The 72,089-nt window shown below is 44.4% G+C and overlaps 1 protein-coding gene across 3 annotated transcripts; it reads left to right on the plus strand.

The window, feature by feature from the left end:
- The first annotated feature begins 3,722 nt into the window (after nt 1–3,722).
- On the plus strand, nt 3,723–53,153 carry ZBTB2 (zinc finger and BTB domain containing 2). Of its 3 annotated transcripts, none has more exons than XM_069234283.1 (4): nt 3,723–4,072; nt 19,813–19,964; nt 34,516–34,697; nt 48,703–53,153. In XM_069234283.1, exons 3-4 carry the CDS (start codon nt 34,525–34,527, stop codon nt 50,066–50,068), a joined length of 1,539 nt encoding a protein of 512 aa, XP_069090384.1. In that variant the 5' UTR covers nt 3,723–4,072; nt 19,813–19,964; nt 34,516–34,524; the 3' UTR covers nt 50,069–53,153. The 3 variants fall into 3 exon arrangements, with proteins under 3 accessions (XP_069090384.1, XP_069090386.1, XP_069090385.1); XM_069234285.1 differs by lacking the exon at nt 3,723–4,072 and adding an exon at nt 4,082–4,211; XM_069234284.1 differs by lacking the exon at nt 3,723–4,072 and adding an exon at nt 4,721–5,120.
- Nucleotides 53,154–72,089: the final 18,936 nt, after the last annotated feature.

Consider the following 72,089-nt stretch of genomic DNA (forward strand, 5'->3'; position numbering starts at 1 on the left):
AAAATGTTCAGAAAAAAATGCACGTAGGGAAAAAGGTTTTGCTACCATAAAATTTTAGGTGCTATTTCTTTGAAGCGTCATTTAGTAAAATGTGTTGATGAATTGCTAGTATTTCCAAAAAAGATAAGTAATGGAAAATCAGTGCAACCATTTTCAACACGATTATGGGAAGCATGAAAATAAACAAGCACTGGCAAAGCCAACTGATCTGATTTTTTTTGTCTCTTGATTTCGTCAATGCATATCTTGTTTTGACATGGCTTTCGTAACACTTTATTGTTGCCAGGCCTTCACCACTGTAACAAACACTGGCAAAAAGAAAAAGTGGTTTGGGGCTCAAAAAGCACACATTGCCACCACTGGTGTAACAAAGGCCTTTGTGCCCTTCGCACAGCACCTGCCCTGAGTGAGTTTGGAGGGGGGCGCCTCCATGTTATTTGCAGGGGGCCCCCTCCAGTTTTGTTACACCGCTGATTGCGCAATAGTTCCCAGCACAGAACAAAAATACTTTGTGTGCCAATATGCTCCTTGTAGAAGAGCAGAATGAGATCACTCGCAGTAAAGCCAGCCGATAGAAAGAGAAGTTTAAGAAAACCAGATGTCTTTGTTAACGTCAGACTTAATTAGGGACCCAGTTCTTAAAGAAAGTCACAAAAGGGCACCCATGGTATATGTCTTTGAAATAGTGGCTTTCATAGATTCACAAGAACTTGCAGTAGTAGACCAGGAAAACGTACTCCTAGCTAATAATTGTGAACTGTATTTTAGCACGAGCAAATATGCATGTGTATATTTGCTCATGTGAAAATCTATTGAGCGTTTACAAGTTCACTTTCCCTCCAACCACTTTTTCCCAACTCTGGAAGAACTTCTACTTCTGCCACTGTCCGGAGTAAACTTCCAACCTTTCTCATTATGGGAAAAGATTAGAGGAGAGCTGGTGAAAATCCTTAAAACATGTAAGTTAGTAGGTTTGCAGACTCAAAGCCATTCCAGCCCTGGAACTACTGCTTACTCCAGCCCCAGTATGTAGATATGTAGAATAGTGGCAAAATAAGGAAACTGCTACAGTAGGGATTTAAATTGCAAGTGTTCAAGCATACTCTAGTAGTCGACTTGGCACAATCAGAGAGGCTATTATCAAAGCTCTTACATAATGCGATTGCTGCTATAATTTATCACCACACTACATGGTTCCAAAGGGACAAGTAGAGTTTTTTTGCAGGGCAAGTAGATTTAAGAAGCATCCTGTCCAATGGACAAGTAGATATTTTAATAAATTCCACACCCCTGCATGTTGTACAGCAGCAGGAAAATCATTCTTTGGAGCAGCCAGCATGTATGGCATTGCAGCACTCTTTTTTTAATATTACTTTCAGTCATGCTGCTGGATAGCATGACTCAAAAGTCACATGAATAGATCTGGTGAGACCTATTGGCTTTGCCAATGCTTGCTTTACTTATATTTTCGGAACATAACAAAATAAAGAACCACGATCTGATGTGGTAGGCATGTTTCTAGAAGTCAGCATCAGAATGCAAAGTGTTTAATTTGCATTCTGATGCTGCAGACATTTTAAGAAAGTTGTTTAAATTTGTATGTGAAACGTCTCTACCAGTGTTGCTGCTTGCAATGATCTTCTGAAGTATCAAGTGCCAGGTTCATGCATCCTCAGGCGCAATTAGGGATAAAAAGGTACCCCACATTGGCTGCATCCTCCACAATGAGGTAAGCTGCTCCTAGCATAGGGAGTAGGGCAGGGATGTCAAAAGGGCTGAGAAATTAAATGGACCTGCATACGTGGCGCCATGGTTTTGGTTACGTGGCGCCATGGTTTTGGTGAAATCAGTCCTCCTACCTGTACCCAACTACAACGCCTATGGAGTTAACATCTAGAGACCCACAACGGATATAAATAGAATAAAACAATGTTAATGCTCCCCCCCCCCAAAAAAAGAGTACTTGCATATGAAGAGGGTTCAGATTTTTTACCCAGAGAATTTTTCAGGGCATCCCTCCCTCCTTTGAAAACTTTAAGAAACAAAGAGTGAGACGGGGTAATGGTTCTGTGCTGTTGCACACATTAAATAGAAAGCAACAATGACAGGAGAAGCAATGACAAACCAAAAAATGTTTTACCTGAAGCTGAGCACCAGCAGTAGAAGCACTCTAATTAAGACATCAATCAGTCTTGGTCCTTGCTCCATCGAAGAGAGAAACAGAAAAAAAAATGAGCAGCCTGTGCTGACCAATTAAACGCAAAGAAATGAGAACGACGATTAAGTCAACCAATAGTACGCAAAGGGTGGCTCTAACCCTTATTTTTTTTTTTAAGTAACAAATGAACTTGCAAGCGACAGCTCATGCTGTCTAAGAGAAGACCTAAAAAAAAGACAATCTGAGAACAAGAATGGTCTTGGCAACAAAATCACTCAGATGATTTAAAAAAAAACTAGCCCATGGCAGCAAGCCAAGGAAAAGAAATACAATTCAAAACATCACATTAAATACACGTTAGCAGAGCATGGGTTCTTTACATTAATACAACTACTGGTTCTATTAACAATAGAGTGGAGAATAGCCTCGATCATGTGACCTTCTATAGCCAACCTACCTCCACTTAAACATATACTTAATTAGGCAACAATTCAATCACCAGCACCCAAAAGTTTGACCATATCACAGTTATGCGTGAGTCCTTGGGCTGGCTGGTGATTTAAAGTAGCCGTACTCTGAGACCAACATGCAAAAAACACAGATCCATATGCAAAGCTAGTATTGAAAACTTCACACTTGAAATCCCCATGTTCAAATACACACAAAATATTAGGCAAGGTTACTCAAGATCAACTCCCAAACATGGAATCATATGACATCGGACTATCCAAATTTATCCCAAACTTTCAAAGCAATGGACCAAAATAACTGCTATTCAGTACATGCTTCGGAACAATACCGATATCATTCCACAAGTACGTTAACAATACATAAGCAACTAGACTCGTGGAGGACGTAGAATTACATGTCCCACAACCACACATCACCCAAAAAAAAAATCCCTTCAAAAGGTAAACCTACCTATTCCTAGGAACGCCTTTTCTGGTCCTGCATCTTCATGTAACCATAGCGATCGACTACTAGTTGAACATAATTAATTTCTATGAGCACTCACTATATGGGTATTTCTCTATATATGCCCATGCAGTTGCAAACGCCCATCTGGTTAGTGCCATTTTCTGCTTTCGGAAAGGCTGACCTTGTTGTCAAGACACGATTAAAAGTCAGAGAATTTGGTAGACAAAATGCGCTTTTAATTCCCTGCATAACTTTAAAACAGTGCAACTGTTTATAATTGAATATGAAAATGGTTAAATGAAATAACAAATGAGACAAAAAAATGGAACAAGTGGTTAGTACCCGTAAAGTCCTGGGAGCAAAACAGGCGAAAAAAAAAAAAAAGTACATTCCCCAAGGTTCCAAAATGAATAAAGTTGTTGGAACCGCGCTCCTGAAAGGTTAAGGGAAGATCCAGCACGTGAGGCTAACATCGGGCCATTTCCTATGTGAAACGTGTTTACATGTTTCCCCGGGAGACTAAATTGATAGTGCCCACAGAAAAAAAACACAATACAGCAAATCTTAAATTAAATTTTAATTGCATTTTTTTTATTACAGTTCACGTCCGAGCCCGTGGCTGAGTATGCCTTCTACTCTGAAAGGCGTGTGGGGGGTTTAAACCGGTGTGCGCGGTTGTGAGGGCATCTCGTGTGATCGCCACACGGGCTGTGTGCAGGCGGTATGTGTTGGGAGTGCGCTGCTGGCGGGGATGCTGCCGCTGGAGGAGGGGGAGGGGTGATTGCCGCCACAGCCTCTCGCCGCCAGCCCTGTCTCCCGGCGGGAGAAGAGCTGCTGCTGCACAAGGGGCCCCGCCGCCGATGGTCATGTGACCCTTAACGCAACCGGACGGGAGCGGAGCAGCAGCACCGGCAGTAGCCGCCGCCCGCAGTGAGCCGCGAGCACCGGAGCGACGGCACCAGGAAGACCGGAGGGGCGAACGGAGAACACCCACAGGTAAGAAGCGCACAATCCGTGGGGGTGAGGCGGCGGCACGTGTCACGGCCCCGGTACCGAGAGCCTCCACCGCCCAGCCGCCCTGTTTTGGCTAGAGATATGGGGACCCTGCTGCCTGGTGCGAGGGAGCGTCGGTAAGGTCTGTGGTAAAGGGAAGCGGAGGCTCCGAGAGATTTTGGGACAAGTTGTGGAACGGGGGTGGGGGGTCTTCAACGCGCTCTGGGCCTCCTACCGACTACGAACCGGTAGTTTGTGTAATTTTTGACGAAAGCCGTGCTGTTTCGGGGTCGGAGTGGACCTGCGTATTCCGGGGAGCAGCTGTGGGGGCACCACGGTGAGTGTTTGGGACCGGGGGCCTCCCTTGGTCTTCACTCCAGCTCCCCCGGGCCTTCCTCCCCACGTCCTGGTTCAGAAGGCCCGACATTCTGCTAAATGACTCCCGCAGGCCGCGGTTGAGGTGCCGTCAAACCAGCGCCTCCTTTCCGAGGCAGGCTGGGCCTCCGGCGGCGCCCCTGCCATGCGGGCTACGGGGGGAGGGGGCCCGGAGGAGGGGGAGGCCATCTTTGTTCGTTAGCGCGTGCTCCCCTCCCCCTGCGGTGACGGGCGGCGGAAGTGCGGCCTCCTCCACTCCGGAGGCAGCGGCAGCATATCCGGTGCTCCGGCGGGAGGAGGCGGCGGGCGTGGCGAGCAGCGCCTGCCGCCCGATTCTGCTGGTCGGGAACAGGCAACGGCCGCTCCGGCTCCCAGGGCTGATGTCCTCCGTCCCGCTGGCTGCCCCCCCGGCCGCCGCTGGCTCGGGCTCCAGGCAGTCAGCGCTCCTGTGGGCGGGGGCCGCGCTGTGCGCCGAGGTGGCTGAGCCGTCACGACCAATGGGAAAGGAGAGGCTGACGGGCTGAGCGCAGCGCCGCTCGCTGAATAATGCATCATCCGCATCACAGCGCAGACACATCCAAGGCCAGGAAGGGTTGGCCAGGGTCAGGCACTGACGACCGTCATGGACTACACACACTGCCAAGAATCAGGCGCTGCCACTTAAGAAAGAAACTAGGTAGAGGGGCTGCGCCTACTGTCCCATCATACTCTTAAAAGTATGGAAAGCTAGAGCTGCGAACTAGCAACATATGACAATGCTTGTAATGCTTGGTCGTGCCAATAAAGCATTTTTGTTTTGTATCGTCAGCTACGGTGCCCTGGTTTCAGTAAGCAAAACGCATCAGTTGTAACCCCGGACCAAGAGCCGCTTTTGCGTGAAGCTAGAGTCAGGCACTTCATACGTGCTTGTATTTCAGACAAACAATTAAGACCAGACATGCTACAGTAGAAACTGTTCACTATTAGTTTTGTAAATAGCCGAGGCAACCCACTTGTAAACGAAGACTATTAGTGGCAGTGGCAGGCAGGCACAGATATAGTTACTCGTGAGTAACTTGGTTCCATTGTGTGTTCTGGACTTCATACTATGCTGTAAATGCTCCTACTCGAACCATTCGCTCGCACTTTAAATGGCACAGTTTGAGAAGCAGTTCCAAGGTTACTTTAGCTACAGATTACTGGTAGATCTTTCCACATGGCAAGCACTTTAAAGCTATGCTAGTAGAACAGGTATGAGCTACAGTACAACTATAGTTTAGAACCGAGGAAACAAACACTAGCACCGGAGACTGTCTGTGCCACAAACTGCGCTGTTAACTAATACACCACGACTGTTGTACTAGCCTTTTTACACGCCCTGATTGTATGCACGCTGCTTCAACTATACCAACCAGTAAAAGTTTGAAAACAATACTTTTCGACTGAAATGTATCTCCTACAGTTTACTTGTTCCGCTCAATCCACTAGCATCGTCTCATTAAATGGGCAGCCTTGCTCGTTTTTTCAATCATTGCCTTCTTAAGAAAGCACATGGAGAGAAAGAACATTGTGTGCTCCATTTATGAGTAAGGTGCCTAAACAATAATGGTAGGAGGCTTGGTTTTTGGAGTTTCGTTACGAATGTTTATGTATTTCCTTTCGAAGACCATGTGCTTCAGTGGGGGGGCATTGCTTATCTCACAGTCCTGAGATAGCCAAACGAATGTCTTTCAGGATCTAGGAGAGTAGATGAGCTTAATCAGCCTTGTAAATGAAATTGTCAGCATAGTGAAGTTATGTTATGCATATCTGTAAAGTGCACAGGTGCTGAACAGGTGTGTGTGTGTTCCTAGCCCTGCCTGTCGGAGGTTGTTAATTGGACAAAACAGGTCTTCAGCTTTTTAATTCAAAAAGAGGGGCGGAGGAGCCTGTGATGTGAAGTGGGAGGGTGCTTCATAATTTAGGAGTGATGTAAGAGAAAGCTTATCCTCTTGATGTGGGATGTGTGCAAGTAGTTGTTCTGCAGCTCAGTAAAAACGATGAGGGGAGTACTTGGGGACACCAATCAGGAATTTCCATAATTTATATGCAAATATGATCTTGGCCTTTTCTCCGGAGCCTATTTCCCAGAAAGGCGGGTAGTTATGTAGGGATGTTGTTCTCAGTGAACACTCAACAAAATTGGCTGTTGTTGTTGTTATACTAACTGTAGACATCTGAGACTTTCAAGAGCTCCTGGATTGATGCCATATAAATGTTAATGTAGTAGGGACAGAATTGATTCCCAAGAGCACCATAATGCATGGGCAAAGGGCTAAAACATGATGATTCCGCCAGGTTTAATTTGTTGTAACCTGACAACAATAAGTTGAACCACTGAAACATTGTGCTGATTTCCCATACTGCAGGACATTTGATAGAAGTGTTCCTTAGGTAATGATTTAAAAGGTAACTGATAAGACCAAAAGAGTGAGTAGGCACATGTCCCATTATCAATTGTGGTGTTTGTATAGTTCACAATCGGAAGGGTGGCTTTCAAGCATCAAATTCCACATGAAAATCCGAGGACGTTGTGTGAGTTAATGTACTCCAGTAGTTGTTTGGAAATCTGTAGGGCAGAAAATAATGGAGCCGGCCTGATTGGGTGTTTCTTAAGGTCTTTCTCTTACACTTATTTATGCTCTATCTTCATAGAGTATCCCTAGCCAAAAGGCAGCGGAGTGATGTAACAGGTCAAAGGCAAACATACAGTCAATGGGTGATAGAAGAGGTAACTGGGAGCAGAAGTGCACTGTTACTGCATTGTGATGTAGTGTTCTTTACATAGGTGCATCTTCAACTCTTTCCTAAATTGGAACTGTATTCGGTTGGTCCTGATGGATACAAGGATGTTGTTACCGATGCTGAGTGCTGTATTTTTCACACTTCCTATTCTCCAGTTTGATGGTGTCCTGACTGCAGTTGTTTAGAGAGCCGCCAGATATGGTCAGCTTTCCTGCAAGAAGGCAGATGTGCTGGTCATGGTGGCGTTGTAAATAATGCAGCTGGTTTTGAAGATAGTATGAGCGGCAGGAAAGCCAATAGAGTTCCAGAAGGATTTGGGGTGATGTGATCATATTTCTTCAGACTCTGAATATGATATGCTGTGTGATCTAGGGTGCCCTTTAAACCTTTAAAGGAGGGGCAGCATGAGTAAGGAAGGCCATTGAGCAGTGAGTTAACATCATGTAGATGCAAGAGTACAACTGCTTGGTGTTCCACCCACAATATTTAAATCATTTGTGGTAGAAGATTACTTAGCTAGATACCTTCTAGACAGCATCTCTGAATTCTGCGTGCCTTCTGTCTTCATCTTTGCATTGTGGTGCAAGGAAGGATTTGCAAGCAGGGACAGATGGACAATTCTGAAAATCTGTTCAGGCAGCTCTTCAGCTTCTTCTATTTAGACATTTAAAGAGTTTGTGAGCATGGATGGCACTGAAATGAACTACTTTGCTGTTCATGCTGGATTATCGTTTGGTGGCTGATGAATGTACACACCTATGGCACCCATGAATATTCTCGAATTGCTCCCCATGCTAACAGTGACAGGGGTAAAGCTGATTATTGAGCACCCATTGATGTTTGGACAGATTCTGTCTGGATACATAGGGTGGTATCTGACCGTTGACTCAAACCTTGCCTATGCAGCCCTTATGAGTAAACACATTGAGTATTGGTGTCCAATAGTCAGTTATGTCAAAGACTTGATTACCCCAAAAGTAGATGGAGGACACCGGCACCAGGCGTGAAACTGGAAACATCCAATTCCTCAGTTTTGGTTGTCTTCATTTTCCTTTGGTCGAAGTCGGTGCAAGCACAGGGAAACTTGTTAGTTGGGTGGAAGCAGAGGGTTGAATTAGGTTTGCAAGTCAAATGAGTCTTGTTAAAGTCATTAATGTTGATAAAAGGTTTTTGTTTATTTGATTCTCTTTGGTGACTGCTTTCACAGTCACATGTCCCCTCTGGAAATTTATCATTGATTTGTCGTCTATTGATAAAGTTGCTTGTCATTCTGCACTACATTTTCTTTCATTTCCATTGGTGGTGTTGGACAAAATGTCATTGCTGTTACTTCAGAGACTATTTTAATTTGTTTTATTTGGTAAACGTTTTTAAAAGTTGGAGGCATCTAAAGCTTTATCATCAGTATGTTGGCAGTGCTGTGTTAAACCACCCGGGTCCTGCCTTAGTGTTTTCACCTGCCATTTTGGTAGCAGGAAGGGAGAGGTTAGCAGTCTAGTCGCTAGACCGGCAGTTCAATAGCTTGTTATTTTGAACTACATTTTATTTAATTTTCATTGGTGCTATTGGAGACAATTTCATTGCTGCTATTTCGGGGACTATTTTGTTTTATTTGGCAAACGTTTTTAAAGGTTGGGGGCATCTGAAACCTTTTCGGCTGTGTGCCAGCAGTGGTGTGTCAAACCATGTTGCGCCGTCCTTAGTGTTTTCTCCCGCCATTTGGTGGTGGAAAGGGAGCGGTTAGCAGCCTAGTTAGTCGCTAGACCGGCAGTATGCATTTAAATGCAGGCACGTCAAAGGCAAACCTGTCTGTGCCCGAAAGGCGCCAGGACCTGTGCCTGACCATCACCAGGACCCTGCCCATTTCGCTTCAGGTAAGCAGGCCAGGCTTATACACTTATGCAAGGCCATATTGGTGATGGCTCTTAACAACTCAATCAGGAATATATGTGCTTATGGGGCACTGGGGAATACAGTGGGTCATTTCTTCTATGTCAGTTGTGGTTGGGTAGGTTGGTCGGAAAAGGGACCCTATAAACCCTTGTGTCCTACCAACACTAACTCTGAAGTTTCACATTTTAAATGTTAATATTTTAACTCAAGATCTCTCCCCAAACACTGTATGGATATATGGGACACAATCACTGGTGCTAAACCAGATGTAGCTTTAACCTCTGAAACGTGGGTCAGTAGCCTAAGGTGATTGCAGCAGTGCCAGTTAGTTACAGGATTATAAATGTAACATGGAAGGTCGACAAGGGGCGTGATGGGTTTCACAATTATCTGTAAGGATTCTTACCTTTGCACAACAGACTGCAGTACCTCAATGAAGAACTGAGAGATTTTAGCCTTCCAGCTGTCCTGTTAAACCTCAGTGTTATTAGGTGGCGCTATTCTTTACAGGACTCCTGGATATAACTCTCAGCTGGCATCTTAGTTATCCGCCTGGCTGACCCGTATGGTTTTAAAATACGATCTGTTTTTAGCCATCAGTAATTTTAATTTGCATTTTGAAGTTCCAGAGGACTCTTTATGTAAAATGTTGGCGAATGAGATGCACGTTCTGCATTTAAAGCAGTGGATAAAGGTCTCAACCCACACAGCATGTCAAACCTTAGATCTGTTATCCTCCCACATTGACACAATTAAGTTTCATGATACTGACCCATTACATTGGTCGGATCATTTTTTAAACTAACTTTTCGTTCATGCTGCCAGACAGTATGCCAAAAATGCCCGTACCCAACCCAGTCCCAAAGAGAGTTTGGAGGAAAGTTGACTCTGGCGGGCTTATTATGACTTTGGCAAGTGGGCGCTTTGGCAGATGGAAAAGGCTGCCTGCCAAAGTCCCGCATCAGGATGACCACCTATGCAGCCGTCCCTCCGTGGGCCCCGTTACAGGTATCCCGCTGGGCAAGCGGACGGAAACAGCTGGAAACTCACCATAACATTGACGAGCCGAAGGCAATGTTGCGGTGCGTTGGGTGTGAATGTCAGTGCCAGTGAAGGCGCCACAGTCATAATATGGAGGCCGAACTGCTGCTTTTGTAGTGGTCCGACTGACATCGCGAGTCTGGCAGCCCCAGGGCCGCCAGACTCGTAATGAGGCCCAGAGTCTTTTGAAAGTGAATTCTATCCCCATAGTTGGGAGATGGCATGTCTTTAGAATCGTACTTAAAAGATTTTAACTTAGCCACCACTAGGGCTCTTGATGGGTGTTCCCTATGGAAGTTAAACCGTTCATCTAGACTCTCCCCTTCGGAGAATTGGTATTCTGATGAACTTAGGGTAGAAAAGAGGAAATGCAAACGAGCACACATGGCAGCATTTGAAGCACATTTAAGATCACCTGCACAATAGAACTTTTTCTAAAAAGCTATCATAAACTGTCCAGGAAGGCAAAAAAGATTACTTTGTGAAGACGCTGGAAGAAAACTGTGGTTTCTACAGAGAATCATTTAAAATTGTAAAGAAACTAGCTTATCCCACACGTTTAAATCAGACATTTATTGCCTTAGCTGAGCGATGCAATGAGATAGCTAGGTCCTTTTTAATGATAAAATAGAAAAAATCTATTTGAGGCTCACCCCCCTTTCAAAGAGATCTCTTGGGAGCACTTAGGTCTTCACGAAAAAGCAGCCGCACATCTAGGTAATTGTGGGACTTTTACCCCAGGGAAAGTGGTAAAGGTCATGTCGAAAGCAAAATCTGGTTCTCCTTTTGACCCATGTCCCCAGTTTATTTATTCCTGTTTGGTCTCTATATGAAGTCCTTATTTGACCCAGATTTACAACTTATCTTTAGTAAATGCAGAATATCCGGGTAACTGGACGTAGGCCCTGATTTCACCTTGGGCGAAGAAAGCGGGGATTGATATGTCTGTCTTGTCTATCGTCCAGTATCTCTGCTGCCATGTATGTCTAAGGTACTTGAAAGGCTAGTCTGTGCTCAGCTGACATCTTTCCTTGCAACATGTCCAGATTACTTTTACTTGCCAACAGGCTTTAGGGACAGAAATAGCACAGTCAAACTTGCCGAGAGTACTGGACCGCACTAGATTAGAAGTTGAGCAGGAGAAGGCTGCAGTTCTGATCCTGTTGGACCTGTCAGCTGCCTTTAACATGGTTTCTCACAGTTTGCTGATAAAGAGACTACATGAGACTGAGCAGTATGCGAAAACCTTACAATGGTTTGGATCTTTTCTGAATAATAGAACTCCGTTCAAATGACCACTTTTAGATCTGTTCCCCTTTTATCTAAATGTGGAGTTGCTCAGGGTTCCTCGGTCAGTTCCAGGCTATTACATGTTTGTCTCCTCCCTGGCTGTTATTGTCAAAGCTTGAGGTTTTGATATCTGCTCTTATGCTGACAATACTCAGTTTATCATTTCGGTAGGGGAGGGGCTTTGGGAGACCCAGGAGAACCTCAGTTGACGGTTGTCCGAATTAGCTACATTGATGCAACTGTGCTGTTGAAGCTCAGTGCGGAAAAGATGGAAGTTTTAATTTTAGGTGGAGCTTGTAGCATCTGGGACGATTCGTGGTGGCAGACGTCCCTGGGCATCGCTCCGGAACCAAGGAGAGTAGCAAAGAATCTTAGATTCTTGATAGATGATTCCCTTTCCATGCAGTATCAGGTAAATGCTTTATGTGGCAAATGCTCTGGCCTGCTCAGACTTTTACCTAAGCTCTTTTGCTGGATTCCAGTGGAATGGCGACGGAAAGTAGCCTAGGCATTGATTATGAGTAGGTTGGATTATGTCAATGCCCTGCATTTGGGAATAGCAGATTATTTGTTTACTCATTTGTAGTCCATCCAAAATGCTGCAGCCAGACTTATCTGTAACAGTGCCTGAAACAATTCTTCTTCTTATTCAGCTTCTCATTATTTAAATTCACTTCACTGGTTGCAAGTTTGTAAGAGAGCTAAATTTAAGATGTCATGCCATGTTAACAAAGGAGTTAAGACACCGGACTGACCATTTTACATTGACGAGTGGATTTTTATAAGCCTTCACAAGTCCTGAGTTTGGCTAAATTAGCATTGGTCAACGCTAACCGCTTTAAAAAAAAACAATGAGTGGTCGCTCTTTTGCCCACTTGGTGGCCGTTCATTGAATTCCTTACCTATTGATCTTCATCTGACTTCGGATCACACCAGGTTCCGGAAGAGATCAAAGATCTGGTTAATCCCCTTATAAATTTGTCTGAATTTGGCTGTAATGTAGTAAGTGTTCTAGCGCCATTATATGCCTGAGGGGATGAGTGTTGCACTTTATAAATAAATTAAATAAAGTTGCAAACCTTTTCTGCTTTTCATTTTGTTCAGCATCTTCTCATAGTTCAAATTTATTACCATTTTTCACAGGTCTTTTAAATAAGATCATTAGCACAAATGATCTGTCCGCAGCCTCATAGATAGCAATACTCTTAATAACAGTTTAATAAAATATATCTAGAAATCACAGCTAATAAGACACTTCCAGATTTCCCAAAGCCTGACGATCAAGTGCTTTTCTGTACTTCCTGGGTCAGTTAATGATTATTTTGGGCTGACCATCGTTGTTGTTTACCACTGATGTTTCATACTGTGGGGTGCTATCTCACTGTAGCTGTTTAACCAAGTTACTCTTTTTGTATGTTCACCTCTGCAGGTGTAGCTAGGGCAAGAAGTCAAAGCTTACCTCAGAAGTTGGTTTAGCGTTTATTAGTGAACTCAGATACTGTGTAAAATATGCAATTGTCCTTAATGAACTCAATATCAAGTCATAGCTTTTCTTTTTAAGCAATGATTTCCTTTATTTACTTGTGAGTGTCAAAATAAATACCACGCAGGAAATTTCAGTGTCCTGGTAGGGTTGAAGTACAACACCAAACCAAATTGTAGCTCTTCCACTTACAGGCTCCAAATCACAAACTACATAGAACCCTATGGTGAATGTTACCCCTGGGGAAATGCCAGCTATCCTTTCTCTGCTTTCTGGAATTCCTGGCTCTCAAGTTTTTGTGAGCTTATTTACACTGTTCAGTCCATGCAGCATGGTTGCCCGATACAATATTATAGTGCATCAAATTGTGCAGTACATATTAGATCTCTGCCCACGTTTCTCAATCACCCTGGATGCAGGGCTGGACCAAGTGGTGCATTTGAGCCCAGGGCTCAGAATCCAGAAAACAACCTAAAAAAATGGCACTTTAATAACTAGCACCCAAAATGAGCCGGAGTTCCACCGTAATCAATTGTGATAATTTCAGTGTGCAAAGAGAGACCTGGCCCATGGATAAAATCTCCAATAAAGGAGGGGGATGGGGGGGTGCAGGGCTGATAAATTAAAGTACTGGATCTCAGGCTTGGAATCCAGTGTGTCTTAACTATGGAACCCCAGAGTCCAGTAAGAGCATTTCTGGAACCAAGGTGATCAACCCCAATCAACCGCCTTGTGGAGAAAACCAAAGTCCTCTGTCGTGGAGTAGAGGTTGGTGTAGGAAGCATTGTTTCTGAAAGTCGGAGGTTTTCATGGGAAGAACAACACAAGATAATCACACTTGCAGTCCTGAAATGTTCTTGCAGGTCTGCAACCCCTTGATAGTCCAGTTGTTCAAGTCGCTTCTGGCCAATTCAGCTGCTGGAACTATGTAGCCCCATGACAGTAACCATGATGAAGGATTCAGTCCTCTGAGCCTTGCTTCTGACTGTGATGTCCGAGATCATTCACTCTAATCCAAAATCACAAACAGTTGTTTAAGGGTGGTTCCTTTGTTCTCATCCCCATGCAAGAAGAAACGTAGCTATTGGCTAAAAAGAGCCAATGTTTATCCCGCTTTCAAAAACAGTAATCCTAAGCCAGGAAGCGAAAGACAAGCAATCTTCAGAGTACATCTTTCCAGGCTTTTTGAAATTAAGAGAATGACTAGCATCAATTCAGCAACAAATGCATATTGTCTTGTTAGAAATCACATAGCCACAGCCAGCCAGAAAACAACAAAAGAGGGTGGGATAGCATGGGGGATGCAACTTAGCACGAAGCTCATGTATGTTCCTGAATTAGACCTTCTGAACAGTCCGTGTTTTACAGATGGGCAACATGCTGGCTGTCTCAAAAAAAGAACGGACAAAGACTATGTAAAGGGGCCACCATTTACTGCTTGCACACACTAATCCACCATTCATTTTGCATAGTATATCATGTGACATAATATGCGTGTAAACGTCGATCACACACATGATGCTATATATTCAATTCAAAGGGAAAGTAAGGAGTTCGGATATGGGTGACCAAACAGACGTTACAGGCAAGAATTGTAAACAGCCTTCTCATCTGCTCCAACTGGGGTACAGGTAAAAAGGTTTGTGGTCATATAACCACGTCCTACTTATTGATGGTCTATTCATAGCCCTGTATGAGGGGCAGTAGCCATCTTCCACTATGGGAGGAGTTTCTACTGTTAAAAAGTTGCCTCTAATCGTGGAGAACCTCCAGTGCACACAAGGTTGTCAAGCTCATTGAAGAGGAGAAGCACAATACATTAAGTCCATCAGGGGTGTGGAATTCTTAAAGCCCTACACACAGGGCATATTGTTTGGGGTCAAGGACAACAAGTTTTCATGTTTATTTTGTCCTATGCACAAGTAGGCCCAACCCCTGCAGCAGAAACACTTTGGCTGTCAGTTTACAGGGAGGGGAACTGTCTGCAGTTGGGGTCATATTTTTGTCCTATGTAAATACTGTCCGAACTTGTATTTATGGTTCATTAACGAAAAGCCTTTATTATTAGGTTGCACACGCTAACCATTGTAAGCTCACACTGCACCACTGACAGTGGTTCCAGTAAAAAAAAAAGTGTACACATGTTTGAAAAGCTTAGCAATATGAGGCTACGTATAATGCTCCCAGAATGCTCTCTGATTAGATGCAAATGTTTGCAGAAGCTTGTAAGCAAGATTGATAAAATGTTAAGGAAAAAATGCAAATAGGAAAAAACATTTTGCTAAATCACTGTGAAATGTTGGGTACTATTGCTTTAAAGCATAATTTAATAAGATGTGCTGATGCATGCTAGCATTTCCCAAAAACATTCAGAATGGAAAATCAGTGTAATCATTTTCAGCAAGATGAGGGGAAACGTGAAAATAAACGAGCACTGGCAAAGTCAACCGATCCAACATTGGTTGTCAGTCTTCTGGTGTCTTGTTTTGACATGGCTTTTGTTACACTTTATTGTTGTGGGAGCTGCCAGGTCCTCACCATTGTAACAAACACTGGCAAAACAGCACAACAGGTTTTTGGGTCTTAAAAAGCACACATTGTCACTGTAATTCCTGGCACTGAACAAAACTACTTTGTGTGCCAATATGCTTCTTGCAGAAGAGCAGAATGCTGTCACTCACAGTAAAGCCAGCGGATAGATGGATAGAGAGAGAAACAGAATTTTAATAAAAACAAAATGTTTTGGTTAACACCAGACCTAATTAGGGACCTGATTCTTAAAGTCTCAAAAGTACCCTCATGGTATATGTCTTTGTATTAGTGGCTTTCATGAATTCACAAAACTTTACAGATGTAGACCAGAAAACCGTATTCCTAGTAAATATATGTGAGCTGTATTTTAGCACAAGCAAATAGGCATGTGTAGATTTGCTCTTGTGAAAATCTATTGAGCGTTAACAAGTTCACTTTCCCTTCAACTGCTTTATTCCCATCCCTGGAAGAACTTCTGCTTCTGGCCTTGTCAGGAGTAAATTTCCAACCGGTCCCAGCATGCAAAATGATTAGGGAAGAGCTTGTGAAAATTCTTAAAACATGCAAGTTAGTAGGTTTGCAAAGACTCAAAGGCATTTCAGCCCTGGAACTATTGCTTATTGCTTCTTCCAGCCCCAGTATGTAATCTGCATAAAGGTGTCAAAATAAAGAAATTGCTAACGCAGAAAGGTGGCAAAATAAGAACAGTCCTATAATAGGGCTTAAAATTGCCAGTATTCAAGCTCTACTGTTGTATTAGCCCTGGCATAAACAATCAGAGAGGCTGTTATCAGAGCTCTTACATAATGAGATTGCGGGCATAATTTGTCATCACACTACATGGCAACAAAGGGACAAGTAGCTTTTATAATAGGGCAAGTGGATGTAAGAATCAACCTGTCCCATGGACAAGTAGATATTTTATTAAATTCCACACCCTTTCTATAAAGATATAAAAAAAGGCAATAGATCTTACCTCCTGGTGTTAGCTGGCATTTTGACTTACCAATGCTTGCTGCCTGTGCAGAACAGCATTGGCAAAACAAGGAAAACAAATTGAAAATGGCCCATCTCATATATGGGAGCAGTTATCAACACACATTTCCACATGTGCATCGTGACACTGGGTGGACTTTTTTATTTTTAATGGTATGTGTGGTCCCAGCAAGACGAGATACACACAGCACTATGCATGCACATATAACGTCATGAAGTTCCAACACCCTTTTATTTTTATTTAATGTTGCAAGTCTGCAGATAACCATTTTGGATCAGTAAAAAAAGAAAATGAGTGAAAGCTCATTCCAAATAGAGTAGCGCCCAAGTAGAGGGTTGTAAGTGTCTCCCCTACCCACCCCCAAATAAATTAGAAAATAAATAGGATGTGGAAAGACCTGTTGGCTATTGAAAAGGGGCATGTGGGTGGGTTGAACTGATTTTTGCTTTTGCTCATGTGGATTTCTGAAAGCAAAAAAATAAAGTAGTTTTCTGTAAGCAGTGAAAAGAATAAGGAAACTACACTCTAGATGAGGCAAATACAAGAGTAGAATCAGAAAATATTCCTAAAAAAGAAAGCCAACCAATGAAATTATGCTTTAAGTATTGGTAATGTACACAGTACTTTTGACAGTTGCCTATAAGGAAGACTTACAATCGGATCGGTATATTAAAAAAAAAAATGCATATTTGTAAATGAAGCCATACTGTGACCCACAGGATAATAAGAAATGCATACTGTAATAAATTGATTGAAATTAATTGATTGATCTGAGGTTAATGGAAAAATACTTGAAACAATAGCAGTCTGAAATTTGTCAGAAATTAATCTCCAGAGATTAATCACTAGTATTTAATGCTTTCAAGATAGACATGCAAATTTAGTGGAGGAATCTCATTTCTTAGTTTAGCATGTCGGAGGCTTAGCTGGGGATTTTAGAGACATTTACTGAATGGTAGAGATAACTTGAAAGCCCCTCAAAGACGTAGGGTATTCTTATCTCCCTTGCTCTTCATTCATGCCGGGTGACCAGTCGACTAAGGGCCTGATTGCGAGGTTGGCTGTCCATGGTCTGGTGGTCCGACTGCCACATTACAACTCTGGACATGAGACCACCAGGAGACTTCCGTCCCCACCAGGAACATGGTTCCTGATGGGCTGATGGCGGTCTGAGTTGTACTCAGCGAGGGTGGCGCTGATCTCAGCGCCACCTGGCTGATTACAACTCCGCTTTCCACCAGCCTTTCAATGGCGGGGTCCCTGTCAAGGAAAAGCTGGCAGAAAGCTATTGCAGGGGGGCACATCTGCCCGGCACCATCAGAATGCGCACTGTCTGCTTTGCAGACAGTGTGCATTCCTGTGGTGCTTGTGTGTGCTACAATATTGGCCCCAGCTCCCTTGAAGGAGCAGAGACCAATATCATTGCACTGTTCCCACGGTCAGTCAGACGGGAACGCGTAATACAATGTTCCCGCTAGTCAGCCATGCAGGAACATTGTACCCTTCTTGGGGGGGGACCACCGATATTACGGGTGGCATCCTCCCCACAGCTTTGGCAGTCCGCTTTTAGGACCACCAAAGTCGTAATGAGGCGCTAAATAACCAGAGGTTTCTGTCCTGTTTCATTATGTGGTTTCTTTCACATACCCTGGCACGCTGTGCCTCTTTAACTTTTCTGGCTTAGTCAGCAGTGCCTAGTCCTGAACCTGAAAGCCTGGCTCATGATGGTTTACACTCGCTGGTTTAATTTCAGGAGGTTAGCATGCAGCATATTTTAGTCTAGGGCAAATCGGCCATTGTTCCCTGTTTCAAACTATCACCTGAATCCCGAATAGCACATGAAAAATGAACCAAAGGAAAAAGTTGAAACCAAGCTAAAATCCACTGTGGTAGTACACAAAAATAAATGTCTGTAACCCACTTTAAAATAGTCTAAAGGCTTAAATGGAAAATTCTGCAAAAAACGATGCAAAAATAAAAAAATATGTGCAAGGCTCTGTTTGAAGTATGTCCTGGTAAAGTTAGTAGCGCTGTGGTCATAGGCCTAGCACCCTAAATAAAATCATATAGTTTTTTATCTGGTTGTATGTTTAAAATTTTTATAATAGTTGTCTGCAATATTGATTCCTAGCTATTGCAGGAGTATGGTTTCCTGGAGTCATCTTAGGGAAGAAAAACAATTGTTTTTAAGCCAGTCTGTGCAATCAGGGTAGAAAAGAGAAGCAGATAAGCTGGACACTTACTCTACAGCAGGTGTCTCCAACCAGTTGATCATGAGCTACCAGCAGCTCCCAGGCCCCTTCAGATTAGCTCACAGCCATAAGTTCATTTTAAATAAACACAGGCTCCCATTTTTTTCCTTTAAAATATAAGAGAAGGCTGTGTTTATTTAACATTATTATCTTCAGGCTGCAGATAGCAGGGCCTGATAAGGAGCAGTGCTGGAGTCAGATTTATGACCCAGGGCGCACAGAGGTGAACAACTGAAGCACTGAGTTATTTAACCCCTGAATAAAAGTCCTTGTCAACTCTGGACTGGAGGTAAGAACAAACAGATCTCGGAGAAAATTAAAAAGAAAAGTTACCTTATGGGTAAGTCAACTTTTCATTTTAATTTTCTCAAATTGTTTTCAAAAGTGTTGCATTTGCAAACTGCAGGCCTCTTGCTCCTAGTGACCAGTAGAACACTGTGCCATATTTATAAATGAAAAATACAGTCATTGTTTAAATGGGATAAATTTAAGGTGTAGAACAATGTTCCATATTATGAACATTTTTGCACTTTAAATTCCTCCCATTTAAATAAATAAATGGTTATATAAAGAAGTAACGGTGCCACATATGGTGAAAGGTATGTCCTGTGCCACAAGTACATATGACACAGGCTCTCAGTTACCCACATACATATATCCCATTCAAACGCACAGATGTTCATGCATCCCCAAAGACCATGCTCTCACTGACGCACATGGGAGCCCTGTCAGTGCCCCTAGTCAAAGTATTTTGTTCAAGCAACGTATCTGGCTCTATGGACATTTGGGGTGTAAAGTCCATAAAGTTGGGTGTGGTGGTGTCTGGTAACAATACGTAAGTTGTTTAGCCTTTAGTAGCTCATGATGATTTTCACTGATCAGAAGTAGCTCTCACTACAGCAAAGGTTGGAGATCCCGGCTCTACATTAATGGAAGAGGAGGAGAGATGCTGGGAGTGGGCAGTCAGTGTGGGAGATGGGATCAGAAAGGGCACCCCTGCAGATAGTGCAGGAGAGTAAATAAATAGAAATATCAGGTCTGCATTGAAAGAATTTGGTGTTTTTCTTTGTCTCGTTGGTTTCTCTGTAGTTTATTGTCATTTTTATTATTCCAACAGATCTCTGTGGTTTCTATAAAATTACCCCAACAACCGAGAAGCAGTTGCACTTTCCTGCCAGAGCAAACAAAGCCGTTGGTGCTATGTTGCCTCCACCCCACTAACTAGATACGTTTTCATTCAAAGGAGCAGAAGAAGGAACACGTTGGACAGTGAGTTTTTTTTCTTCCTGCAATTATTTTACAGAGCTGTTGAAAATTGATATTAACTTAGTGATATTGTTTCTAATTTTATTTAGAGCACATCACAAATGTTTTGATTTTTAAACTGAATACACCACAAATTTTTGATTTTTAGTCCATCATTGTATTAATTATTAAAAGTTTCAGTTGTGATTCCTTGAACTCTATTGGTTGGAAAAACCACACTTGGAGCTGTCAACATGTTTCAATACCTTCAGTTTAGACACACCTGCAATGTTGTGGAAATTCTTCTGTCTGCATAGAATGGAATGGCTGTTAAATTCATTAATTTGCAGAAATGTTTACGGCCGGCTCTGTGTTTTTGCACATGCACACACACGCATAGAATGTATTTGTAGAGAGAAATGTTCACCACCAAGGAGATCTTGTGCTGTTGACATCTAACCTGTGTATATATATTCCCACATCTGTATTTCAGACCTGATCTTTCAGCACCAAATTGCTTTCTCATTGAGGGTTCGTCTGTTAATACTGGATTTTCAAAAATTATTGGTGAAGATTCCAATTAGAATGCAAAACCAGTGATTTTCACTTAAAAAAACCAAAGGTTGCAGGGATGTTATAGTTGGGCTCAAAGTTTAAACGTACCAAACCATAGAAATTCACCAGTTATCTCAAGTTACTATAACTCGTGCCCTAAGGTAAATATAACTAGCGCCCTGCCATGCAGTTATCTGATCAATAATTTTATTGCATATGTTACAGTGGCATATCAATGGTGTTATCAAAGATGTCATGAGTGCTGTAATTTGTGCGGCAATTAGGAGTGCATGGCAAGGGGACTAGTTATAGTTACTTGAGATAACTCTAACTGGAACTGGTAAATTTCTATGGCCTGGTATGTTTAATAAGTGAGCCTAACTCTAACGTCCCTGTAACCTTTGTGTTTTTTAATGGAATTTCCGTGTTTTTTACAATTCTATGTCCTAACTATAACTTCCCTGTAACCATTGTTTTTTTCAGTGAATTTCTATGTTTTGTTTTTATTCATTACTAAACGTTAATCCAACCAACCACCACTGTCTTCCCCGCATGCATATTTGCGTGCAGGGAAGACAGATGAAACCTTTGCTTTCTGCAAGGGAGAGCTGTTTACTTTTGCTTGGTGGGAGGTGTGCCCCCTCCCATTCAAATGGATTTAGGCCCCTGTGAGGTGGTGGTGGTGGTCCCCAGGGCTGCTGTGGGAAATGGGGGGTGCAGAAGGCGCCCCCCCCCCCCAATATTACCTTAAAGCCCCGGGGAGGTGGTGGTCCCCAGTGTTGCATTCAATTGGATTTCAGCCCCATAGGAGGAGCCTCCCCCTCCAATTATAATTCTTAAGTGCCCTGGGGAGGTGGCAGTCCCGGGGCTGCAGGGGGGCCCACGCCACCAGAGCTACTTTTCTGACAGATTTGGTGCAATTCCATCCAGTGGTTTGGGTGCTATCGCTGTTCAAAATTCCTATGGAAAAATGAATGGGGAAAACACGTTTTAGAACCCTCTTTTTCACGGCCCCTGCTTAACAGATCACCCTGAAACTTTCCAGACAGCAGCTGGAGTGACCACTGTTTTTTTGGAAAAATTTGGTAATGATTCATCAAACAGCGCCAAAGTTACTAGCAAAATAAAAAACTTTTTTTTTAAATAGAAACTAGGTCCTAACTATAACTATCTAGTGGCGACCGCCACTAGGGGTAATTTTTTTATATATATATATATATATATATATATATATATATATATATATATATGAGAGAGAGAGATATATATGTTCAGTGGCATGTGTAGGTGCAGATACACATGCTGTGCATTATTCTGCCTCCTTGTGTTGGACTCTGAGTGTTACAAGTTGTTTTTCTTCGAAGAAGTCTTTTCGGAGTCACAGGATTAAGTGACTCCTCCTCTCAGTCCTACTGCGCATGGACATCGACTCCGATGTTAGATTGTTTTCTTTCCGCTGTCCGGTTCAGACGTGTTTCCTCTCTCTCCGAGATTTTGAATCGGAAACATTAGATAACTTTTTTGACCGTCGGTATTGTTTCGATCGCGTTTCCACCTAGACTCCAACCGACAGTACAGTCGAAAACTACATTTCCCCATTCTCGGCGTGCCCGACTCGGGCTTACCATGTCGAAGCCTGGTAGATCTACTCCATTTAGATTTTGTCCCCCGTGCCACCGAAAATCTCCATACACATACCAACACCATATATGTAATCTGTGTCTTTCCCTGATCACAAAGAAGAGGATTGCGAGACCTGTTGATCGTTTTTATCCAAAAAAAGACCCTGCATGATCGGAGAGCCAAGAGACTGGAAATAGTGTTGAAGAGTTCCGAACATATCGACACCATGGAGGAAGAACAGGTACCTACAGCAGTTTCCATCAGAGACACCGACTCCAAAGAAGACTCGGAGGAAGATAGACTCATCACTGCTAGTCAGCACGCGAGTACGACTGCCCCTGCACCCATTCATAAAAAGTCCTCGAAGGCCTTGTGTGTACCACTGCCAGAGAGCCATGGTTAGACCCGAAAGAAGATTCTCATCGACCGACCTTCGGGTTCGGCACCAAAAAAAGCCACACCTCAGTCGATACCGGAGTCGAGCAAGTCCACCAAAAGCTCAACTTCTGAACCAAGTCGGCGTCCCCACTCTTCAGAGTCGAAGCCTCGAATTCGTGCTTCGGAGACAAAACAACCGGCTGTATTTTTGGGCCTGAAAAAACTATCATCTTCGGAGCCAAAAAGGTCTTCTTATTCGGAAGAACAAGGACTTTGGAGCCATCTTAAGCAGAGCTCAAAATCACTTGACGAACAGTCATAGACCATCTGATTATGTTTGAGGACACAGAGATTCAACCCATCCTTGAATTCATATCCATAAAGAGACTGGCAGAATAATTACTGCACCTCCTCTACAGACCAAGAGAAAGTTGGCTTTTGAAGAACATTTAGATACTGCTCCACCACCAGCAAAGACTTTTAAACGGAAGGAGAAGCCATTACCTATGCATACTTCTCCCCCTCATTTACCACAACTTTCTTTTACCTTCACCCACTAGCCCACCACCATTGCCTTCACCAACTCAATATTCTGATAGTGATATGGTTGATCCTTGGGATCTCTATGATCCGGATTCTATTCCTGCCAATGACCCGGACTTAAATCCTTCCAAACCTTCTCCACCAGAAGACACTACTGCATACACGCAGGTTATTTCTAGGGCAGCAGCGAACCATGGGGTGCTTGTGCACAGTGAACTTTTGGAAGCGGATTTTCTTTTTAACACCCTATCCTCCACGCACTCACGATATCAGTGCCTCCAAATGCTACCTGGCATGATTAAGCATGCAGATGAGATATTCAGTGAGCTGGTCAAAGCTAGGGTTTTAACACCACGCATTGACAAAAAATAAGTCTGCATCTACAGACCCTGCTTACATTACCCATCAAGTACCTCCAGACTCAGTGGTTGTGAGTGCCGCCAGAAAGAGGGCTCATAGCCAGTCGTCAGGGGATGCTCCTCCCCCTGACAAAGAGTGTAGGAAATCAATGCTGCTGGCAAGAGGGTAGTGACACAAGCTGATAACCAATGGCAAATTGCAAACTTGCAAGCCTTGCTAGCAAGGTATGATAGAGCCCACTGGGACAAGATGCAGGAACTCCTACAATACCTGCCGAAAGAACACCCAAAAAAGTCATACACCACCTGCCAAAAGAACACCAAAAAAGAGCACAACAGATTGTTGAGGAGGGTCAGGCCATAAGTAACAACCAAATACGGTCTGCCCTTGATGCGATGCTGCAGATACAGCAGCTAGAAGCGTGAATACTGCTGTCACCATACACAGACACGCATAGCTACGTTGCTGTTTGGTCCTGAGGTTGACACTGCCATAGAAAAACTCAGGAAAGACTCAGACACTGCCAAAGCAATGGGAGCCTTATATACAACACCTTACAGAGGCTCCTTTCATAGGCAACAAGTTAGAGGAGGATTCAAGCCACAATCCCAGGCAAAACAAGGGCAACAACAGCAGTACCAGAGAGGGGGAGGTTCTTATAGAGGCAAATACTTTAGAACCCGAGGCAAATTCCAGGCCTCAAAACAAGCCACTACCCCATCTAAACAGTCACTTATTAACCATCCCTCAACCCCACACATCTCTTGTGGGGGGCAGACTGCAGCAATTCCACTCCCAATGGCAAAATATCATCACAGACCAATGGTTATTGTCAATTATCCGCAATGGCTATTGCCTAGAATTGATTTCTACCCCTCCAAAAATTCCTCCACGTTATCACAAGTTGTCCCCAGAACACAATGTTCTATTACAACAAGAGGTGCAATCGCTGCTACTAAAACAGGCAATAGAATTGGTCCAACATTCTCAACAAGGAACAGGAGTATGCTCACTATACTTCCTCATTCCCAAAAAGGAGGGCACTCTCAGACCCATCCTAGACCTCAGATCCCTAAATCTATATATCCTGTCAGAACACTTTCACATGGTAACTCTGCAGGACGTCATTCCACTACTAAAAAAAGCAAGATTACATGACTGCATTAGATCTCAAAGATGCGTATTTCCATAGGCCTACCCATCTAGCTCGCAGAAAATATCTCAGATTTGTAATAGGAGGAAAGCATTACCAATTCAAAGTTCTGCCATTCTGCATAACAGCTCCAAGAGTATTTACAAAATGTCAAGCGGTAGTATAAGCTTACCTAAGAAGACAACACATACATGTCTTCCGTTATCTAGACCATTGGCTAATAAAATCAAGCAATTTTATACATGGTCAACAACACACTCAATACACAATAGAAACCCTACATACATTAGGAGTTCGATGGCATATGTTGCTGCAGATACACATGTTTAGCACAGTCCGCTGCCTGGTGTTGGGCTCGGAGTATTACAAGTTGTTTTTCTTCGAAGAAGTCTTTTTTGGTCACGGGACCGAAGGACTCCTCCCTCTTCGGCTCCATTGCGCATGGGCGGCGACTCCATCTTAGATTGTTTTTTTTCCGCTGTCGGGTTCGGACGTATTCCTTTTCGCTCCGTGTTTCGGTTCGGAAAGTTAGTCAGAATCTCGGAAGAAAGCGTCGGTATTGTTCCGTTCGGTATCGGGATAGTTAGGTACATCGACACCGATCATCGGAAGACTTTGGGGTAGCTTCGATCCCCCATCGGGGCCTGGTCGGCCCGACCGCGTGCGACATCGAAGCCGATGGAACGGACCCCGTTCCGTTTCTGCCCATAATGTCACAGTAAGTATCCTTATACAGATCAGCACTTGGTCTGTAACTTGTGCTTGTCCCCCGAGCACAAGGAGGATACCTGTGAGGCCTGTCGAGCCTTCCGGTCCAGAAAAACACTCCGGGACCGAAGAGCCAGGCGTCTACAAATGGCGTCCACGCCGACAAAACAACGTTTCGACGACGAAGAGGAAACATTCTCGGTTCCGGAATCAGAATCCGGAGACTCCGGCGTCGAACAACAACAACAAACAGTGAGTAAGACGTCGAAAATAAAAACCATCGAGAAGACAAAAGCCCAGGGGACGCCACTGCCAACAGGCCATGGCTCGACCCATAAAACCGGCGAGCCGTCGAAGGCGCCGAAAAAGGGCACGCCCATAGCGAAGACACCCGACTCCGGTCGAGGGACCGCCATGGAGCAACCTCTGAGCCGAGATAGCGGCTCCGAGAGGCAAAAACAAGATGCCGGCACCGAAAAACATCGGCACCGAGACACACTGCCGAAAGCCACAAAAATTCTGTCGGTACCGAAGCCGAAAAAAGATTCTCTCTCGGCGCCGAAAAGTTCCACACCTCCTTCCTACACAGAGGAACAAGGAATAAGTGGCCAGATGCACAGATTTGGACAAGAGCTCCTAAGTGTAGAATCGGACTACACACAAAAGAGACTGTACATCCAACAAGACACAGGGAAGATATCAACCCTTCCCCCTATAATGAGAAAAAGAAGGATCGGATTTCTCAAGGATGACGCACAACCACAAGCCAAAGTGGTTAAAAAAGTCACGCCTCCGCCCTCTCCACCACAACAGGCATCGCCGGCACAAACTCTGCCACAAATGCACTCACCAGCGCAAACTACTATAAGTCAAGATAATCAGGATCAAGACGCTTGGGACCTATACGACACCCCAGTGCCGGACAATGATCCCGATTCATACCCCACAAAGCCGTCACCGCCAGAGGACAGTACCTCATACTCGCAACTGGTGGCTAGGGCAGCAGAATTCCACAATGTCCAACTGCATTCCGATCCTATAGAGGATGATTTTTTATTTAACACCCTCTCGGCTACACATAGCCAATATCAATGTCTCCCAATGCTACCAGGGATGTTGCGGCACGCAAAACAAATTTTTGAAGAGCCCGTAAAATCAAGAGCCATCACCCCAAGGGTGGATAAGAAATACAAACCACCACCCACAGACCCAGTGTTTATTACTTCGCAGTTACCACCTGACTCCGTAGTAGTAGGGGCAGCTCGCAAAAGAGCTAATTCCCATACATCTGGCGACGCCCCACCTCCGGACAAAGAAAGCCGAAAATTTGATGCGGCAGGAAAAAGAGTAGCATCACAGGCAGCCAACCAGTGGCGCATCGCAAATTCTCAAGCGCTGCTAGCCCGATATGACCGCGCACACTGGGATGAGATGCAACTTCTCATAGACCATCTTCCCCAAGAATACCAAAAGAGGGCGCAGCAAATAGTTGAAGAGGGACAAACGATCTCAAACAATCAAATCCGCTCTTCAATGGACGCAGCCGATACTGCAGCGAGAACAGTCAACACTGCTGTCACCATAAGGAGACACGCTTGGCTCCGCACTTCAGGGTTCAAACCTGAAATCCAGCAGGCTGTCCTTAATATGCCCTTCAACGAGAAACAACTTTTTGGCCCTGAAGTGGACACAGCCATTGAAAAACTTAAAAAGGACACAGACACGGCCAAAGCCATGGGCGCACTCTACTCCCTGCAGAGCAGAGGCTCTTTTAGGAAAACTTCATTTAGAGGGGGGTTTCGTGGCCAACCCACAGACACCACCAGCCAACAAACAAGAACCACACCATATCAGGGTTCATTCCAAAGGGGAGGTTTCAGGGGATATAGAGGGGGTCAATTCCCAAGGAGTAGGGGAAGATTCCAGACTCCAAAAACACCTCCACCTAAACAGTGACTTTCAAGTCACACAACCCCTTCACTCAACACCAGTGGGGGGAAGACTAAGCCAATTCTACCAATCTTGGCAGCAGATTACAACAGACAATTGGGTACTAGCAATAATCCAACATGGCTATTGCATAGAATTCCACAAATTCCCACCAAACATCCCTCCAAAAACACGCAAAATGTCACCACAACATTTAGAACTTTTAGGACTAGAAGTTCAAGCACTACTGCAAAAGGATGCAATAGAGTTAGTACCAGTACAACAAAAAAACACAGGAGTTTACTCCCTGTACTTTCTAATTCCAAAAAAAGACAAAACATTAAGACCAATATTAGATCTCAGGACACTAAATACCTACATCATATCGGACCACTTTCACATGGTCACACTACAAGACATCATTCCACTGCTCAAACAGCAAGATTACATGACCACATTAGACCTAAAAGATGCGTACTTTCATATACCGATACACCCTTCTCACAGAAAGTACCTAAGGTTCGTATTCAAAGGAATACATTACCAATTCAAGGTGTTGCCATTCGGAATAACAACTGCACCAAGAGTATTCACAAAATGTCTAGCAGTAGTAGCAGCACATATCAGGAGACCACAAATACATGTGTTTCCTTACCTAGACGATTGGCTAATCAAGACCAACACAGTAAAAAAGTGCACAAACGACACCACATATGTCATACAAACCCTTCACAAACTGGGTTTCTCCATCAACTATACAAAGTCACACCTCGAACCGTGTCAGACACAACAATATCTAGGGGCAACCATCAACACATCAAAAGGAATTGCCACTCCAAGTCCACAAAGAGTGCAAGCATTCCACAAGGTAATAAGTGCTATGTTTCCAAACCAAAAGATACAAGCAAAATTTGTACTAAAACTTCTAGGCATGATGTCATCATGCATAGCCAGTGTCCCAAACGCAAGACTACACATGCGACCCTTACAACAGTGCCTAGCATCACAATGGTCACAGGCACAGGGTCAACTTCAAGATCTGGTGTTGGTAGACCGCCAAACATACCTCTCGCTTCTATGGTGGAACAGCAACAATTTAAACAAAGGGCGGACATTTCAGGACCCAGTGCCTCAATACGTTATAACAACAGATGCTTCCATGACAGGGTGGGGAGCACACCTCAATCACCACAGCATTCAAGGACAATGGGATGTACACCAAACAAAATTTCATATAAATTACCTAGAACTGTTAGCAGTATTTCTAGCGTTAAAAGCCTTTCAACCCATAATAACACACAAATACATTCTTGTCAAAACAGACAACATGACAACAATGTATTATTTAAACAAACAAGGAGGAACACACTCAACACAATTGTGTCTCCTAACACAAAAAATATGGCAGTGGGCGATTCACAACCACATTCGCCTAATAGCACAATTTATTCCAGGGATCCAAAACCAACTAGCAGACAACCTTTCGCGAGACCACCAACAAGTCCACGAATGGGAAATTCACCCCCCAAGTTCTGAACAATTACTTTCAAATTTGGGGAACACCCCAGATAGATTTGTTCGCAACAAAAGAAAACGCAAAATGCCAAAACTTCGCATCCAGGTACCCACACCGCGAATCACAAGGCAATGCTCTATGGATGAGTTGGTCAGGGATATTTGCATACGCTTTTCCCCCTCTCCCTCTCCTTCCATATCTAGTAAACAAATTGAGTCAAAACCAACTCAAACTCATACTGATAGCACCCACATGGGCAAGACAACCTTGGTATACAACTCTACTAGACCTTTCACTAGTACCGCATGTCAAACTACCCAACAGACCAGATCTGTTAACACAACACAAACAACAGATCAGGCATCCAAACCCAGCATCATTGAATCTAGCAATTTGGCTCCTGAAATCCTAGAATTCGGACACTTAGACCTCACACAAGAATGTATGGAGGTCATAAAACAAGCTAGAAAAGCTTCCACTAGACACTGCTATGCATCTAAGTGGAAATGGTTTGTTTGCTACTGCCATACCAATCAAATCCAACCATTGCATGCCTCTACAAAGGACATAGTGGGATACTTACTACATTTGCAAAAAGCAAACCTCGCTTTTTCATCTATAAAAATACACCTCGCAGCAATATCTGCTTACCTACAAACTACTCATTCATCGTCTCTATTTAGAATACCAGTTATTAAAGCATTCATGGAAGGGCTAAAAAGAATTATACCACCAAGAACACCACCAGTTCCTTCATGGAACCTTAACATCATCTTAACAAGACTCATGGGTCCACCTTTTGAACCCATGCATTCCTGTGAAATGCAATATCTAACGTGGAAAGTCGCATTTCTCATTGCAATCACATCCCTCAGAAGAGTAAGTGAAATACAGGCATTTACCATACAAGAACCATTTATTCAAATACACAAAAATAAAATAGTTCTAAGAACAAATCCAAAATTTCTACCAAAAGTAATCTCACCATTCCATTTAAATCAAACAGTAGAATTACCAGTGTTCTTCCCACAGCCAGATTCCGTGGCTGAAAGGGCACTACATACATTAGACATCAAAAGAGCACTAATGTACTACATTGACAGAACAAAGTTAATCAGGAAAACAAAACAACTGTTCATAGCTTTTCAAAAACCACACATAGGAAATCCAATCTCTAAACAAGGCATTGCTAGATGGATAGTCAGATGTATTCAAACATGCTATCTTAAAGCCAAGAGAGAATTGCCTATTACACCAAAGGCACACTCCACCAGAAAGAAAGGTGCTACAATGGCCTTTCTAGGAAACATTCCTATGAGCGAAATATGTAAGGCTGCAACCTGGTCTACGCCTCATACATTTACTAAACACTACTGTGTAGATGTACTAAATGCACAACAAGCTACAGTGGGCCAAGCTGTACTAAGAACATTATTCCAAACTACTTCAACTCCTACAGGCTAAACCACCGCTTTTAGGGGAGGTAACTGCTTTATAGTCTATGCTAAACATGTGTATCTGCAGCAACATATGCCATCGAACTGAAAATGTCACTTACCCAGTGTACATCTGTTCGTGGCATTAGTCGCTGCAGATTCACATGTGCCCTCCCGCCTCCCCGGGAAGCCTGTAGCCGTTTAGAAGTAAATCTTAAATCTTAAACATTTGTACATTTGTAAATAATTATTATAAACCTTTTATGTACATACGTATTCACTCCATTGCATGGGCACTATTTATAGCAAACAACTCCAGCCTCACCCTCTGCGGGGAAAACAATCTAAGATGGAGTCGACGCCCATGCGCAATGGAGCCGAAGAGGGAGGAGTCCTTCGGTCCCGTGACCAAAAAAGACTTATTCGAAGAAAAACAACTTGTAATACTCCGAGCCCAACACCAGGCAGCGGACTGTGCTAAACATGTGAATCTGCAGCGGCTAATGCCATGAACAGATGTACACTGGGTAAGTGACATTTTCATTCACTCTCAGCTACCAAAAATCCCATCTTCAGCCAGCACAGGTACAGACCTTACCTAGGTGCTATTCTCAATACACAAAAAGCTTTGTCCTATCCAAATACACATAGGATATAAGCTTTCCGTCATCTCATAACACAAATGCAGCCAAATCAACAATACACTGTAAGATGTATCATGAAACTATTGGGAATGATGGCATCCTGCATAGCAATAGCACCTCATGCAAGACTAAACATGAGGATACTACAACAGTGCCTCTCACTGCAATGGTCTCAAGCTCAGGGTCAATTGCAAGATCTAGTGTTGTTAGACCGCCAAACACACAGGTTTCTTCAGTGGTGGAATCTCATCAATTTAATGAAGGGGTGGTCATTCCAAGACCCTGTGCCTCAGACCCCATCAACAAAAGATGCATCCATGATAGGTTCGGGAGCTCATCTCAACAACCTTACCATTCAAGGGGAATGGGATTCAAAGCAGCTAAATTATCACATAATCTATTTAGAATTAATCAGCTGTGTTTCTTGCCCTAAAAGCGTTTCAACCACTTCTCAAACACAAGACTGACTTGATAAAAACAGCAAATATGACGACCATGTATTACCTAAACAAACAAGGCGGGACACATTCGTCTCAACTGTCCCTTCTAGCCCACACAATATGGAAATGGGCAATTCACAATCAAATTTATCTACTAGCAGAATACATCCCAGGATACACAATCAGCTACCGGATCTCCTAAGCAGAACACACCAACACATACACGAATGGGAGATTCATTCTCAGGTACTTCATCAGTACTTTCAAGAGTGGGGAACACCACAAATAGACCTATTCACAATGACCGAAAACGCAAAATGCCAAAGCTTCGCATCCAGACATCCACACCCTTTATCCCAGGGCAATGCTTTATGGATCAAATGGTCAGAGATATTTGATTACGCTTTTCCCCCCTCTTCCACTACTTCAATTTCTGGTCAACAAATTACTTCAGACCTCTCTCACCATGATACTCCTAGGCCCCACAGGGGCACAACAACATTGGTACACAACACTCCTAGATCTGTCAGTAGTACCTCACTAAAAACTTCCAAACAGACCGGATTTGCTAACACAAAACAAAGGACAAATCAGACACCCAAATCCCAGTGCTCTCAACTTAGCGATGTGGCTCCTGAAGTCATAGAATTTGGATACTTGCAACTTCCAATCGATTGCATGGAAGTTCGCAAACAAGCACGCAAGCAGCAACTAGACAATGCTAGACTAACAGATGGAAACAATTTGTTTATTATTGTCAATCTAAACATAATGATCCACTTACAGCATCAATACAGGATATTGTATGCTACCTACTTCATTTACAAAAATCCAATTTAGCTTACTCATCTATTAAAATCCATCTTAATACAATATCAGCCTACTTTCAAACTATTCAACATACCTCTCTTTAGAGTCCCAGTTATCAAAGTCTTCCTGGAAGGACTAAAATGTATTATTTCACCTAGAACACCAGCTGTTCCTACTTGGAATCTCAATATTGTACTCACAAGACTAATGGTCCCGCCTTTTGAATCCATGCATTCCAGTGAGATTCAATTCTTAACCTGGAAAGTTTCTTTCCTATTGGCCATTACTTCAGTACGAAGAGTTTGTGAAATACAAGCCTTCACTCTTGAAGAACCTTTTTTCCAAGTACACAAACATAAAGTTGTGCTTATAACTAATTCAAAAGTTGTATCACCTTTTCACATAAACCAAACAGTGGAATTGACAGTCTTTTTCCCACAGCCAGATTCAATTGCAGAAAGAGCCCTTCACACTCTTGACCTTAAAAGAGCTCTAATGTGCTATGCGGATAGAAAAAAAGATTTCAGAAAAACAAAACAGCTTTTCGTTGCTTTTCAACGACCACGTAAAGGGAATCCTATCTCTAAACAAGGATAAGCAAGATGGATTGTTAAATGTATACAAACATGTTAAATTAAGGCAGAAAGACCACTTTTAATCACACCTAAAGCACATTCCACTAGGAAAAAAGGCGCATCTATGGCATTTTTAGGAAACATACCAATGGCAGACATATGTAAAGCTGCCACATGGTCTACACCACATACATTTACAAAGCATTACTGTGTAGATGTATTTTCAAAGCAACAGGCCATTGTTGGTCAAGCTGTCTTAAGAACATTATTTCAAACAACTCCAACTCCTACAGGCCAGCTACTGCATTTCTTGGGGGAGAGTAACTGCTTTGTAGTCAATGCATAGCATGTGGATCTGCAGCTACACATGCCATCGAACGGAAAATGTCACTTACCCAGTTTACATCTGTTCGTGGCATGTAGTGCCTCCAGATTCACATGCACTCTCCCCGGAAGCCTGTAGTCGTTGCAGTTTTTCTAATTTGTACATATGTAAATACATTTAAATTTGCAAGGACATTATTTTTACTTACTATTTCTATACAACATTTATATTATTACACTCTCACTCCTTCCTACACCCTTTTGCGGGAAAACAATCAAACAACGGAGTCGATGCCCATGAGCAGTATGACCGAGAGGAGGAGTCACTCGATCCCGTGACTCCGAAAAGACTACTTCGAAGAAAAACAACTTGTAACACTCCGAGCCCAGCACTAGATGGCGGAATAATGCATAGCATGTGAATCTGCAGCACTACATGCCACAAACATATGTACACTGAGTAAGTGACATTTTCCATATATATAATATATGAATTTGCACTGATCATGCTTTCTGTTTCTGACTAAAATGGTTAGCTAAATACTAGTTTCTTGTTAATTAGTGATTCCTAAAGCGCACATGGAGGTAATGTATTATTTTACCTAAATATTGTGCCTTTCCCCCCAAAACCTCTGGTTACTGCTTATTGCAGACCTCCCAGTTTATGAGTATTTATTGTCGAAAATGAAATAAAACAAGCCATAAGTATACTGCTGTGATCCTAAACCAGCTATCATATGTGAATGTATTGTATAAACTTGTACAGTTAATTGGTATTGCACCAAAGAGATCCAATGTCATAAGGACACAATTTCACGCTGATCATCATGTGTTATGTGATACTGTGTCAATATAAAACTGTAAATCACTACATATAGCCTAAACAATAAATGCCCTACAAGGTGCTTAAAAAACCACTGAGTATAGGGAAAGGTGCATTTGCACAAACACATCTGCTTTCTTTGAGGGAAATGTTTTGTTTTTCTGTGGCCACCACTTGCCAATTAGGTATCAGTAATGAGTGGGCGGTTAATTGCAATGGGCTGGTAACTGGAGTTACTGGGTCCATCAGGATTTTGAGTTTTGATGGTTCAAATGCAGATTTCTGCAGGAAACACAGAGGAAAATTTGCAATAATTGGTGGTGAAACACAGATTCATGCAGGGTATTCTGCAAATTCTTGCATTCTCCTTATTTTACTACCCCCAGGATTACCGTATCGTCCAGTACCAGGAATTCCGGAGCCTAGAATGGGGATTTTTCCAGGACACTTGTAATGTAGGCCTTCATGTGTCTTTGTTTCCTTCCTATCTCCACCTGGGAATGCATTTACGCATGCCTGTGACAGCAACACATTTTTGCAGGTTGCCAGTGCCTGAAGATATCCGCATGCAGCTCTTTAAGGCTAAGTCCTGTTTTCTTTTGTATTTAGATCTTGTACATATTTAGAACATACTTTACATTGAAAAGGTGACTGTAAAGTCTCGTTTTAGGTGCAAGTTCCATTATTGATTCAAAGTGAAGATGCCTGTCACTATCATTCTAATGGGGTTTTTTTTTTGTTTTTTTTTGCTTTTGCAGATTTCAAATATGGATTTGGCCAACCACGGACTTATTCTTCTGCAGCAGCTAAATGCTCAAAGGGAGTTTGGTTTTCTGTGCGATTGTACTGTTGCTATTGGCGATGTCTATTTCAAGGCTCATAAATCCGTCCTTGCTTCGTTCTCCAATTACTTTAAGATGTTGTTTGTTCACCAGACCAGGTATGTAAGAAAACTAAATTTCTGTTATGTAATTTTGTGACGAGCCACTTGCTAGCAAATGACTCGACTGGAACGCTACAGGGTAAAGCTGCAGGCATAAACTCTCCACTAATGTCTTCTATCAAATGGGAAAGTATCTGTGTTGTATTGTACTGGAGATATAGTTGTTTCTCATATGCTGTCACAGCCTGGTTTCTCAGCTGAAGTATGTCCACCGCTTCTCTGACAAACGATAATGCCTCACCAAGACTGACGTTTAAGCAAATACCAGTAAAACCCACATGGCAGGATTTAGAAATATGCTAGGCGTTAACTCTTTAATTTTGCCAAGCAGTGAAACATCACCTTTGTTGCGTTTTATACATCCTTATGCCAGTAATTGATCCTAAACTTCACTGGCATCTCAATTTGCCATTGTCAAAGTGAATGCACAAACCTTTTGGTTAAGGCAGGGTTCTGCAAAGTCGCTCCTGGAGAACTGGGTCCATGCCAGATTTTTATCATAGCCACATTTAGAAACAAGATGTTTCAGAATCCTACATTTTTCTAAATGTGGATATGCCCAAAATCTGGCATGGACCCGGCTCTCCTGGACCGACTTTGCAGAACCCTGGGTTAAGGGATAATGGTGTTTCCTCTACGGGTCAGTGAGCTATGGACGTTTTTTCATCTTGTGTGTCCTCCGTAAGGACCTTGACTATCCTGGACGCAAGGTGCAGTTTCCCCTTTTACCTTGCAGCACAAAATCTTGTGGGCCTCCCTCTGAGAATTCATCCAACATTATTCTCTTGGTTCATCTTCTGTGATTGTTGAGCATATTGGCCAAGAAGTACTTTGACATGAGCTCACCTAATGACATGGATGAATAAAGATACCATTCTTCTCTGTCCTTTTTGCTTGAGAATTTGTCCAACTCTGACACAAAGGGAGAGACTTGACTAAGGCAGGGGAAAGCTACTTCTATATTGGTACTTCTAGACACAAATTCTGTGTTATGTAAAACAAGCATTGGGTAAGCCAATAGGTCTCGTCTTTGGGACCTGTTAGCTTTGCCGTAGGGTTGCATGGCTTAAGAATAAGAAAAGGCATAATTTTTTAGGAGCACAGCCACTTCTTTTGTTCTTTTCAGTTACTTATCCATGTTAAATCAGCAAACTAAAAAAAATCAAAATGCACAATTGCACTTTTTTTGGGTAAGCTGGTGAGGGACGAGGGGCAGAAGGAACATGACAGCAGGTGAGTTTTTAAAGCAAGTGGCAGAAGGCAATGGAGATGCAGGGGGGGTGAAAGCAATACTGGGGTGCAGGTGGAGGGAAACAATAAGCAGGTCGTGAGTGAGAGGAACAAACCTACAAAAGAGAACAATGTAAAGCTGATTGGGAGAAAGCTCACCGATGAGAATGCAACACGGAGGAGTCTCTGAAGAGCACATGTGGGAGAGAGGAACACAGATTGTGGTGGGGGGAGAGAAACACGAGGAAGACCACGGCAAAACACATGCACACTTGTAGGTTGGCGCTATAAGCCCACTGTAAGATAACAATGTCTCGGAACATACAACACATATGCTGTCTTAGGCGAGACGTAAAAATAATCTCACAGCTTCGGCCTCTTTCATGTAACCAATTTCCTTTTAAAAGAAAGGAAGAGAGCTTATTTGCTCTAAGCTACGGTTTTATTACTGCTTTGGGAAACAGTTTTGGCACCCCTACTGATGGCCTTGGTCCACATAGGACTATGCCATAGCTTACAATTACCAAAGTCACCATCTGTGTAAATGTATCGTCCTTGTTCTACTGATTGGGATATGTCAATAATGTAGGGTCTCATTTTGAGTGCTGTGGTAAAATTAATTGTAGGATACACCTGGTAAAATGCCATTTGAAATAGTATAATTTTTTGCACTCCCTTCTGACTTTTGCCCCAGGTAGTGGGGAAAATAGGGACCAGAAATGGCCTTTCCTACTAAGTTTCCCCACGTGGTGTTTGCCTTAATGCACTGTTTATCCTTTGCAATTTCCTCGTGGTTTGACTTAAAATGGGATTGAGCACAATTTGCACACAGTCCTGACTGTAAAGCATTTTTTACTGATGATTCTTTTAGTGTTTTTGCTAAGAAGGTTGATTTTTTTTTCCCTTAACACTTGTGTTTTTTTGTTTTGTTTTTTTTAAGTAATATTTTTGCTTGAAATCTGATTTTAAAACCAATAGTAACAATGATACTGCAGTGAAGTCCACATAGAGGACAGAATTGGCAGGGTGTCCCCTGACTTCTGGCTTCAGACCTCCTCCTCCTTCTTTTTTTTATTTTTATTTTTTTATTCTGCACTGAATTTCGTTTTCGCTGTCTGACTCTAGGCACTTTACTACTGCTGACCTTGCTAAAGTGCAAGTGCTCTGTGATAAATTATATTGGTGATTGGTTTATCCATGATTTGCCTATTTGATTTACTAGTAAGTCCCTAGTAAAGTGCACCAAATGTTCCCTGGGCCTGTAAACCAAATGCTACTAGTGGGCCTGCAACACTGATTGTGTCAACACATGAGTAGCCCTGCAAACATGTCTCAGGCTGTGTCTTTGTGTGCCATTTTAGCCTGCCATTTCGACCTGGCAAGTGCACCCACTTGCCAGGCCCAAACTTCCCTTTTATTACTTGTAAGTTGACCCTAAGGTAGGCCGAAGGCTTGCCACATGGCCAGGGTGCTGTGTATTTAAAAGGTAGGACATGCACTGGTGTGTTTTACATGCCCTGGTAGTGAAATACTGCTAAATGTGTTTTTCACTAATGCAGGACCTCTCTCCCCCATATGGTAACCTGGGGATTGCCTTGAAATATCTTTAAAGTGTAATTTCCCCTTGAGAGCAGATAGAGAGATGAAGATTGGGGTATTATTTGTAAGTTTGCAAATACCACTTTTAGAAAGTAGGCATTTTCTTGCTCAACCATTCTATGCCTCTACCTGGCTGTGGAATACATGCCTAGATCAGGATGACAGTTGGCCAGATGGTGAATTCAGTCTAGACAGTCACACAAAGGGAGCAGAGGTGTGCCCTGCATATCCTAATAGGTCTCTCTGAGCTAGAGTGGTGAGAGGAGCAGACACGTGTGCCTAAATAGGGCTCTGCCTGTCCTTACACAAAGCAGTCTCCTACCCCCTGGAGTGTGTCTGGGACCAGAGCAGGAAAGGCAGCGTCTTATGCACTCCAAAGATTTTTCTCTGAATTTTGCCTACTTCAAAGGTAGGAATGGGTATACGTGCTGGACCTCTGACCCCACAAAGTTAAAATCCTGCTGGACTGAGGACATTCTGCCAGGAAGAAGAGCTGGATGCTGTAGGAGGGACTGCCTCTCTGCCTATTGCTTTGCTGTGCTGGCCTGCTGCTTGATGATTCTGTCAGGGAGTGAAAGGACTGGACTTTACTTCTACATCCTGCTTCCAAAGGTTCTCCAAGGACTTGGACTGAGCTTGCCTCCTTTTAACAAGTCTCAAGAACATCAGACTTCATCTGCCAGCACCTGGGCTCTCTTGCTGAGAGTGCTGACTTGCCAAGTGGTGCCAAGTCCAGTTCCTGGGCCCTTGGGAGTGAGTTCTGGTGCAACCAAGAAGAACCCAAATACTTCGATTCCAGAGCAGCTTTGGAACCGGCGCCACTGTCTGGCTCCACACTGCTGTCTGCACCGAAGCCTTGGTCCCCACTCAGTACAACGACTGCGACTGACGCCTCAGGCCAAGTCCAGCCACAGCGTGAATCCAGAGAGCCGTGCCACCGACCTCCGTGGCACCCCACTCCACTGCAGCACCTGTGGGCCCCAAGGTGTGATTGCAACACCACAGAGTTGAGGCCTCACATCTTAAACTGCTGGATTAATCGACCCCCGCCGTATCGTAAGGATCCAACGCCTCGCCACCAACGCTGCATCACCTCCCCTGCAACCGTAAGGAACTGATGCCTCACCTCCCCTGTAGCAGTAAGGAACCAACGCCGCACGGGCTCCAACTCCATGCAGTGTCTTTGTTTCCTCATTGTTTTCCAAGGTACTGTACCTTGGTTCTGTGCAACTCTTTCACCGGTCTGCACTCCCTCGCCAGTGGCATTGGACGTTTGGGAACTACACCGTCAAGCTGCTGTGATAGCCCCAGTTGGAGCTGTTATATTTCTAAGTGCGATAATAAGATTTGATCTTTGAAAATGTGTATCTTTACTTGTGTATGTTGGATTTTTCTTGCTTTGGTCTTGTTTCATTCAGATAAATATTAGCTATTGTTCTAAACTGGTGTGTAGTCTTTTTTTGGGGTGGGGGGGCGGGGGTAGGGTGAGGGGTGTGTGTACTTTACACATTGCCTCTGAGATAAGCTTGACTGCTCGTACCAAGAGGGTGGTCAGGGGTGTAACTCCTTTAAATTGACTATAGTGAGGGTCCCAACTTGGACAGGGTGCAACCCACTGCCAACTAGAGACCCCATTTCTAACAACTGCTATATAACAAACCTTATGTTAATGAGAAACGTAGTGGAATGGACATAATGGTTACGTTTATACATGTAAAACCCCTGACATTTATCAGTTATAGTTAGTTAAGTAACTATCAATCCCATAATGCACGACTCGTGACTGCAAACATGGCTTTGTGTATTGTATTGTATGGATGAGTTTCATTTTGTCATCTATAATGCTTGATCAGTTAATTAATTATTGTTTTATACATTGCTTAGGTCACAATAGGGTATGGCCTGTGACCATGCTCTAAATATATCATGAAAGCCAGGCTTTGTGTCTGCTGCATGTAGAGGTGTGGGGTTAAAGGCTTCTAGTCATGCTTTATATATGCTGCATAGTGGCACTTGTATACCTCCTGGTTAGAATAACATTGCCCTGTGCATGGTTTGTACAGGGAGATTGAGCCCAAAGGCACATCATCTGTGATGTCTTGCAGTTCCTACAGAAACCTCTGGCACCAGGACACGGCATATAGCCAGAGCTACATGGATACTTTGGCAAGACATTGTGTGGTGAGCCCTGTCTGTGGACTCCCCCCCCCCCCCCCCCTTCGGTATGTCCATCACAGCACTCCGTTAGTATTGTACACTACGTAATTCTTTTACTCGCAGTACTCCTTTTCAAAATTAATTTTTTACAGGGTCTTTCCACCATGTCTTGTGCAGTGTACCCCTGCCAGTTTTGTGCAGATGGCATGGAGTTGTCCATACCAAGTGCCCAGTAATACTATTTTCTATATACTCTTATTTTATTTTCATTATTTTTGTTTAAGGTTTACAGACCAAGACATTGTTTTACTGACTTTCGAAAACATGATTATCACACTTGCTGCCGTGGCTTGTTAATTATTCAAGTCAGGACAAATTTTGGTTTTTTTGTATCGCAATATGTTTGTAACCCATCTTGATTATTGTTTTTTTGGTAAATCTGTCATTCTTTATCTTCTTCCCATCTATTTGGGAATACCTGCACCACATACAGAACCTATGTTGGAGGTATTTCCAGCTGTGAAAGAAGGGAGATTAAGAATTAAGGGCCTCGTTACGACTTCAGCAGTCTGTTCAGCAGACTGTCAAAGCTGCTGCAGTCAACAGACTGGTGTGCTGTCGGTCTGTTGACTGCCATATTAGGAGACCTTTTTGGAAGCCTGACTCCGTCTGCCTAGCCAAAGGAGTTGAAGAGGCGGTTGCACCACAAGCAAGACTCCGCCCAGTGTATTACGATACGTAATATGGCTTGGTCCTTTATGGCAGTGCGGTGCAAAACGCCAGGATTTTTCGGTGGCAGCTCTGGCTTTTCCGCACCTGTAGGAAAGTACCATCTTGCCTGGCATGTTACCCCCATTTTTCACTGTATATATGTTGTTTTAGTTGTATGTGTCACTGGGACCCTGCCAGCCAGGGCCCCAGTGCTCATAAGTGTGCCTGAATATGTTACCTGTGTAGTGACTAACTGTCTCACTGAGGCTCTGCTAATCAGAACCTCAGTGGTTATGCTCTCTCATTTCTTTCAAATTGTCACTAACAGGCTAGTGACCAATTTTACCAATTTATATTGGCTTACTGGAACACCCTTATAATTCCCTAGTATATGGTACTGAGGTACCCAGGGTATTGGGGTTCCAGGAGATCCCTATGGGCTGCAGCATTTCTTTTGCCACCCATAGGGAGCTCTGACAATTCTTACACAGGCCTGCCACTGCAGCCTGAGTGAAATAACGTCCACGTTATTTCACAGCCATTTACCACTGCACTTAAGTAACTTATAAGTCACCTATATGTCTAACCTTTACCTGGTATAGGTTGGGTGCTAAGTTACTTAGTGTGTGGGCACCCTGGCACTAGCCAAGGTGCCCCCACATTGTTCAGGGCCAATTCCCCGGACTTTGTGAGTGCGGGGACACCATTACACGCGTGCACTACATATAGGTCACTACCTATATGTAGCTTCACAATGGTAACTCCGAATATGGCCATGTAACATGTCTATGATCATGGAATTTCCCCCTCTATGCCATCCTGGCATAGTTGGCACAATCCCATGATCCCAGTGGTCTGTAGCACAGACCCTGGTACTGCCAAACTGCCTTTCCTGGGGTTTCACTGCGGCTGCTGCCAGCCCCTCAGACAGGCTTCTGCCCTCCTGGGGTCCAGCCAGGCCTGGCCCAGGATGGCAGAACAAAGGACTTCCTCTGAGAGAGGGTGTTACACCCTCTCCCTTTGGAAAATGGTGTGAAGGCAGGGGAGGAGTAGCCTCCCCCAGCCTCTGGAAATGCTTTCATGGGCACACATGGTGCCCATTTCTGCATAAGCCAGTCTACACCGGTTCAGGGACCCCTTAGCCCTGCTCTGGCGCGAAACTGGACAAAGGAAAGGGGAGTGACCACTCCCCTGACCTGTACCTCCCCTGTGAGGTGCCCAGAGCTCCTCCAGTGTGCTCCAGACCTCTGCCATCTTGGAAACAGAGGTGCTGCTGGCACACTGGACTGCTCTGAATGGCCAGTGCCATCAGGTGACGACAGAGACTCCTTCTGATAGGCTCCTTCAGGTGTTGCTAGCCTATCCTCTCTCCTAGGTAGCCAAACCCTCTTTTCTGGCTATTTAGGGTCTCTGTCTCTTGGGATTCCTTAGATAACGAATGCAAGAGCTCATCCGAGTTCCTCTGCATCTCTCTCTTCACCTTCTGCCAAGGAATCGACTGCTGACCGCGCTGGAAGCCTGCAAAACTGCAACATAGTAGCAAAGACGACTACTGCAACTCTGTAACGCTGATCCAGCCGCCTTCTCGACTGCTTTCCTGGTGGTGCATGCTGTGGGGGTAGTCTGCCTCCACTAGAAGCTCCGAAGAAATCTCCTGTGGGTCGACGGAATCTTCCCCCTGCAACCGCAGGCACCAAAGAACTGCATCACCGGTACCTTGGGTCTCCTCTCAGCACGACGAGCGAGGTCCCTTGAATCCAGCAACTCTGTCCAAGTGACTCCCACAGTCCAGTGACTCTTCAGTCCAAGTTTGGTGGAGGTAAGTCCTTGCTTCCCCACGCCAGACTGCATTGCTGGGAACCGCGACTTTTTGCAGCTACTCCGGCCTCCGTGCACTTCCGGCGGAAATCCTTTGTGCACAGTCCAGCCTGGGTCCACAGCACTCTAACCTGCATTGCACGACCTCCTAAGTTGTCCTCCGGCGACGTGGGACTCCTTTGTGCGACTTCGGGTGAGCACTGTTTCATGCATCCTCGTAGTGCCTGTTTCTGGCACTTCTCCGGGTGCTGCCTGCTGCTGAGAGGGCTCCTTGTCTTGCTCGACACCCCCTCTGTCCCCTGGCGCAATTGGCGACATCCTGGTCCCTCCTGGGCCACAGCAGCATCCAAAAACCCTTACCGCACGATTTGCAGCCAGCAATGCTTGTTGGCGGTCTTTCGGCAGGAAAACACTTCTGCACGACTCTCCACGGCGTGAGGGATCCGTCCTCCAAAGGGGAAGTCTCTAGCCCTTGTCGTTCCTGCAGAAACCTAAGCTTCTATTGTCCAGTAGCAGCTTCTTTGCACCCACAGCTGGCATTTCCTGGGCATCTGCCCATCTCCGACTTGCTTGTGACTTTTGGACTTGGTCCCCTTGTTCCACAGGTACCCTCGACTGGAAATCCGTCGTTGTTGCATTGCTGGTTTGTGTCTTTCCTGCAGAATTCCCCTATCACGACTTCTATGTCCTTTGGGGAACTTTAGTGCACTTTGCACTCACTTTTCAGGGTCTTGGGGTGGGCTATTTTTCTAACCCTTACTATTTTCTAATAGTCCCAGCGACCCTCTACAAGGTCACATAGGTTTGGGGTCCATTCGTGGTTCGCATTCCACTTTTGGAGTATATGGTTTGTGTTGCCCCTATCCCTATGTGTCTCCATTGCATCCTATTGTAACTATACATTGTTTGCACTGTTTTCTAATACTATTACTGCATATTTTGGTATTGTGTACATATATCTTGTGTATATTTGCTATCCTCATAGTGAGGGTACTCACTGAGATACTTTTGGCATATTGTCATAAAAATAAAGTACCTTTATTTTTAGTATATCTGTGTATTGTGTTTTCTTATGATATTGTGCATATGACACTAGTGGTACTGTAGGAGCTTCACTCGTCTCCTAGTTCAGCCTAAGCTGCTCTGCTAAGCTACCATTATCTATCAGCCTATGTTGCTAGACACCCTATACACTAATAAGGGATAACTGGGCCTGGTGCAAGGTGTAAGTACCCTAGGTACTCACTACAAGCCAGTCCAGCCTCCTACAGCACCTCATTTAAGCACCAGGATTGGTACCTGTAGTGACTGCTCTGTAGCAGTACCCAGAGTGCCAATTTCCATTATGCAGTTCCAGTCATTGAAGTATGGCCTTCCTACTTGAATGTCTTTGCAAGACCCCGACACTAGTAATGCCAGTATCAATATACCAGGGGACTCGTACCCCGAAGTAAAAAAAAGCTTTGCATTCTCTCAGGGCTAAGTGGGTCAAATGGTTGAAGTTGCACAAAGTAAAATTAACATTTTGGTTGCCTCTCACTGTGACAGGCTAATGCCAGTGTAATCATGCGGAGGCCTAGCTTGTTTTTCATGAATTGTTTTGTATTATTTTAGCAGAAACAAGTGCTAAGCAGAAAGTACTAATGATAAAAAGGATACTCTCCCAACTCTCTTCTTCGAAACTTCCATGTGCTGTAACATGTCATTCCTTCAGACACAGCCACAGGCTGCTGGTCATCCACTCACACATATACTGATTTTGTGCCACATATTCAGTCAGGCAGGCGCTGTGCCTTCCTCCACCTGCATTCATACTTTGTGGTGCCACAGCCCTGAGGGGCTGCTGAGGCCTGCAGCATTGAAAATCTCTCAGAAGCCACCTCCCTGAAGACACTGTCTTTGGGCATGGTAAGTCTTTAACGTTTCCATCATTGGACTCCTGTCTAGAGAAAATGGTGTTCTGTACCAGTTAGATCATAAGAAATCTTTTTTTATTCCCAAAATAAACTATAACGTATAATACCACTCCTGTTTGGTGGGAATCTCGCCTGAGCCCCACGTTTCTAATGTTTGTTTTGCTGACCATTACTTAATATCCAAAAGCCTCAAGGTACCTCTTCGCTTCTGCCATATCACCTCTAGTATTCATCATAGTGTACATTTTAATAGGTCCTACCGGTCAATCATTTCTGTGGCCTTTTCCTTATCAGTCAGCAACCCAGACCTAAAGTCCATCGAGTGTTAATAGTGCCATAATATTGTGAGATCCATCCACTCCTAACCAAAAAAAAAAATCAGGCCTCCTTTTTTTTTTTTTTTTTTTTTGTTTTTTTTTTTGTTGGGCATGAATTAAGGTTGAAGGCGACTTTGGATTGTATTTTATGGTTTGCTTGTAACCCTTGAGCATGTATGGTCTGTCTACTTTCATTTTCCACAGATTATTTTCAAGTCTGTGATTTTCATCTTTTTGGGCATCATTACTCCAGGAAGTTTGTGTACATCAGATATACTGTGTTTATCTTTGCAGTAGCTTCTTAAATGTCTCCATGTTGTGGAAAGCCTCCCTTGACTATGGGCCTGTACCAGATTTGCATGTAGCAGAACTGTTAAGACTTTCCTACACCAAAATCTTTTTTTTCAGCTGTTTGAGCTGGTTAATCTGATCATTGACAATTATGTCCTTCACTTTCACGCATCTCTATTGTCACAGTATAAAGGGAGAGGCCCCCTTGTACCCTTTCAGCATCTGAAACCTTCAATGCAGTACTTGTGATCAGGGATACGTACTGGTGTTTGGTCCCATTTTGCACCCAGGGTACCTCCAACAAGTATACTGTCAGTTTGTTATCAATCAAGCACAAATGGCATTGAGAGAACTCCCTAGAGCAGCTCTACCGTTACCTCAATTGAGTGGCCTAGTATTAAGTTGTAAAATTGGATTTCCTCATTCTTTGTGCACGCTGAATTTCACAGTTACAAGCATGAATGCTCTTGGATGAACTTACTTTGGACTCAATTGTTTATTTTGGTTCTTTATATTTGGTATATGTGGTCTAGGATTTAAATATGGAGTTTTTGGTTTAAACAGGTTGGCTTTTTAACGTTGGGGAATGATTTGTCTATAAGGGAGGTAACCTGTATTATAATTGTTATATGTATATTAAAGGTTCTTTTTTTAATTGAATATTTGCCACATACTAGCTGTATGACTTATTAAATTTTTGTGTTTATATTGTACAAATGAAAATGTGTTTTTGACTATAGATCCTTTGAATCCATCTATTCAGACAATGAATTGCTTGTATATTTGTGTGCTCCACATAATGTTTTCTATATATTTGTTCTTTGTGCACGCTGTTGTAATCAGAATTCTAGGTCTCCTACCTTCTGAGAAACTGGAGCACATTTCTTGTTTCACATTTAGTTTTGTTTGGCAGTAAATGTGGATATGGTCTGATAACCAAACAGTACTCTTGGTAGCGTCACCAGCATTATTTACACTATCATACTGAAACAGTTGACACGGACACAAAACTGTCCCTGACAACCAGCTGTCGAGAATAGCTAATGTTTACTTGCATGCCCTAAAGAAATTGAAACTGCTGTTATCCTTTCCACTTCAGCAGCTCATGCTCTTATTCTTTCTAGGTTTGACTTCCTAAGGTGGCATTACCAAATGCACTGATGCACTGAAAGCTGTGCTACTTGTCATGGCAAGACTTGTCCTCTATCAAAAACATTGACCTCATTATGCCTATCCTGTCTGAGCTACATTGGCTTAGTCACAAAAAAAAGTTCAGGCAGGGATATGTGACTTACAAAGCGCTTCACCCAGTAGCAGCTGCTGCCAGGAAGGGGTGGTGGGGTGGGGACCGCGCGGAGCAGGGGGGTTGGGGAGGGCAATAAAAACCAATAAACTTTCCTGCCACCTCCGCGTTCCGCCGCTCCAGCTGCCTCTCAACGTGTTCCTCCCTTCCCACCCAGTCCAGACGCTCAGGGAGGGAGTGGAACACTGCGCTTGGTCTCCACCCAGCTGAGCAGCACAGCCAGGTGGAGAGTTCAAAGTGTGCATGTCATTTTGGCTGACCTCAGATGGCCGGCCAAACTGACATGCACACTTACAAGCTCACCACTAGTCCTCCTCTACTTGTTGACATGGAGGAGGCTGACCCTGTCCCGCCCTACGGAAGTAGAAAAATATTGAGATAATAAAATACATTTATTGTCTCTTTATTTTTATGCTTTCATCAGCGGGCGATGCTCCTCTGCCATAACAGAAGGGGGCCACCTGCCTTCACCACCACTCGCCACCCTCCCTTGTTTTCATGCTTAATCAGTTCAGGGACACCAGAGAATCAAGAAATAAAAAAAACCAACCTCCTTGTCTGCTTTCGAAACCACACATGCACAGCAGTAGTCATTCTCAGGTGCTGCCTCACTCCTCTGGAACTCGCTACCAGCTGTCCTAAGAGTAAAGCCAGCTTTCCTATAAAGACTGTGCATCCTGGTTGTTAGACGTAAAACGCGGTCAGACTTTTAATGTTCTGTGCTATATAAAAATGATAAATATATTGCAACCTAGCACTGGGCAAGCAACCAATCGTGGGAGTTAATCTTGGGGGTTAAGTGTAGATAATGAATGAAGTTTTTAATTCACCTGAAAGGCATTAACCCACGGAGCAGATTTGATCTTATAAATCTCCCTAAACAGCTTAGACAGTCTATTACCACCAGGAAGGAGGTACTCGTGTACAAACAGTGACTAGGCTGTGGTTTGCAAGCATTGGTTGCTTAAAAAAATACCTTCTCATTTACACAATTTCTCTGCGCTGTGCAAAAGGAAGAGTGTAAATCTGCCTCATCTCTCTCTTAATCAGCACGCAGGGCGAGTCCTGTTCAATCGCACACGCCCTTTCTGTCAGGTTAGTGTAATTCTCTAGCACTTTTTCTGAAATTTGGGACAAATGCCTCCTACCTTTTTAAGTGTAAAACTGGAAAATCTGAGATCAATCCCGTCTTCAGTGCTTAGCCAACTTGTGTGATTCTAGGTGTATACTTTATTTTACCGAGCCTCCTTTTGTTTATTATCACATACGAGTGTACCTTCAAATATGTGAGTTCGTGGAGTGCGCTGTATAAATAAACCTCTCTTTTTTTTTATATTTAATAGCCTTTACTGTTTCCCCTTTCTAAGAATCTAGTGCCTATATAGGGTGCACATAGCTTAGTAATAGCATTATCAATGGGGCAAGGCCAGGAATGTTCATCAGTTCATGCTAAAAACTCTCACTTTTAGTAAATACTCTCAATGCAGTTTTATATAACCTGGTCTACTTAAGTGAAACCCTTCCACGTGGTACATATATACATTTCTTGAATTTTGAAGGCGCCTTTCCATATTCTTACATGTTTGTTGCATGCTTTATGTGTAAAATATTTTCAAGGCTCGGCTCGTGCACAGGCTCCTTAGCACGGCTCTAGCACGACTCTCCTTGTATCATTGTATTATATTTTTGCTAAATGAAAACATACTGCACAACAAGTTGAAGCTAAACTGGTATCTTTTAGAACACATAGGGGGTTATTCTAACTTTGGAGGAGTGTTAATCCGTCCCAAAAGTGACGGTAAAGTGACGGATATACCACCAGCCGTATTACGAGTTCCATAGGATATAATGGACTCGTAATACGGCTGGTGGTAAATCCGTCACTTTTCCGTCACTTTTGGGACGGATTAACACCTCCTCCAAAGTTAGAATAACCCCCATAGTGACATAATAAGCTCAAAGCCCTAACAATTCTATTCAGCTTTAGGAAATCCTCCATGTCTGTATTTCTGAATTGCTCATCATACAACCTCCTACGACCACTTTTTCACATTGCTATCCTTCTATCTTCCTTTATCAATACATCAGTCTCTTTGCTGATACTAACTGAAATCAATACATAAATGCCCATTTCATGCTTTTAAAAATATCCTCTTTTTATTTTTTTTAAATCCAGCTAGCATATCATAGTTTCAATTGAGATTAATAAGTATTGCAAACTAGTCTTAAAAAAGTCAGCTGGCCTAATAAGAAGACTGCAAGACCTCTTCTCAATTGCCACACATGCAGCACTTTTACACCACGTTTTTTTGCAAAAAATAAGCGTACAGCAGAAATAGGTAAACAGTATGTAAATTTAATAGAATTATCCTGGCGAAATTTTATTTCCACTTGAATGTGTCAAGGCCATCCATTGCCGAACATAAAATGGTACTACTTATTGCAAAAAAAAAATCTTGAACACTACATATTGAACAATAAAAACATTTTATTTAGCAAAGGGAGGTAAGGCAAATGATTATCAGGCCAGACATTGTCATAGTCTGAATTTCACATATCAAGAGACAGGAGGATTTTGCCTTTTACTATCCTGATACATTATGTATGAACATAAATGTTTCTTGCATACTGACCTGACATTTTTTATTTCTACTTTACAGTGAATGTGTGCGTTTAAAACCAACCGACATTCAACCAGACATCTTCAGTTATCTCCTACATTTGATGTACACTGGGAAGATGGCACCACAGCTTATTGATCCCGTCCGCCTTGAGCAGGGGATAAAATTTCTTCATGCATATCCGCTCATCCAGGAGGCAAGCCTTGCTAGCCACGGAGGCTTCTCGCACCCCGATCAAGTATTTCCCTTAGCATCTTCGTTATATGGTATTCAGATAGCTGACCATCAAATCAGAAACCCCAATAAAATTGTTCCTGCTGCTGACAAATTAGGCAGGGAGCCAAGACAGCAGCCATCCAGGATACCTCAAGATCCAGCACCAGAGAGTAATTCAATATCCCGGTTAAGTACTATTTTGCCACAAACTAGTCAGAAAAACACAAACCTCTCAGACACTTTGCAGACTCCCTTGTCTCCAGAAATGACATCTGTTCTTCCCACTGCTCCATCAGTGGAAGAGAATAGTATGGAAGACTCGCCTTCTGAAGACCAACCTTCATCACTCACAATAGCTCATGTTAAACCAAGTATTATGAAAAGGAATGGTAGCTTTCCCAAATACTACGCTTGCCATCTGTGTGGACGTAGATTCAATCTGAGAAGCAGTCTGCGTGAGCATCTCGTGCTCCACACAGGAATACCCTTTTCTTCTTCCAACCCGGGTGATGCTAGTATGTCTCCATCCTTTTGTAGCAATGCTGCAGAACTGACAAAAGATTCTATGGATGCTGCTGATGGTGGAGCTCTCAGTGACAGTGAACTGGCACAGAATTCTGATTCGCCAATGATTGATGGGAATCAGCCACCAGACACACCACCTCCAACTGACATTGCTGACATTGATAACTTGGAGCAGGTTGACCTCGAGAGAGAAGTGAAGAGGCGCAAGTATGAGTGCTCCATCTGCGGGCGCAAGTTCATTCAGAAGAGCCACTGGAGAGAACACATGTATATACACACAGGAAAGCCATTTAAATGTAGCACCTGTGACAAAAGCTTTTGCAGAGCCAACCAGGCTGCAAGGCATGTGTGCCTGAAAAGTTCAGACACGTACACCGTAGTGGACAAACAAACTCTAGAACTCTGTAATTTTGATGAAAGCAGCCAAATTGATAACATGGTACAGACAAACAAACGTTACAAATGCAATGTGTGCGATAAAACTTTTTCAACTCCTAACGAGGTGGTCAAACACACGTGCCAAACCCAGAATTCCGATGCCTTTGACCTAGACGATGAAGGAAAATCCATTCTTCTTAGTAGCGGGGACTCTGAAACCAACGAGAATGAAAATCCTATGTTAACATCCATCAAGCGGGAGGAGGAAGCAGTATTGTTGGATTAAGTGGATTTGAGTTGTGTGTGTATATGTCATTTATAAATATTTGTATATATCTATATACAATGTATTTATGTGTCATATATGTGAGTAACAGATATATACACATACACTCCAATATATATTTTGCCCATTTCTTTATACATGCATACTGACGCCATACCCAGACTGAGGTTTAAAAAAAAACAGCTTCTTAGTATTATGGAAAATGTGGCACCTCCTCACTTGCAGAAAAAAAATTACTTTTTGCATTATAATGTAGTTAGTTTTAATCTGAAGGAAACTACAGAGCATTTGGCTGACGTCAACAGAACTAGTAAGCCGTGGATTTTTATAAATTAAGTGTTTAATAAAATGTCTGTTTAGGAAAAAGTACTCCCAAAAACATTTTGGTTGATTGATATATATATGTGTGTGTTTGTATATACATATATATTTAATTGCAGGTATTTTGACTCAGCGTCTTCCTTTTGAGAAGACAAAAAAAATGCTATAGATGTGCATCTTCAAGTTAAATGACTAGCTGAATAAAACAACAGTGGAAAATGTCAGATTGTTTTCAGAATACTAGGCAGAGTCCATTGAAGGTTATTGGTACCTTTCATTTCAGTAACATATTTTCCAAAAGTTTGTTGCTAAAATTAGTTTTGCCTAAACTAGCCATAACAATGTGATATTCATTTCTGAAGTAATCTTTTTTTTCTTTTAACTATATGCTTATATCCAAACATGCAGAGGTGTATTGTTAGTTTTGATTACTTTTGTATACTAAGAAAAAAACAGTAGCCTTTATTAGGTGAAAGTGCAGCTGTGGCCCATGACAGAAAAAGTCTGTATGTCCATGTTGAATATTTTTTGTAAAACAATTAGGTGTGCAAGCGGCCTTTCCCAGAATATTTGATTATTCATGTTTATTAATTTGCCTCCACCTTCTATAACTAAATATTCAGTTCTCAAGAATATTGGAATTATACCCTACTAACTGCTGCATGTAGCCTGTTACTTTAACAAATTTGTGTTTATATAAAGTAATGTATACCGTCTCAAAAGTATTTCATTTCATTGTAAGCTTGCAAACATGCATTTAAATTCTTTTTACTTGTTTTTGAGACTGTTTAAAGACAAAATAATGTTTTTTAGTATTTTTGTTTTGTAAGGAGCGGAAGGGAGATTGTATTGATCTGAGCAGAAAAGGCAGTCAGTGTCTTTTAAGCACTGTTTGTTTGTTTTAGCTGCAGTATCAGAGACCGAGAACATGGCTCCAGTGTGGACTCACAGTTACAGTTTGACATTTACCTTGCAAGTCATGGATCTTAAGACTGTAGAAAAAGGAAAATTTGTTTTCTCTGAATCTGAATTACAGTTCCCTACTAAGAATTTTCTGCAATGTGATTGGCCCATAGTCGTTTCAGATCCTAAGATATTTGAAAGGCTATATTTAGATATGGAGTGATACTTGTAGGGAATACTAACCTAGATCAAACTACAAATCACATCACCAGTTATTAGATGTCCCACAATTAAAATTACCTAAAACTATTGTGTGAAATCTGCTTAATGGCAACAATAATGATGTGTGTTTTATGCTCCTACGACTCGTCTTATTATCTAGGAGTGAGCAAATCCTAACCCAGATTTGTAAATTTTGTGGCATAATGAGAAGCAAATTGTAACTGCACAAGAAAAAAACATATTCAACATTTTGTCCTTCCATTTATCGAGTGAGTCGGGCACCTCTGGGAATTTATGCTCTAATCTGCAAGCATGTGGGCAAACACAGTTGGAAGAGAAAATATAGCTTTCTTTGCTGATCATATACAGATTCCCTCCAGATACCTAAAAAGCCTTTTCCTCAGACATAAAGTTCAGTTAATTTAACTGGATCTTTTGTGGATAAACTTATCAGTTATTAAGATTGAAGCTTAAAATACAAGATCACATAGAAGAATGTAAGTGTAGATATAAATACTGAATTTATTAGGTTGTTATCTTGTTTCTGATGTCACCAGTCAATTGTTTTAGCCAAGTCTTTATTACAACACAGATTTGGCTTGGTCTGTAATTCTTCTGTAGCGAGTGTTCCATGATTCAACAATAAAATGGAAGCTTTGTCTGGCAAGTTAGATTAAGATGGAACGTAGTAAACGTTAGAAAGCATATATATACATATATGTTTTTTTTTTTTTTGTCTTGTTCTGTAAGCTCATTAAGGGTTTTGAATCTGACCTTTCTTTGTTGAAAAGCAGGAAGATATTGTTTCACTGTATCATTGCGGGTTAAAAAAAAGAAATCATAATTTCTTAAAATGCAACATCAACATTGTAGTACATTTCAGTTTCCCAATATTCAGTGAATTAAAAGAAATGTTCAGCTCACAGCTCATTGTGACATTGGTACAATAGCACAGCCAATACAGATTGAAGTTGTATGAAACATGTACTGTTTCACCAAAAATGGCATTTATGCTGGTTATAAATGGCCTTTTCCTTATTCACTTAGATCCATTTTTGCTGAAGTGTGTTTAACGTAATCTTTATAAACAGACATCTGTGCATTCTATATGTCTCAGTTGGTGACATCCTATGATTTAGTTGTCATATTGTTCCCATTTCTACTGCTGTAGAATTTAGACAGTTCACTCTAAGTTAATTGCGGCAGAGGAGCAGCTGAAGAAGACATAGATATGAAGAACGGTGCCTTTGTGATATGGGCTTGATAAACACTTCTCTTGTGAAATATTACATTCCTGAATTACTGACTCTTTGCCACAAAGAAATAAGGAATTAACAGAATGATGTTTTTAATTTGTCCGCATTAGTAACCTAAATTTAGCAGTACATAAAAATTGTAGTACCACCTTTTGCCAGATGGCATGGGGGTGGGTCAAAGTATAATTTCCCTGAAGTTTAAATAGCAAGAAGATAGGAGAGGCGTTTGATAGTTATACAGAATATAGCAATTCTCAATGCATATGTTTAAAGTAAATGTCACTTTTTTGTCCTTTTATGTACATTCAAATTTACAGATTTGTATCTTTTTTATACATGGTATCTCTGAATAAAAACTGAACTTTGTGAAATGTATTTTATAACAGTTGTATGAAGTGTGTTTTCTTATTTGACAGAGAGTCACTTTGGAAAGAGCCTTATGGTGTGACAAGTCATGCCCCAGTGTTGTCTTATGTTGGTGAAACAGATTACTCTCTTGATTTCAATGATGTCATCTGAGAACTCCCTACGATATGAGGCTTTCTAGAAATCACAGAACTGTTTACTAGATGGAAATTACTGGCCTCAACGTGAAGTTCTGAAGTGGGGCTTTCAGTCTAACACTGTAAATATTTCTGCATCTGTGCCTCCTCTGGACTTCAGCACTGCAGTTAATCTTCAGAACCACATCGTGGGGCTTTGGAATATCAGAACAAATCGATGGGCAGCTTTTTTTGAAAACTCGACTTTGAATGGGCTGATGTTTGTCTTGCTTGGTCTTTATGAATATATCCGAGCGAGTGCAGTGTAGTGTTGCTTTATGTGATTTCCCCATTGACTTGTCACCTAACTGGGCAAAAATTGAATGTTTTAACTTCTAGTTTAGCTGAGGTGAAGTAAGCTAGAGAGCCTGTGCAGTAGTTTCCTGGAATGAGGAGACTGGCTCTTAGGAGTGTGCTCTTTTATCCCCTTCCTCTCTAGTCACAATATTGTCCCTTAACATGGAAGCTCCACGTGCATGCTACATAGAGAACTGCATGCTGCCTTATGCACATAAGATGAAAACTGTAGTGATTATCACTCTTTTTTATTTTTCTCTTTTGTTTTATTTTTTTAGGCCGAGCTTTCGAGACCTGCTGTATTTACTTTAGTATATACTTCTATGTGGACTTGAAGCCTTGCAAATGCTTTTCGTTTGTGTGTTTCAGTGTCCTTTAAAAATCCTTGCTTGCTATTGGTCATTCCTTTATCGTTGTCCCTCCTTTTTGACTTTTGTTTCCCAGCCCATGGATCAGGGACCATGTACTGTACCTTTACGCTTTGGTTCTGCATCTCTTCGTTTGGAGGACTACTTTATTCTTTCTTTCGTGCTTGTGTTACACTGTGGGTGCTTCTGGCCCATAGCTGCTTGCATCTTATTACAGCAATCGTCCCTCCCACCTCCTCCCAAGCCAGAAAAGACTAGCTGTTGTCCTCCGAACGGATCTGCTGCAACGGGGGTGCTCTGCTGCTCGGTGAGAGCAGGCATGCTCTCTCGTTAAAGAGAGATGAATACGTGCTCAGCGGGACAAACAAAATGAAAACATTTTATCTGACTGTAGTTAATTTTTTTATTTTACCAGGTCTTCTTTTCTCACTTTGCCCACACGCCTACCTCTGTTACAAAACATAATTCGTCACAATTGCCCGACTCCACGCGGCTCTGCCTGACATCATTGGGACAATAAGAGGCGCTCGCCGGCGTGCTGACGTCGGTTCCCTTTTTCCGTGCCTTCGATTACGGTTACTTTTCCAGCTACCTGTATCGTTTGCTGTTCGGAAGGGATACTTTGTGTTTTTTGTCGACATGTCTGCCCCGAAGAAGTCAGGCTTCAAGCCCTGCAAAGAATGCAGAGGTCGGATGTCGGTGACTGACCCCCACAACGACTGTCTTTGGTGCCTGAGTTCAGACAACGACGTCCAGGAATGTGGTTCATGCCAAAAAATGAACCCGAAAGCCTTGAAGGAACGTGAGGCTAAATTGTTCTTAGCCAAGGCTAAGAAGGAAAGAAAACGGCACCATAGATCATCGTCGGGGAAGTCAAGTCACAAGAAGCGGTGTCATCGTGATTCAAGGCGTCGATCCAGAAGCCGGTCGGAGTCGAGTTCTCAGTCGACCCGACGCCGTAAGTCCTGGGAGGTCAGCCCGATAGTATCTCCTCAACCATTGACAATGCGGTCATCCCTGGCGCCGTCGGTCTTTGAGGTTGTGGAGCCTCAGAGTCAACAAGCTTCTCCGGCGTTTCCAGGCGCGCAGGATTCGAGTCCGGCGCCGGCTCCTCAGGACTATCCTGCATTCCTGGCTCAGGGTACGGATCCGGCGGCATTTCTAAATGCCATGTTTACTATTTTCCAGAACATGGCTCCGGGAGGTGGTGCGCTGGCTGGCCCCACTGGTACGGGCTGACGCCGTTTATGCCGTTCTGTCTGGCAGGAAACACTAGCCCGGCACCAGTGCCGGCGGTGCAGCCATCGACGTCGAGGGAGAGGCCTTCGATGCCGTTATCTGTTGAGATGGAGCCCCGAAGCCGGATGGCGTCAAAGTGTGCAGGTCGTATATCCCCAGCGCCAATGGATCCATCTACGGCGTCAGGAGGATCCGGAGATCCTGTAATGACGCCTTCTCGGTGCCATTCGCCGACGTCATTGCACTCCATGTCGACGCTGGGGTTGGAGGCCAAATTGCGGTCGAGGAGGAAGGCCCTCAGGTTGTTGGAGGAGAGAGAGTACCAGCGGCAGATCCTTGAGGAAGGGGAGATTGCTGAGCCCCAGAGTGAGTTTCAAGGGTTTGATATGGCCAGTGGACTGGATACTTCCCCGGAGTGGGATTTGGCCTCCCCAGGGGAGTATACAGAGTAAGCAGCCACCTTTCATTCCGTCATCAGGAAGGCTGCGGATTTCCTGGAACTTCCCCTGCCTACTGCGCAGGTTAAAACCAACATCCTGATGGAGGTACTTCATCCTCCCACGGCCATTGCAGATCCTCTGTTGCCATTCAATGAATCTCTCATGGAGCCAAAAGAAGAGGTGTGGAAGAAACCTGTTTCTTCGTCGGCTGTGAGTAGGTCTGTGGCCAGACGGTATAGGTCTGCACCTGGAGACCCCGAATTTCTATCTAAGCATCCGTCTCCAGAGAGTCTGGTCATACAGGCATCCTTTTCTTCACGATCTGCTCCTGGCTCCTATCCTGGAGTACCATCTGACCGGGAGTCCAAGCGTATGTAACAGTCAGCCAATAAGGCTTTCTCCTCGTGTAGCATGGCATTGAAATCTGCTAATGCTACATGCATCCTTGGCAGATACATTCACGCAATAATGGATGCAGCAAAGACAGTGTTACCGGACATGCCCCAAGACTTGCATGGTCTACTCTCGGAGGACCAGGTAGCGGCTACGCAAGTCATAGAGTCAGGGCTGGATACCACGGACTCTGCTAGAGCCAGGGGGACCTCTATTGCCACCAGGTGTCATGCTTGGTTGCGCCCATCTGGATTTTCATCAGATGCTCAGGCCACGCTCTTGGACTTGCCTATAGATGGGGCTAAATTGTTTGGCTGTAAAGCGGAATCTGCGCTAGAGCGCTTTAAGGAGTGTAGGGCCACTGCTAAGTCCTTGGGCCTGCAGAGTATTTCGACCCCATTTAGATCCTTTAGGCGGCTGCAAGTTTTTGGATTAGGGGCTTCCTTTCATGGGAGATGCCAGCAGACAGGACATCAGTCTTCGAGCCTCCCTTATAGATCATTTAGAGAGCAGGGTAGGGTCCACACTAGAGGGGCCACCCTGGCAGCAGCACCCTTCCTCTTCCTCAGGAGGGATGCAACATGGAAAGCAGCCCTATGCCTCGCGCCATTGCGTCCCATGCCTCTCCGGTAGGGGGAAGGTGATCTCTTTTTTTTCCTTCCCATGTGGGAGTGCATAACATCCGATTCCTGGGTCATCAGTGTGGTAAGGAAAGGCTATGCCCTTCCCTTTTTGGGAGATTCCTCCTCCCTTCCCTCCCCGTCCTTCCTTTTGTTCAGAAGATCATCTCCTGGTGCTATAACAGGAGGTTCTGTCCCTATTGTCAAAAGGTGCAGTGGAGTTGGTTCCCGAGCAGGAGAGGGGTCAGAGATGTTATTCAAGGTACTTTCTGATCCCCAAAAAGGATGGTCGCCTGAGGCCTATCTTGGACCTGAGGATTTTGAATTGGTTCCTCAAGCAGGAGAAATTCAAAATGCTGACTCTAGCACAGGTACTTATGGCGTTGAACAAGGAGAATTGGATGGTGTCGGTCGACTTGCAGGATGCTTATTTCCATATTCCCATTCTCAAGTCACACAGGAAGTATCTCCGTTTTGTGGTAGGGTCGCAACACTACCAGTTTCCGGTCCTTCATTTTGGTCTTACAGACCTACTCCAACTCTCACTGTGCCCTCCGCTCCATCTTCCTCACAGGGCAGACCTCCTCTCGCAGTCGCAGGGCCAGGTTCTACACCCCCACCTCCAGAGCCTGCACCTTCATGCCTGGGGATTGAACGGGGCAACCTGAGTGCTTTTTCTCTCCCATCGGATGTGGTGAATGTTATTTTATCGGCCCGGCGACACTCCACCAAGTCTGTCTATGCGGGCAGATGGGCTAAATTCATTCATTGGTGTGGAGAGCAACAAATTAATCCCTTAAGTGCCCATCTGTCAGATATATTGATGTTTGCTTTGTCGTTGGCGCAGCGAGGTTGCGATGTGGCCCCTGTCAGAGGCTATCTTTCGGCCTTTTTATGTCTTCCTGATCAACCCTGTTTGTTCAAATCCCCTTTAGTGTTACGGTTTTTGAAGGGGCTTACCAATAGGTTTCCTCCCACTCCGTTTGTCATGCCCCAGTGGGATTTAATTCTGGTGTTAACCTTTTTGATGGGCTCTCCTTTTGAGCCACTTCGTTCCTGCCCTTTAAGATTTTTGGTTCTAAAAACTGTGTTTCTGACGGCCATCACGTCGGTTAGACGTGTGAGTGAGCTTCAGGCGCTTTCTGTTCACCCACCTTTTTACAACCTTTCATAAGGACAAAGTGGTTCTGAGGACCAGGACGGCTTTCCTCCCCAAGGTAGTGACTCCGTTTCATTTGGGAAAATCCATCACTCTCTAGACATTCTACCCTCCTCTGCATCCATCTAAGGAGGAGAGACTCCATCGACTGGACCCTAGGAGGGCTCTCAGCTTTTATATAGACAGGAAGAGAGTTCCGCTTGGATGACCATCTCTTTATTGGATACGTGGGGAAGAGGAAGAGGAAGAGGAAGGGGAAGGCCGTCCGCAAACTAATGCTATCCAGGTGGGTCATTCTTTGTATTAAGATAGGTTATTCATTGGCGAAGAGAGTCCTCCTGAGGGGAATCGGAGCCCATTCCACCAGGGCCAAGTCAACCACATCAGCCCTGGCTAGAGGTGTTCCAGTGGCAGACATTTGCAAGGCCGCGACTTGGTCTTCCCTCCACACCTTTGTAAAGCACTATTGCTTCGATTCAGAGGTGAGGAGGGATGGCCATTTTGCACGGTCTGTGCTGCAGGAGTTCTTGGTATGACCAGGCACCCTCCTCTGAGGTGGTACTGCTTTGGGACTCTATTCATTAAGTGAGGAATCCACAGGTAGTTGTATCCATCAGAAGAGCAAGTTACTTACCTTCGGTAAAGCTTTTTCTGGTGGATACATTAGCTACCTGTGGATTCCTCACAGTCCCTCCCGCCTCACCGTTGTCTGTCTGGTCATGCCGAGATTTCCTTGGGTGTGCATTTGTGCATTTTGTTCTTTCTGTATTATGGGGTTATACATTTATTTATGTGTGTATATATATATTTGTATTTCTGTTTATTTTGGAAGTTCTGATTTTTGTTCATAATGGTGCAAAACTTTTAGGAATGTGCATTAGTGGTGTTTCTATTATTGGCAGTTGCTTTTTCCATAAATGGTTATTGGATACAGTTATGAAGTGTTTGGAATATCAATGTTTATCTATTCGTTTCAAAGGCACGTAAAAAAATGGCATAAACTGACATCAGCACGCCAGCGAGGGCGTCTTATTGCCCCGATGACGTCAGGTTGAGCCACGTGGAGTCGGCAATTGTGACGTCCTCGCCGATGTGCAGAGCTGGAGAGAAGTTTCCATCGACTGCTACGCATGGGGAGAATTCATTAGGTGAGGAATCCACAGGTAGCTAGTGTATCCACCAGAAAAAGCGTTACCGAAGGTAAGTAACTTGCTCATTAAGTCACACCAAGCCACCTGGCATGGCTCTGTGTTAGTTAGTAAATCTAGAGTAACGCAAGGCTGCACAAATTGTTGCCTTGATTTACTCTGCATTGGGAAGGCGTTCCATGAGTGGAGTGTGGGCATTCACATGCATCCACTCATTGATTTTGGCGCAATCTCAGATTTACTAAGGGTAGTAAACCTGGGACTTTGTCAAAATGTTACACCATCCCAACATAGGTGTAACAAGGAGAAAGATGTTTATTCCTCCTTTTTCTTGTCTCATACATGTGCTGCATTCTGCAAAGAGGAAAATGCCTCTGAGGATTGTTTTCTTTGCAGGAAGGTCTTACTTCCTGCACATAAACAATTCTGCCTGTAGTGCAGGCGCCCTTGCACCATAGCATAAGAGTGCCTGAATTGGCACCAGGCAGTACTCGGTGTGCCAGCAAGAAGAAAGACCATGAATGTGCCCTGTCTTGGTGAATGACACATTCCTGTTTGATGCAGCGCGCCGTGCTTTCTTGCTGTTTGTGAGAAAACAGGGCTGATTGCATTTTTCCCTTTTTGCTTGTGTTTTCCTTACTCTGATGGTGCCCTGGGTACTGCTAACCAGTCCCAGGGCCTGTGCTCTGTGTAAAATGAGTATGCAAATTAGGCTAATTATAATTGGTTAAGTCAACCTACCTATAAGTCCCTAGTATACAGTAGGGCATGTAGGTTTAGGGACCCCAGCATAGGTGGTGCCCCCATAGGTGCACTGCTGAGACGCCCAGTGTCATTTTAAATAAATTTTTAAAAAATGAGGCAAACCCAATAACCCTTAGACCTGGGTAGATAACCATTAAGAACAAATATTGCCCAAACGGGGGAAGTATATGCCTTGACTTCCACGCCAAATCAAATTTCTCTGTTAAAGGAACCACGTATGTTCAGTCCGGTATCCTTACATTTATTCATTTTTTATTTCTTTGTTGAATCATCCATTTCATAATTTCATCACAGATTCCTTATAATTATTATTAAGTCATAGGTGCTCCTAACCATAAAAACACAGTGAAAGTGAATATTGTGATGCAAAAAAGTGTCAGTGTTATGTACAATATATACAGAGAATGTGGTTAAAAATTGGGTGTTAACTTCCAATGGGCTCCTTCAATCCAGGAGTCCTGAAGTCACTGAATTATAAAATATCAATCCACACACAATTTATGTTGACGTTTCGACCCTCTATGCAGATATCAATCAACAGTGGGTCATCATGCGGACTGGAAATCTTTCTATAGTGATAGCACCTTTCAAGTCAGATGTATCTAATTCACTTCTTGCAATTATTTCTTTAGTGACAATTTCCAAAATATTTAATTGTCTTCAGTCATCAATGACGTCACTCGCCATGCCATATTGCGTCTTATTGAAAAGGAACGGCCATATCTTGGGAGTCTGCACCATATGTTATCAACTCCTCGTCATCCCTGTACTATTTTATGGAATGTTTTGGCAGCGGTAATGACAAACCTTCATAATACTTCTCCGGCTGCAACGGAAGACATGAAACTTCAACCGCTTGTACGAAGTGTTACGAAGCGTGTGTTTAAGATTTTTTGCCACATCAGTGGGTGGGCTCAGCCAGATGTAACCTCCAAAAATCACTTTCAGCCATGATGGATTTTTGAGGAATGTTGGTCCCTGGGATTGATGTTTGCCAGACTTCCCAGGAAGTGGTCCTCACAGGGGGAAGAACCCTGCACCTGATTGGGGAACCTGGACCCCCTATTTTTCACCCAGAAGCAAGGATAAAACTGGCAGACCTGCACCTACACCTCAGATCCCTACCAGATTCCAACAAGGAAGAACTACAGAAGAAGAAGAAAGACTGCCCTGCTAGACCCTTGACCTGCACCTCGACAATGCACTCTGGAGGACTGCACCAGCTGCACACTTGGGGTCCACCACAAGAAGGGCTTTGCCTGGCTTCAACTGGTTCAAGGAGGGACTCCCTGCTACAGGTGAAAAATTGCTAACCAGAGTCCCCTGCACCAACTCCAGAAGTGACCACTGTCCAAAAAGGAGTTTGCGCTAGGTGCATTCTTGGAGTTGTAGTCCACACCCTCTGAACATTTCAGAGCTTGTGGAACCTTGGAGTGAGCTGTGGACCCCAAAAGATCCTTGAAGGAACACCAGGAAGCACATCCAGAAGTTTGGAGAACTTTTGAAAAAAAGCTCCATAAAGGGACCGACCCGCCACAGCAACTCTAGCTGGCTTACCTTAACCGCGACCCGGCCTGACTTGCAGTTTCGTCCCGGTGGAGAACATCTCAGAAAAAGTTAATAAGTCCGAACGTAGGACGTTGACTGGGATCTCCCAGGCAGTGTATCTGACGAGGGCTCCAGGGACGTCAGATCAAGATTCAGGTTTGCCCCAGGCAAAGGATTTTCATCTTGAAAAAACAATTAAGTACAAAGGTAAAAATCTCCACTGAGGGCTACCACGACGCGTATCTGAGGAAGAGTTCCAGGAGGTCGGATTGGACTGGCGACTTGTTCCTGCTGAAGAAAATCTCCAGAAAAACTAGGAAGTCTGAATGTAAACTTTTGACCAAGGCCTCCCAGGAGCTGTAGCCGAGCAGGGCTGCATCGCGGTTGGCCTCAAACTTTGACTTTGCCCTTGCCCTGGTCGAGGTGCGACCATATGTCCAGATTGACGCTATTCATTTCCAAGCGCTAAAAAGCATGAATTCTTTAAAAATGCCTATCTCCGGTTCCCCTTATCTGCTTTTATTCATTTTGGGGTCATTTTAAAGATAACAATGTAATCTATTTTTGTAAATTGGTGTGGGATTTTTATTGTGTTTTACTTATTTACTGTTTTGTGATTTTTAAATGCTTTACACATATGTCTCCTTAGTTAAGCCTTGTTGCTTGTTGCCAAGCTACCAAGGGTTGAGCTGGGTTTAATTTATTGAGACCTAAGTGGAAGTTAGTGGCCTATTGCTCAGTGTAGGTACTTGCCTGCCCTTACCAATAACCCATTTTTCAACACTGCGTTGCTTCATCCATTAGTAAATCTAGTCCCATATTGCTAGGCAGTTGGCATCTGGTGTGGTGCATTGAAGACACAAGTTTTAAATGTCGGACTTCAAACGGGATGTGCAGGTACATATGTTGAATATTCCCTTTGGCAGAAACAGTAACTAATTGCACAGAAACGCATGCAGCTGTCTTAAATAACAAGTCCCATACAGGCAAAGATAAGACACTTGGGACCCTTACAATTGTATGGATTTTGTGATGATGTATCTGCTGTGCTTGCTGGAGTACACCTCACTAGCAGTAAGAGCGAGAATCCTCACCATGGTTTTCATATTCTAATTGGCAGTAACCAAACCAAAGACATTACTCACTTCTTCACTGCAATGAAAAAACAAGGGCCTGCAGCAAAACGTGACATGCATCACAAACTCTTCAGGCACAGGATGTCTGGTGGTTTATAGATTTAGCAGAGTGAAATTGATTAAAATGTGCAGAAGGATACTGGATACATAATTTTTGTGCATGTTATTCGTTTCTCTAGCTCCACAAAACACCTCGGAGATACCTAACTATCTATTCCTATTTCCTGTGCCGCAAGTATGTACTTCAGTTTCATGATGGAAGAAATTACTAGTTGAAGGTCCTGCTTTTTAGGATTAAGTTATCAGTGACTAACTGCTTTTCTACTAAGTGAAGTCTGCTTACTTGTCATTGTTTCTTGATAGCGTTGACTTGAGAGGCTTGTTTTGAATTCACATATCAGGGGTGTGGACTTCCTATAGCCCAATGCCCAAGACATATTGGTGGTCATTATGACCATAGCGGTGACTGTTAAAGTGGTGGTAACTGCCAACAGGCCGGTGGTAATTACTGCCAAATTATGACCATGACGGTGATACTTCCCATAGACAGCCAATGTCCCACACCAACCGCCAGGGCATTAACATAACTGACCACGGTGGTAGCCATCAACAGCCAGGTGAAAGACAAGGTATCGCTTACCATATTATGACATAGCAAACCGCTACAATTTCTGGGGTGGTACCAACGCCATCAAAAGCCTGGTGGAAATAGATCACAGAAGGCGAAAGTCTCACCATCAGAGACACAGAGAAGTTCAACGCCGCATGGAACCGGAACTTCAAGTCTTCCCGATGCTCATCTATGCCATGCTCCACCTGGAACACCAACGCCGGTGAGTACAGCCACCTAGCACATAAGGGAGGGAGGAGGGAAAAGGAGAGTGACACAAACACGCACAACACACACCATACACACAACCAGCTGCAGAGGAAAACCAGTCTCACAGGACATGTCATAATAATGCAAGGACAACATTTAGCCAGAACTGATAATGTAATTTGATGCAAACAGCCACCATATTGTCCATGTGAAAAGAGATATTTGAGTCACTGTTAAGAAAGGGCCAATGTCCCATTCCAAGGCCCAACTTGTTCCCTGACGAAATTCGCACTACTCTGTGCAGGGGCATCATGTTGGGAATGGCAGGCACCTCAGGGGGAAAGGGGGATTCGGAGCACCTCAGCTGAAGTGAGGAACTATCCCCCTGGCTCTAGAGGGAGCTCCATGCCCATTTCTCTGTGCTGGGGAGGGCACGATCACAGTCTCTCAGGTGGGGAACATGCCCACTGGTTCTGGAGGGGGTTCCATGCCCATTTCTCTTTGCTGGGGAGTGCAAAGTCAGTCTCTGAGGTGGGGAACTTGCTCAGGGTTTCTGGAGGGGGCTCCTTGTACAACAGGTCCTGGAGGGTGGCCTGCATGCCCTCTGCTGGAGGTGAGGGCTGCTGTGTCCCAGCTGGAGGTGAGGGCTCCTTGCCCACTGGTGTTGGAGGGGAAACCCTGCCACCCTCTGCTGGAAGTGAGGACTCCTTGCCCACTGCTGGTGGAGGAGGCCTCTTGCCTCTCTCAGTTGGTGGAGTGGGATCCTTCCCTTTCTTGGAGGTGGAATGAGATCCTTCCCTCTCTTGGACAGTGGAGTGGTATCCTTTTCTCTCTTTGGTGGTGGAGTGGGATCCTTTTCTCTCTTGTGTGGTGGAGTGGGAACCTTTCCCTTTCTTGCCTCCACGCCTAGGAGGTGTCTCCACTGTTCCCATGGACTGTTTGGCTGAGGTGCTTGGCTGGGACATTGTGACCCTGCTCTTACGTGCAAGACGGTGAGTTAAGCAAAGGCAAAGAAAAGCTTCTTAGGGAAGGTGGGGCAGGATGAGGGAGGAGGGATGGGAGTGGAGGTTGAGGGAGTGGTTGTTGGAGGTGTATGTCTACTGGACTTGGGTGCAGGTGCATGGGCAGTGTGCTGATGTAAGGTGGATGGCTGACGGGTGTCTGTGTGCATTTGTGTCTCTTAGGATGGGGCAGACAGGGTGGGAAAGGACACAGGACGCGTGGATGGATGTTGTGGAGGTGTCTGCAAGTGAGGGATGTGCGCTGCTTGGTGTGATGGTAGTGGTGGCTGTGGATGCAGTGCATGCAGGTGTGAGTGCGGATGTGACAGTGAGGGAGGAGTACGGGAGGCAGTGGAGGCCGTGGATGTTGTGTGTGCAACTGTCTGTTGTTTGTGTGAGAGCTTGTGTCCTGAAGTGTGCTGCCTGTGTTTGTCTGTGCCAATCTTGTGTGATGTTTTACCTTTCTGTATGTGTGCATGGGATGGGGTTGAAGAGATTGGGGCTGGGAAGTGGTAGATGGAAAGGGGACTGTAGGAACAGGGATAATGGCTGCCATCAGAGAGGAGGCCAGAGCCTGGAACGATCTCTGTTGGGCCGCTAATCCACCGTGAATGCCCTCCAGGAAAGCATTGCATTGCTGCATCTGGGATGCCAGCCCCTGGATGGCATTCACAATAGTTGACTGCCCTACAGAGATGGATCTCAGGAGGTCAATAGCCTCCTCACAGAGTGCAGCAGGGCTGACTGGGGCATGGCCTGAGGTGCCTGGGGCGAAGGAGATGCACACCCTCCTGTTTGAGCGGGCACAGGCAACTCAGTGAGGGGCTACTGGGAGGGCAGCGCTGGTACGGGGGTGGCGGCTGTACCTGTAGCTGGGGTGGTCCCAGATGTGTCTGTCACCACCAGGGAGCTTCCATCAGAGGAGGAATCAGTCAGTGTTGTCACCTCCTGTCTCCGCCGTGGTGCTCCCCTCGTCCTCCGTCCCACTGGTCCCCTCGGCCTCATCTGACTCTGCCTCCTGGGTCCTGTGGGATGCAGCTGCCTCTGTCGCTGGTGCCCCTGCTTCTCCACCAGATAATGCTAATGCACACATTGACAGGATGACAGAAGAAAAAAGGGGGGGGAAGAGAAAGGGAACACTAGGTCAATTACAGCACCAACAGCACAGATGGAATACTCATTACTGTCACACACAGGAATCGGGATTGAGCACCATGCATTGCACTGGCATTCCATTGGCTAGGTACCGCAGCAAGATGTGAGCCAACCCCCGCCAACTACATCCCTCCTGGAAGTCACTGGGCCCTGTCTGACATGGAATGCAACCTAACTAGTTTACCAGATGTTGAAATGCAATCATTACTCTTGAGCTGGATCACGCTGCAATGTCTGAGCTGGCATTAAGGGGCAACCACTAATTGACGCCTACCACCAGGATCCCATGCTCCCTACCAATTATAGTTGTAACACCCACTGTACTCGCCCGCCTTGTGGCTGCTGTGATACCCTCAAGTACCCATCCAGCTCTGGGTAGGCCACCGCCAGTATGCGGGCCATCGGGGTGGTCAGGTTCCGATGGGCACCCTGCCCTCATTGGGAGGCCATGCCCAGCCGGGCCTCCACGGTCTTTCGGGCCCAGCGTCTCACGTCCTCCGATCTCTTCCTACAGTGGGTGCTCCACCTGGTGTAGACTCCAAGGGTCCGCACATCCTTGGGGATAGCACGCCACAATCCCTTCTTCTGATGGGAGCTGACCTGCCGAGGAAACACAGACAGGAGGACACCATTACACGTACAATCCAGCCTGTCACACATATGGCCCACAAATACCATTTCCAGCTCCACACATCACCCAGCGCCCACCATGTACACTACCACCAGACATACCACCTCCCCAAATGACACGATGCTTGCACACACATCTCCATGCAACCTTGTCACACGCATCGGGCCCAAGGTGTATTCACCTGTTGGTCTGGAGGTCTATACAGCTGTCCATATTGGTGTAGGACCCCACCCACCAAGCACTCCAACTCCTCCGAAGTGAAGGCAGGGGACCTTTCCCCGGTCACACATGCCATGGCAGGATCCAAACACAGGTCACAGAAGCACACACAGTATAGGTGTTGTCCTGTGGAAAGTGAGGATTTGAATAGAAAATGGCAGTCACGTCCGCAGCGGTGTACACCGTTACTGTTGCCGCTGATCCCCATTGGCCACTGTACTCCATAGAGCCCCATATTAGCCAATGAGGAATTGTATGGCAGTGCAAAACCTCCTTCTGCCATGATGCCCAACGTCGACAGAGTTACCTCACTTCCACCTGTCCCTAGATACAGGACAGGCGGTCACCATTTCATGGTGGTGGATTACATTCTGCGTCATTGCTACAATTTGCACATACATTGACATTCTCATTGTCCCATTACATCAATGCTTAATGTGCACTGAGAAGGTAATTCCATTGCTCAAATTGTGACACCCTACTCACTCTTGTGTCCCATAGATACCTACCACTGTGGATTAATAGGAGGAGGAGACAAGACCCTGTGTACAGACCCCTTGTGGACTTGGCTACACTGGAGGACAGGCACGTAATACTGCCCTATAGACTGGACAGGGCCACAATCACAGAGCTGTGTGCTCAATTGGAGCCTAATCTGATATCAGCTATCCATCATGCCACTGGAATCCCCCCTCTTGTGAAGATTCTATCAGTGGTCCATTTCCTGGCAACTGGTTCTTTCCAAGTGACAGTGGACTTGGCAGTAGGAATGTCACAGCTAATGTTCTCAATCGTGCTGGCAAGGGTTTTGTCTGCCTTGGTGAAACACATGTGCAACTACATTGCTTTCACCCAGGTGGAAGATTTAGCCACTGTGAAGGTAGGATTCTATGCAATGGGACATATACCCAATATTATTGGAGTGACTGATGGTACACATATTGCATTTGTCCCCCCCCCAGAATGAACAGGTGTTCAGGAATCGGAAGAGTTTCCACTCACTCAATGTGCAAATGGTGTGCCTGGCGGAACAGTACATTTCCCACGTCACCGCCAAGTATCCTGGGTCAGGGCATGACGCCTTCGTCCTGAAGAATAGCAGCATCCCAAATGTGAGGACACAACTACAGAGGCACAGGGTGTGGCTAATTGCAAGCCTGACTCCCCACCCTATGTATGTCAGTGTATGCCTTCTGGTGTTAGCCCCATACCATTGTGTAAGGCTAATGTTTGTCCCTCGATACTTGCAGGTGACTCTGGCTACCCAAACCTATCATGGCTCCTGACCCCTGTGAGGAATGGCAGGACATGGACTGAGAATCGTCATCTAACAGGTGGATCCTTGTGCTACTCGCCCAAGAAGGTCTGCCAGATAGTAGTGGCATGCTGCACAACCTGACCCTCAGACGACATGTGCCTTATCTGCAGGGGGAGGAGACTGGAACTGCCCCTGTGGCAGCAGTGGACCCTGAACACAGTGAGGATAAGGAGGCAGAAGATCAGGATGTGGACAACAGAACATCAGTTATACGTCAATACTTCCAATGACACAGAGGTGAGACAGTGGAACTGACCATTCCTCTGATTATTGGTGTTTTCTGTGTGGCTGTAGCAGGATGGCATTCACTTCATTTGCATCTCTACTTACTGTCACCTATGGCTTCTCATTTTGCAGATGTTGGTGAAATAACAACTGTGCACTGATGTGATGACTACAGACAGCTACAGGTCATTAAATGTATGCTATCATAGTTTTCAGATCATTTGCACATAATGTGACTGTTTCCTTAAATGCACATTTTCATCAAATAAAGCACTATCACTCAAGATGTGTTCAAGGGTGTTTATTGTAGTGCAAATAATTGATGGAAAAGTGCAATGGAATGGGGTGATGGTTGAGGAACGTCAAGGGTATTGTTCCAGTCTGTTTGTAGCACAGGTCCAGTGTCCAAGGGGCCATAGGAAGGGGATCAAAGGCAGTTCAAATTGGACAAGGTGACAGGGTGGGACGCAAGGGGGACATTCATGAGGGTCTTATTTCCTGGCAGTGGTCTTGGTCTTGGCAAGTCTCTCTGGTTTCTGTCTGGGTCGCAGGGAATGTTTGCGGGTGGTTCACCTTCTGCGGGGGGAGGGGTGCTGGTGGGGTGTGGGTCCTGTGGCAGGGCATCCTGCCCACTAGCTGCAGCAGAAGTGGTGGGCTGGTCAGTAGACTGGCTAGTGGTAGGGGCCCGCTGGTGTGCTGTCCATTCCCTCATGATGTTGGCCATATCTGCTAGCACCCCATGCTGTCAGCTGTAGGGGAGAAAGTGGGGGTCCACCGCCAGTCCTCTGGATTGTGAGCTGGTGTCTTGCTGCCACAGAACGTACCATCCCCGTAGGTCGTTCCACCTCTTTCTGATGTCGTCCCTTGTTCTTGGAAGCTGTCCCACTGCATTCACCCTGTCCACGATTCTCGCCATAGCTCCATCTTCCTGGCAATGGCTATCTGTTGTACCTGTGCTCCAAACAGCTGTGGCTCTACCCTGTTTCCTCCACCAAAACCCGCAACTCCTCATCAGTGAAACGTGGGTGCCTTAGTGGGGACATGGGTGTTGTGTGTTGTGCAGAGGGTGTTAAGTGATGTGGTGGGGTGTGGGATGTGGGGTGTGTGACGGATGGATGGGTGTTTGTGGTGTGTGTGTGTGTGTGTAGTTGTCTCAGTGGTCTTCGTGTTAGTCTTGTGGTGATTATTGGTATTCATAAAGGGTTGTGTGTAATGTGGGTGTGTGTTCTACAGTGCTATGGGTGGATGGGTGTGGTGTGTGTATCAGTGCCAGGTGTGTGATTTTCTATTAGGCCAATGTTGTGTAGTTTTAAATTGGGGTGGCCATACTGAGCACGCCTTTGTGTACCTCTAATGGTTAATCGCCATTGAATGTCCACCATGGATTCGTGGGTCATATTGTGGTGGGCGTGGTTTTGTTGGCATAACGGTATGGGTGTTCGTACCGACACTTTACCACTGAACTTTGGCTGGCGGATTTGTGTATGTGGCAGTATTCTGTTGGTTTTGTGTTTGTGTGTGTATCATAATATGGTGAACTGATATTCGCCACCGCGGCTGTATGTTGGCAGCCGTCAGGCGGCGGTAAGCTGCATTTACCGCCAATGTCATAACAAGGGCCATTGTTTGGGGTCAAGGACAAGTTCTCATGTTTATTTTGTCCTTGAGCTAAGTAGGCCCAATCTTCTACAGCACAAACCATTTTCCTTCCAGTTTACACTACCACATTATGGATCTGGGAAGGGCATTGTCTGCAAATAAGGTAAAATGGGTATCCATGGTTTAATGCTGTTTCAACTCATATTTATGGTTCATTAATACAAAGGGGGTGATTCTGACCCCGGCGGTACTAGACTGCCGGGGCCAGGGTTGGCGGGAGCACCGCCAACAGGCTGGCGGTGCCCCGCAGGGCATTCTGACCGCGGCGGTTTGGCCGCGGTCAGAAGAGGAAAACCGGCGGTCTCCCGCCGGTTTTCCGCTGCCCTTCTGAATCCTCCATGGCGGCACAGCTCGCTGCGCCGCCATGGGGATTCAGACACCCCATACCGCCATCCTGTTCCTGGCGGTTCACCCGCCAGGAACAGGATAACGGTATGGGGTGTCGTGGGTCCCCTGGGGGCCCCTGCAGTGCCCATGCCAATGGCATGGGCACTGCAGGGGCCCCCGTAAGCGGGCCCCACAAAGAATTTCACTGTCTGCATTGCAGACAGTGAAATTTGCAACGGGTGCAACTGCACCCGTCGCACTTTCCCACTCCGCCGGCTCCATTCGGAGCCGGCTTCCTCGTGGGAAGGGTGTTTCCCACTGGGCTGGCGGGCGGCCTTTTGCCGGTCGCCCGCCAGCCCAGTGGGAAACCCAGAATAACCGCAGCGGTCTTCTGACCGCGGTGCGGTATTCTGGAGGGGGGAACTCTGGCGGGCGGCCTCCGCCGCCCGCCAGAGTTAGAATGACCCCCAAAGCCTTTATTATTATGGCAAGCTCTCTAGGGAAATGTAAGCTCAGACTGCACTACTGACTGGTTCCAGTATAAAAATGTGTACCCATGTTAAAAAGGTTTACCAATATGAGTCTACATATAATGCTCCTAGAATACTCTGATTAGATGCAAATATTTGCAAAAGCTTGAAAGCAAGATTGATGATTATTTGCTTTCAAAATGAAATGTGCTAAAAAAAATGCAACTAAGAATTTTTTTTTGCTAAACTACTGCGAAATGTTTGATACCATTTCTTTGAAGCATCATTTAGTAAAATATGTTGATACATCCTAGTATTTCCAAAAAGTTTTTTTTTTTTTTTAAATGTGTTTTTATTATTTATTATCACACAACAAAATTACACAAGTGAAAGCTGTCAATAAGAATAACATTTGCAACAGGTTCGTTCATCACATCACCCTAGACGGCTTATGTACCATGACTGGGCTATGTTGTACTTCGCCCACTTCCGCGCCACTGCCAGAGAGAACGTGTTGCCACGGGCTGGAGCAGGGGGGGGAATAGTCCTGACTGGGCATCATATTAAAGCATCCTGTTGCATTGGAAAGAAAGAAAAAAAAAAAAAAAAAAACAGAAAAGAGAAAAGAAAGAAAGAGAAAGAGGGGAAATACTGTGGGGGGGGATAAAGGCCGGGGGGGGCCCCCAAGACGGAGGAAGCGGGGGCAGAGGAGGAAAGGAAGGCACGCGCGCGAGCATTGGGTCATGCGTCCCTTTGTGTGCTGGTGTTATTGCTAGTTGGTTACCGCCTGTTAGGTTATACAATTTCATGTTGTCTCTCCCAGCTCCTGTCCGCCTTCCTCTATTTGACATTCTGATTCGAGCCTGATGAAGGGTGGTTGCGCGCTATCACTGGGGGGTTACAGCTATTTAGGACTATAAAATGCAGATTTTAATGTTCGTTGGGGGGATCGTTCAGGGCGGGCGTTCGTCATCTTTTCTTTCTATTATTGCTACGAAAGAGTTCCAGGTGTCAAGACCTTTGACCAGAACACCCTTTGTTGATAGGAGCTGAAGCGTGTCGGCTTCGGCCCTGGCCCAACGCCGCAGCTCCGATCGCCATTGTTCAATGCTCGGCGCGGCTGGTGCCTTCCAGTGCATGGCTATGAGGCGTCTGTACAACACCAGTGCCAGCGCTATGCATCTTAGGGTTTGTTTCCGTCTTTTAAGGCTTGGACCTACACCCAGCAAACACAGCTCCGGGGTGGGGGACATTTCAACAGCTGTCCAATCAACAAGCAGTACTATTATGTCTTCCCATACTTTCCGGATTGGGGGGCATTCCCAGGTCATGTGGTAAAAGGTGGCTTCGGGAGTGGCGCATCTAGGGCATGTTTGCTTTGAGTGGGGGAAAATACGGGTTATTCGATGAGGTGATAAATATGTTTGATGTAAATAATTAAACTGGGTATAACGAAAACGCGGGTTGCGTGATACTTCTTTTGTCATTGTCAACGCCTGATTCCAAGCGGGTTGTGGTAGAGGCTCTGCTAGCACTGCATCCCACTTGTTCTTTGATTGTACTTGTTTATCTTCAGCGCAAGAAGTTAAGATTATGTATGCTCTTGACACATTTATTGAATCTTCTATGCTACCTAGCAACTCATGCAATCTAGGGGAGATATTTGGTTCTGAGTTTTCATTGCCCCAGCAAAACCTTAGTGTCTGGCGTACAGCTCCATATGCTATAAAGCTTCCGCGCCCCAGTTCATATTTATCAATTAGTGTATTGAAAGTTAGGAGGCGTCCTTCACTATAGATGTCGCCGATGGTGCGTATTCCCTTTTCTGACCAACTGTTC

This window comes from Pleurodeles waltl, chromosome 5 (assembly GCF_031143425.1).
Source record: "Pleurodeles waltl isolate 20211129_DDA chromosome 5, aPleWal1.hap1.20221129, whole genome shotgun sequence".
Lineage (NCBI taxonomy): Eukaryota > Metazoa > Chordata > Amphibia > Caudata > Salamandridae > Pleurodeles > Pleurodeles waltl.

Coding starts and splice junctions, on each gene's coding strand:
- ZBTB2 (XM_069234283.1), top strand. CDS start 34,525: ATGGATTTGGCCAACCACGGACTTATTCTTCTGCAGCAGCTAAATGCT. Junction 34,698..48,702: donor TTGTTTGTTCACCAGACCAG/GTATGTAAGAAA, acceptor TCTACTTTACAG/TGAATGTGTGCGTTTAAAAC.